We start from the raw sequence: 58514 nt of genomic DNA on the forward strand, positions 1-58514 counted from the left end.
GCTCTGCCACCCAGTAGGACTGTGACTTTGGGCAAGTGACTTCTTTTCTGTGCCTCTGTTGTCTCATCTAACATGGAGATGATGGCACCTACCTCCCAGCAAGGTCATATGGACCGGCTGCAGTAACACACCTAAAGGGACAGGCACAGCCCTGGCTGGCATGGCTCAGTTGGTTGGGCATTGTCCCATGTACTGAAAGGTCACCAGTTCAATTCCGATTCAGGGCACATGTCTGGGTTGCTGACTTGATCCTCGGTAGGGGGCGTGAAGGAGGCAACCCACTGATGTTTGCTCTCATATTGCTGTTTCTCTCTCCCTCTAAAAAGCAATCCTATATAATAAAAGAGAAACATATAAATTGACTGTCCCTCCACTACACTCACCAGCCAATCAGGAGTGAGTATGCAAATTAACCCAACAAAGATGGCGGGTTAATTTGCATGCACAGGCACTGGGCAGAAAGAAAGCAGAGCAGGAGAGCCGACAGAGAGTGGAGTGGCTTGGGGAACTTGGCTCCCCAAGCCACCAGATGGAGAGCAGAGAGGGAAAGCTGGAAACTTGGAGGACTTGGAAGAGTGGGAGGCCATGGAACAGAGACAGAGCAGGAAGGGAAAACCAAGAGTGCAGGGAGCACCAGGAATGCTGGGAATTGTAGTTCTGGTGGCAGACGGATCTCCTACACCTAGACACTAGAGCAAAGTGAGCCTGGAGCAAGTTACTGTTGCGGTGGGGGATGGAGGGAAGGCAAAGGTGAGAGACATAAGTAAAATCACAGTGTCTAGGAAAAATTAAAGGGAAGATATCTTAAAACTTCCAGGAAATCTCCACCAATGAAGCAAAGCAAAAAAAAAAAAAAAGCCTATATTATTCTGTGAGCAACAAACCAAACTGTGTTGGGGGTCTCAGACAATTCGCTCATATGATTGCAAAGACAGAAACTCCCTGATTGGAGAGGGCTCCCCTGAGGGCTCTCAGATTGGAGAGGGTGCAGGTCGGGCTGAGGGACTCACCCCCAGTGCACGAATCTTTGTGCACCGGACCTCTAGTAATAATAATAAAATGTAAGTGCCAGGGACACAGAACACATGCAAACGTCAGCTCTTATGACTGTGACTCTGGCTACCCCCAGGGAGGGGCGGTCCTGGTGAGGAAGAAACACCAAGGGCAGGCCTCGGCCCAGCACAGCTCTGATCCTGGCAGGCAGCCCATCTGCAGAGGCTAGGAGGGCCCAATCCTGGAGGTACAGGCTCGCAGCATCCAAGCATAGGACCAGGGGGCAGGCGGCAGGAACTTCTACCAGGTCACGGGAGGGACCCTTGTAAGTCTACATCTTTGTTTTTCTCACAGCTTGAAAAATGTCAAAGGATTTATCATCCTGAGGATTGACCGTGGCTGCCACAGCTGACAGTGAGCTGACCAGGCCCTGCTTCCAAGGCAGGGCTCAGGGAGCCCACACCAAACGAGTTGGGCGGAGAGAACTTGAGTTGAGTAAGGAACCAAACATATAATGACCTATTCTCATTTCCCATCCATCCCAGAAGGCGTCGCTCATGATTTGGGAAGCAACGCACAGTCATTGCTACTTGGAACCTCATCATCAGTCACTAGTTATCTAGCCCCAGTGATGGAGAAGAGCGAATACACCATAGAAAGTAGGACAGCAGGGTTCAGCTCCTAGGTCTGCCTCTTTTCAGGTGGGTGAGCTTTCATCTTTGTAAGCCTCAGTTTGCACAACTAGACAATGGAGCTGAAAACACCTACCCCACCTACCTCACAGGGCTGTGATTGGAAATGAGGTAACATGCATGAAGTGCCTGGTGAACTGTTGTGTGCTGAGTTGATGGCAATGATTGCCGACCACACCGAGCCACCCTTGCTTTTCGGAGACATGTATTCAGCTGCGGAGGTGAGGACCTGGCTGAGTTATCCACACCCTGTCTTCTGGGTCAGGCACGCGTTTCCCTGGGTCACTGGTTCACTCCGTGAACATGACATAGCCTGAAACTCTATCCAGCCCTTCCGGAAACTAAATCTGTAAAACCGTGGCCTCACAGGCTTCCTGTTCTAATCAGATGAGACAGCCAGCCACGGGGAAAACCACACAGTCAGTTGGCGACAGGTGGAGAGTCATGGATCTTGGAGGCAGAGTTCAGACACCAGCTCTGCCCCTCGCTAGCTGGGTGACCCTGGATACGTCACTTGCCCTCTCAGTTCAGTCATTTGTAAAATGGGGCAGTGATGCCTATTTCATGCTTTGGGAGAAGTAAACAAGACCATATATGTCACACTGTAAGTCAACAAATGGTGGCGGCAACTTCATCTCCCAGGGCCTCTAATTCGTCACCTGCGAATGGTGGCCACTGCCGCTCCCTGGCACGACTGTTGTGAAGATGAACTGAGACCCTGTATGCAGCAAGCCCAGGATTTAGCTCAGGACTGGAAGCTCTACCGACACTGGCCCTAGGTTTGTTTCATTCCCCAGTGACCGCCTTGTGCCTTGCAGGGTGCCTGGCACACACGTGGAGGCACTCACTGAACATTTGTGGAGCGAATAAACGAAGTACTGCAGGTTTCATTAACTTCTCTGAGCCTCGACTTCCTCATCTGTAAAATGGGCACATCAACACTTACCTGCGAGGGCTGCTGTGAAAACCAAGGGGCCTACAGCAGATATTCCAAACGTTCTGGTACACCACACGCCGGGAGGCCCACTGAGCATGCCCTGCACCCCATCCCCTAGGCAGACACCACAAGAGGCAGCTGGGTAAGTAAGAGTAATGTTTACTGAGCGATACAGGACTGAGTACTATGAAGGGTTTACCAGGATGGAAATGCACCCCACCCCCACCCCTGCCACCCCCAACACCCAGAGACTACAGTACTTAGGAGTTACACGCAACGGCCATAACTGCTGAATATCTGTTCGTAACAAACAAACCATAGCATATTTATACTGTATCACATCGAGTGATTATAGAAATCCATTTATATATTGCTTGTATAAAATCTTTTTTTGTAAAAAATATTAAAAAAACAAAACAAAAGAAAGTATAAAAAAAATGTGCAGTTGAAAGCCCTGCCAGGACAGCCAGTCTGTAAACATTCAGTGAGTATGTGCTTTGGAAGGGCGCCCGCGCCTCGTGCCCACAGCAACTCCAGCAGGGCCGGCGAGGGTGCGCCCCGGCTGCCACTCCGGGCAGGACCGAGCTGGACCACGGTGGGTGGGTACAGCAGGGCCTGGCACTGTGCCCTTCTCCAGCCTTGCATCGGGATCAGGGTCAGGGTCAGGGCTGGGGGCAGGCAGATTGCAGTTTCACTCTGAGTTCCATCCTCAGCCGAATTTTGGTTGCAACTCATGGCTTTTCCTGGCTGCTCGGAGGTCCTTTGGGTGGGTGCCCTGGCGGAGAGGCCGGAGAAGTGCCCACAGCTGCCTGGTTGGGCGTCTCTCCGGCCCAGAGCCTCTGTCCTGCCTCCTGCAAGCCTGGCCCCAGGCGGAACAGGCCCCCCTCAGGACTACTTTGGTCTCAGCGCTTGGTCCTGGGTCTCATCAGCCTGGGTTTCTTCCCCTGGTGTGGCTGATCGGAGTTTCACAAAAAAGCCAGGCTGATGCCGGCTGTGCTGAGCCTCACTGAAGAGTTTTTCATGCAGCAAGGACGAGCCCTCTGGGACCCTCCTCCTCCTCCTCCCTTCCCCATCTTCTCCTCCTCCTCCTCCTCTTCCTCCTCCCAGCCCATGGTCACTTCTTCTCCAGCTGCTCCAGCAGTGGGTTGCCGTCTGAGTCGGGGGTCTTGACGCTGTCGGTCCTGACGATGCAGGTGGGGCGATGCCGGTTGAGCATCAGGATGAGCTGCTGCCGCTCCTGCTTCAGCTCCTCGATCTGGGTTTTCAGCTCCGCGTTCATGAGCTCCAGCCGCTCAGATTCCTGTGCGCAAACACAGAGACATGGCAGTCAGCTTTCACGGGCTGGGGACCGGCTCTGGGGACAGGCTCTGCCTTTGAGTAGGAGTAAGGCTAGCATTTCTCTCGAATCCTCACCCGAGGATATTTTTCCATTGATTTTTAGGGAGAGTGGAAGAGAGGGAGAAAGACAGAGAGAAACATCGACGTGAGAGAAACACATCAATTGGTTGCCTCCTGCACGAGCCCCAACCAGGCCAGGAAGGAGCCCAGGCCAGGAAGGAGCCTGCAACCAAAGTTGCCCTTGACCAGAATCGAACCCAGGACCCTTTGGTCCTCAGGCCAACGCTCTATCCACTTAGCCAAACCAGCTAGGGCAACATTTCCCTGCTTTCTGTCCGCCAGGTTCCCACTGGAGGAAGCACAGAACCTGCTCCTGAGCCCCTGGGATAAGTGGCTTTCTGGAAGCAGTGTCCGTCACGCTGTGACACTGCCCTGCGTCCCCAGGGAGATGAACCCAGGCAGGCTATGCCTGGGCCAGCCTGGCTCATGTCCCACCTCTCTTCCCTCACTCAGTCCTCTCCAAACACAGTGGCTTCCTTACTGTTATTCAAATATGCCCCACACTCTCCTGCTTCGGGGCTTTTGCACAAGAAACAAAAGGTGGGAGAAGACTGGAGGCCGAGTGGGCCTAGAACAGGTGCACAGAGGGTCCACAGAGGTGGCCCCTGGGTGGCAGGGAAATGGCCAAGTGCTTTGAGGGGTGACAGATGCATGCTGCGGAAATTCCGGCCTATGGAAAGAACAAGGATGGTCGTGTAATTCCTTCTACAACACGTGCTTCCTGGTTATTAGCCTATAATTGTTTGAACAGCCTCTTCCTACCCTGTTATCTAGAAACTTTGCCCATTGAGAGGCAATAACAGTCATTCTTCTTGACCCAAAGTGAGGTTTCCACTAGACCTCAGGAGAGATTTCCAACGACCTTCCAGCTCAGTTGGAGCGGCTCCGGGGAAAGGAAAGAATGTTGGTTTGATCTGGGGATTTGTGTGTTTATCGTGTGGATAGTGAGGGGCATACCAATCAAAGCCTCGGGGAGCAAAACAATAAAACAGAAAAGCTCCTGAATGATTTTCCTTGGACTGAGTCTAAAAACTTATCACCAGTCTGGGAGCTGGAATTTATTCAACTTTGGCCGGCAAAGTTTTAGGCCAGCAGTTCTCAACCAGGAGCCATGTTGTTGCCTCCCAGGAGACATCTGACAATGTTTTCGGTTGTCACAACTGGCGAGGGGGCTGCTCCTGGCACCTCGTGCCGGGAGCCAAGGGCGCTCCTGAACGCCTGCCCGGCAGTGCCCAGGGTGGCCCCACAGAAAGAACTGTCTTGTCCCGAGTGTCAACAGTGCTGAGGTTGAGCAACCTGTATTAGACAGAGAACACGCTGCGGTTGCAACTGTGTGTGTGACGACAGGCCGTGTGGCCCTGGCTCGGGCCCATGACTGCCCTCCCCGGGGGCGGGGGGGCGCACACACCCTGGGCGCTGTCTTCCCCACACCCGCCGGTCTGACTAAGCTGTGCCTTGTGCTCGTCCCTGAGGGGCCAGCGTCAGCGTCCAGGGACCTCGGGACTGTGGAGACGTGTGGTCCTCGTGACTAGATGCTGAGGGAGAACAGCTTCACAGAAAGGGGGAAAATTGCTCAGCGGGAAAATATTAAAACTCAGCTATGGTGGTTTTTAGTTCAACAGGATGAGGTGCCACAGGGGGGCTGGCCTGGGCCACTGTTCTCGGAAACCCTGAGAGAAGTCCACCTCTGAGGGCCAGGAGCGACCCCACGTGAAACCATGAGGCCCTGACCCGTCAGTCTGGGGCCGGGAGGTGGGCATCTTAGCCACTGGCTCCCTGAGTCTGCGGAGCTGCTGACCTTGGGAATCTCATCAACCCGCTGACCATCTGGCTCTCCCCAGCCCAGGCTCCGACTCTGGGTCATTCTGAGCCTCTGCCCCACACGCCCATGAGCATCTGCTGAGGACCTGTGTGCACAAGGAGGGCTCTGGAGAAACCCAGCCCGTGAGCCCCCAACACGGCTCTCGTATGGCTTCCACTCTGAGGGGAAGAAGAATCCACACAGTAGGGCAGAGCCCGCTATGTGCCCGTCAGCCCGGCTGCGTCTGGGAGACCTTCCGAGGGGACTGAACGGCCAGGTCTGAGGCTGGGTTTGGAAAACCGGTGGACTCTCTGGTTGAGGAGAGAAGGTGGTGGGAGTGAGGGATGCAGGAAGGGAGCCCCGAGTGAACAAGGACACAGACATGGAAACGCTTACGATGTGGTTAGGAGATAAAGTCGCCCCTCATGACCACTGGTCATTTTAGGACAGAGTGGGGTACGTAGAAAGCTGGGAAGGTGGCGTGGAGCCAACCTGAAAAAAGCTTTAGGATTTCAAATAAGAGTCCACAGCAAGTTTCTTAACTTCTCCAAGCCCTGGTTTTCTCATCGGTAAAAAGGTGATGATCCTGCTCTAACCGGTTTGGCTCAGTGGGTAGAGCGTCGGCCTGAGAACTGAAGGATCCCGGGTTCAATTCCAGTCAAGGGCATGTACCTAGGTTGCAGGCACATCCCCAGTACGGGGTGTGCAGGAGGCAGGTGATCGATGTTCCTCTCTCATCGATGTTTCTGGCTCTCTATCCCTCTCCCTTCCTCTCTGTGAAAAATCAATAGAATATATATATATATATATATATATATATATATATATATATATATATATATATATATATTTTTTTTTTTTTTTTTTTTTTTAAAGGTAATGATCCTGGACTCGCGTGGGAAAGGGTTAGGGAGGCTTAAGGAATTTTGCTTTAAGCAGTGAGCAAGAGAACAGGAAGCAAGAGAAGGGGGAGAGGAGGAGGATGATTTCCAGGGAAGCTGGGCAGGTCTTGGAGAATGAGAGACAGGGACGAGAGCTGCCTGTGAGCCTGGGGGAGGGGCTGTTCTGGAGAGTGGTGGGGAAGGACAGAGAAGGGAATAGGTTATAGGTACAGTGAGTGGAAGCTACGTAACCCAGATGGTGTGGCTCAGCGGTTGAGCGTCAACCTATGAACAAGGTCACAGTTCAATTCCCTGTCAGGGCACATGCCCAGGTTATAGGTTTGATCCCCAGTAGGGGGCGTGCAGGAGGCAACTAATCAATGACTCTCATTACTGACGTTTCTATCTCTCTTTCTCCCTTCCCCTCTGAAATCAATAAAAAATAAAATAAATTTTAAAAAATGGAGACATAAGGGTCAGGGTCCAACATGCAGCGTTCAGTACTGTGCACAGATCCACCTCCTTAAAATGAATGTATGTCAACCCAGCCTTATGTGTGAACACCTGCATCCCATGGGAAGACCAAGCAGGTGGGTGGCGCCTTGCTTCACACATGTGTTTATCACAGGGACGCCGTGGCATTTTGTTGGCCAACATGGCTTTCTCTCTGCAGCTCCCACAGGAAGGACCATGTCTGCTCCTGCATGTGTATCCCCAGTGTACATAGCACAGTGCTGGGCACCTCGTACATTCTTAAAAATACTTGTCCAGCCGGCATGGCTCAGTGGTTGAGCGTCGACCTATGAACCAGGAGGTCACAGTTCAATTCTCAGTCAGGGCAGATGCCCAGGGTTGCAGGCTGTGGGCTCGATCCCCAGTGGGAGGTGTGTAGGAGGCACCCAATCAATGATTCTCTCATCATTGATATTTCTATCTCTCTTTCCCAATCCCTTCCTCTCTGAAATCAATAAAAATATATTTTTAAAAATAATTGTCAACAAATCAGTAGATGAGTAAAAGAATAAACAAACAACGAAATGAATGCACAAATGAATGAATGCACTAGAGCCAGTACAGCAGAGTGTTAAGAACAAATACTTTGAAGTTAACCTTGGGCTCGAATCTCAGTTCTACCACTTAGTTGCTGAGGGACCTGGGCAAACTAACCTTGCCGTGCCTTAGTTTCCCCATCTGCACAAAGAGAATCATGAGGGCATGTATCTCATAGTTATTATGCCAATAAAATGAGATAACAGACACGCAGCAGTTAGCACAATGCTCAACTTTACAAAAATCAGCAACTATTGTTCATTGTTGCATGCTGCAGAACAGAGCCTGGCCCATGCCGTTATCATTATATATTGTTACCCTTATTATTTAGAAATGAAGAAGGGCTTGGGGGCGGGGGAGCTGGAGATCGCTGGCCTGGACTCTCTGGTCACGTTCCTTCACTGCCATCTGCCGTTTCTGAGAATCAGGAAAGGCCTCTCTGATGGGACTCAGCAGAGAAAGAACAATCGCCTGCTTGGTACGTTCCAGTGAAAGGGCAGGGGCCTGCTCTGAGGGCCGAGAGGAAAGGCAGCCCACCTCTGGCCTTTGCATCAGAGCTGAACTCTGGTCCCCGGGGGCAGGGGCAGAGGCCAGCCAGCTGGGGGCAGAGCTGGAAGAGCCTCCTGCAGCTAAGGGAGGAGCTTTTCTCTGCCCAGGTGCTATGTCCATGGCCCATGTGCATGGTGTTATCACCAACCTCACCAGCACCCACCCTAGACAACTTTGGTAGCCACCAGGGTACCAAAATGGGCAGTACCAGTCCTGGGCCAACTGGGTCCATCAGCACCAGGGTCTAAGCTCAGTGGAGGGAATGTGGCTGCTCCCACCTTCTCTGGCTCCCCAGGGATCTGGGTGGCTGGCTGGAGCTGCTGCAGGCTGCCCTTGGCTGTCCTGATTCAGGATGGGGCATCAGACGGGGGCAGGGGAGAGCAGGAACACATCGATTCCCGCAGCGTTTGATGACGTCTTTTGATCCACACAGCCCCCTCCCTGCCCGGCCAGCTGCCCTGCTCACCCGCTGCAGAAACTCCGTCCGCTCCTTCTTCTTGTTCCGGCATCGGGCTGCCGCCACTTTGTTCTTTTCCCGGCGCCTTTTCCTCCGCTCCTCTTCCTCGTCTAGCTGTGAGGGCCGAGAGCCACTGATTAGACATTTGAGACAGGCCTGGAGCAGAGCTTCCCTCCTGCCACACAGACAGACAGATGGACAATCTGCTTCCTAACTCACGTCTCAGCAGTGAGGGAGCCGTCCCTGTCTGCCAGCTCCCTGTCCTCTCAGCTGGTGACATGGAAATACTGCCCAGCCAGCCCAGGGACCCTCTCGGAGCAGGTGGGCACCCCTGGGGGAAGTCAGGGTGCCAGGCGGGCAGGGCTGCCTGGGTTCTGCCAGAGTTCAGGAGGCCCGAACCTGGGAGTCTCCTCACACAGAGGTAGCACCCAACGGCGATGGTCTGCTCTTCTGCCCAGCCCAAGCCCTCTGGGCACTATTTTCCAGGCCAGCAGTTCTCAGGCATTTCCTTCAAAACCACCTTGGGCGTGGGTGCAGCTTTTGCATTCTGCCCTCACCTCCCTGAGGTACCTTCTTCCTCCCTCTTGGTCCTTCTAAACACCTGGGTTTATCTCCTTGTCAACTAAACAGTCTCCCAGCCTCCTCACCTGGCTCTAACTCTCTTACCTGCATGTTCTCCCTCAGGACACCCACCTGTATCCCAGGGTCCCAAGGCTCCCTAAAGTGCCCTGCACAGGACACAGACAGAAGGGCTCCTGAGCCTCTGGACTTACTTCTCCCCAGGACACGTTAGGAAATGCACCACGCATGAAAGAGGGCCCAGGACATGGGAAGGAGGAAACTCTGCCCACCAATACTGGCTTTCAAAGTGGCAGCTCTTGTGTCATCTATATATAAAAAAAGCCAGTGTCCATGACGACCAGGATGACCAAACGACCGGTCACCATGCGGTGCAGTGAGCACCTCTCGGTCCCTTCTCCCCACCACCACCACCGCGAGCAGCGGCTGGCATGGCGCTGGAGGGCGGGGGCGGCTCTCGGAGGTGGCGGGTCATGCATGATTCTGTGTGCTGGGCTTCTAGTTAATCATAGCGAGAGCTGCTGCTTGCTGCTTACTTTGCTAAATGCTTTAAATATAGGCCACATAATTCTCAAAATGTCTGATGATGAAGGTCCTATTACTGTCCCATTGGCCAGATGGAGATACTGAGGCTCAGCAGTTCAATATATCCAAGGCCATTCATCTAGGACCGTGGTCGGCAAACTGCGGCTCGCGAGCCACATGCGGCTCTTTGGCCCCTTGAGTGTGGCTCTTCCTAAGCCTTAGGAGTACCCTAATTAAGTTAATAACCATGTACCTACCTATATAGTTTAAGTTTAAAAAATTTGGCTCTCAAAAGAAATTTCAATCGTTGTACTGTTGATATTTGGCGCTGTTGACTAATGAGTTTGCCGACCACTGAGCTAGGAAATGGCGCGGTCAGCATTCCAACTCGGATTTCTGTGACTTCAACCTTCCTGCTCTTGCCCACTGGCTCAGCCCATCAGGATCACTTTGATGTGATGCCTCTCATGGTCCGTTACCTGCAGGAGAATCTGGAGGACACACGCCCAGCTGGGGTGGGGACAGCCTAGGGTCAGAGGCCATTAGAGAGGTCATGGATTGCTCTGGGCTTGCCAACTCTCTCACTTCTCGAGCCAGTGGGGGTGATTCTGGCAGCCTGAGACCTGGAACAAGGTCTCAGCCGAAAGGGCTTTGGGCCAGGAAAATAAACAGCTTCTCTCCATGCACTCCCAGCATGCTTTGGGAGGTCAGGACCCAGGGCCTGGGCCGGAGACCAGCACCCAAGGCCATTATCACAGCCCCTGGCAGGACAGCCCCTTCTCTTTCTCCACCACCTCTGAGCTCCTCTCTGCCCCACTCGCACTCCGCCTGGGAGGCTGGCTGGAGAGGTGCCTTGTCAACACGGCCGCACCCACGCACCTCTCAGCCCCTCAGCCTCCTTTGAAACAGAACCAGAAGTGACAGCTCCTCTGGCTGACCCGCATCTGGGAAAATAGAAACCTGGACAAAATTGATTCCGCCCAACCTCAACCTCACCCCCAACAAAGCAGAGGTAACCGTGACGACAGGCAGAGGGAAGGAACTGGAGGAAGTGGCAGGCGGTGCAATCTCCCCTCGGCCAAGAGGGTTTGCCCACAAACTGCTAAGGTGATGTGTGCAACCTGAGCGCTGCTGGGCTCCGGGCCCCTCCCCCCTCCCCCAGAGCACCCTGGGTTCTGGCAGAGCAGCCGTGTCCTAGGAGACACAACCTCTGTCCTCCAAGACCCAGCTTCCTACCCCACCCCAGTGCAGGGGCCTCATCCGACATCAAGTTGGGGGCGAACAGAAGCCGCTCTAGCAGCAGGCTCAACGAGGGCCGAACGCTGCAAGTTTAAGAAATCAACTGGGCCAGGCTGATGCCCAGACAGAGGGCTGCTCTGCCCGCTCCTCCAGCCACAGTGATCCCCTCCAGCCACCACCCTCTGCCCCAAACCGCTCATCTTTCTGCAAGCTAGCCAGGCCCTCCTGAGATGGCCTTCCTTTCCCATTTGGAAAACTCTCACTCAACCTTCAAGAGCAAATGTCACCTCCTCTAGGAAGGCTCCTCGGACTCCGGATAGAATTAACGGCCCTGGCTGTGCTGCAACAGCACCCTGAGTGCCCTGCTGTAGGAGTCTATCCTCTCCCACCATAATTCCCTGTTTACGTCGGACCTGGCTTCCCTGCTGGGGGCCTCGGCATCCCCAGCACCTGGCCCAAAGCATGGCACTTAGTAGGAGCTCAGCAAATATTAGTCGAATGAATGAACGAACAAAGGATTATGGAGAAAAATGGCACAGGCTTGGATTCTATCATATAAAAAGTAACTTATGGTCTGTTCTGGTATCTGCATAACCTTTTTACCCAGTGCTCAGAGGAGCCTTCTCTGCTGGGATAGCCTCTCTGTCTGCAGGTGGCCAGCAAAGCTTGGGGGTTGGGTCCTGTCTTCTCAGAAGCACATTGGCTGAAGGCAGAGCCTAGACTCAGGGTACAGGGCCCTGCTGGCTGCGGCAGGAATGCTCTAGGCCTGAGCAGGTCCTCAAGGTATCCAGGCTGTGCACTGAAGCCCAAAGCCTCCAGTTCCACAGCCACTTGGCACGAGCTCCCAAGGTCATCCCCAGGCCTTTCTGCATCCACGCCCCACCTTGGCTGACATCTCCCAATGAGGCAAGACATGACCCCAACGCTCCATCACCACACCTTCCCGACTGGCACGGCTGCATCTCCCCCCAAATCCTCCTGCTGCTGTTTAAGAGCCACCCAGAGGACTGGAGAAAGCAGCTGCTTAGGCCCCACCAGATATATGGCACTGGGCGCTGCCCCTCAGCCTTCTCCATCCCCACGGGCTGACTCTGGCTCCTTTTGCCTGGGCCTGTGCTGTCTTCATGCCCCAACTGGGACCGTTTGGAGACCCCCCAGCCCTCCTCAAGCCTTCTTTCATCCCCAGAGTCAAGGCTGCTGCCCCTCCTCCTGCCGCTCCCTGGATTGAAGCATTTGGGACGTGAGTGGGTGAGAGACAGCAGGCTCTTCTCATCACACAGTTCAGGCATCTAAAACCGGAACCCAGAACAGGAGGTGACAGGTTCTTCTGCAGATGCAGCTGGAAGAACCAGGCTGCCTGAGGAGGAGGCAATTTGACATTCAAGACATTTAAAGAACCAAGAGACGGGGGTTAGGGGATGGAGGGCAGCCTGCCTTTTCTGTTCTCAAACTTAGTTCTGACTCTGTTTTTCCATAATTTCCAGGCAAACCTGGGGCAAAGCTGTGAGGGACTTGGAGGTCCATGCCAAGAGGGCCTCCTGCTGAGCTGTCCGACCTCAGGGAGCCTGTTCTCAAGCTCCTGCTGAGGGCTGGGGGGCCCCAGCCCCTGGCCACAGCTGACTGGACAAGGGGTGAGTGGCTGACCCGAGCTGGGCTGCATTTGCCTCCAGGAAATTTAAAATTGAACTGCTGGACTGGGGAGCAAGCCACCTCAGCCATGTGCCCAGAGGAGCAGGAAGATCAAGATACTGGAGCGGAGCAGAGACTGGAGACCATGTGATGAGAGAGACACGCACTCAGCTCTAGGGGGGAGTCAGAGAGGCAAAGAGAAGGAGGGGTGACAGAGGAAAACAGGGCCTGGACCAGGACGAGGCAAGCAAGGTGCCAGGGACACACATTTAAGGAAGCACTCAACTCTGGGGCTCAGGCAAGGACAGGGTCGGCAGCCAAGAGTGAGTGCCTCCTTAAATGCCATGCCCTGGGCCTCTTACTTGCCTCACCCAAGCTACAGACTGGGAAAGGCGAAGACGGAGACAGAGAGGAAAGAAACACAGAAAACAGAGACAAAGGGAAAGACAAAGAGGCAGAGCCCCCGAGACACACACAGAGACACAGGCAGAGGCCAGTGGTACAGACAGACTGCGTGGACAGACAGGAAGCACACACAGACACAGAAACTCTCCTGGTCCTCCAATTCCACCCCTGGAGAGGCCTGGTGAGCTTCCTGTCCGTGGGGTCCATGGTGCACACACACCCCTGACTCTACCCAGAAAACCTCTGCCTGGAGGGAGTCTGAGGAGGTGCCTGCCTCTTGCCACTGAAAGATGCCAGGACACCAGGCCCCCCTGGTGAAGTCACGTGATGCCGGGTGAAAATGGAGGAGTAGAAGGCGGTCCCCAGTGAGCCAGGGGAGAACCACTGCTACCCAGCAGCCAGCTTCTGGAACAGCTGGAAAGCGGCAGCCTGGGCGCAGAAGGGCCTCTGGACAGGAGAGGAGGGCACCTCAGCAGGAATCAAGTACCTGGGTTCAGAGTCCAGTGGGCTAACTGGCCTCAGTAAACACCCAGGACAGTCTCCTCCCCACCTTCGCAGATGAGGACACTACAGAAATCAAGGTCGCCTGGAAGGTGACAGCCTCGGGGCCCCAGGGCCTGAGGCCTCCTGCTCCTCGCAGGGCAGGTGGTCTGTGTGAGCCCCCACACCTGCTAGCAGGCCCCCCCCACACACCCTTTCAGCTCCATCTGAGGGCGAGACCATTTTGTGTTTTTCCCTATTTGGGTCTTTTCAAATAAAAACTATTTGCTGCAAACTAACAGTGAATGGGTAGCACTGCGGCCAAGTGGTTTCAAGGAGGGGCCGCGCCGCTCTGCTCCTGCTCACCCTCACCGGGTCGTTTCCCAGGCCCATCTGCAGGCCACGTGACTGTCACACGGGGGCACCAGTTATGCAGATGTGACTGAATTCTGACATTTCATAAGCCTTTCCAAAAATGTATCTTGTGGGACCCACAAATAGATGAGACGAGAAAAGGCAGTGGTACTGTTTAACCTGAGGCACTGAACATACGGAAACTGTCATATGGACAAAGCAGTAGAGAAAAGAGCAATCAAGCTGGCAACAAGAGAAAAGAGGGGGGATCAAAGCCCCAGCGCTGACCAGAGCAGCGAAGGTCTGGAAGGCTTCTCTCGGAATGAAACTAGCATGCGCAGAGAGCCAGCTCTCCTGAGACGCAGGGCGTCAGGGCTGGCAGCACGCGCTTTGGGGTCTAAGAGGTCTGCATCCCCGAGCCGCCCTGCTTTGGACGGGCTGTGTGCTCCTGGGCAAGTCTCTCAGCCTCTCTGAGCCTCCACTCCTCACCTGCATGAGGAAGGCACCAAGCGCTGCGGCACAGGTTTGCAAGGAGGCCTGCAGCCTGGGACACAGGAAGGGTTCGGCTTCCCTGCCTGCCTTCCCAGGTGAGACAGGGAGGCAAGGAGAGTGCTGCCTGGGGTACACCCAGCCTCCAGCTCCCCTGGGCAGAATCTGGCATAAAAGGACACCTGAGCCAGGGAAGCAGGTGCATCAGGGCATGAGGGCTGTCGAGCAGACCTGGAGTAACAGCTCTGAGGCTTCTAAATCCAGCTCTGGCCAGGCCCACTGGGTCCCTCCCACTGCATGAAGGAGACAGATTTCAACACCAGGGACCCATGAGCATCCTGGGAAGTAAACACCCAAATACCAAACATACCAGACATTCCCCAATATAAACAGGCTGCTCTGGGCAGTCCCTCCCCACTTCCCTGCACATCCCCTCCACTCCCCCTCCCCCCCCCCCCCAAACAGAAAAGTAGGGCAGGCCAGGGACAAGACATCACGGGGCATGCCAGCCAGCCTGGGCCCATGAATCCCTCTGCCTCCTCCCACCCCTGCAGGAGGAATGAGGAAACCCCAGGGCCCTTGTCCAATACCCCTGCTGACCCCCTGCAACCCACAGGGGCCAGGCCCTCCCAACCAGCATCTCCCCAGGGGCTGAGCTGTTGGAGACTCTGCCCTCCTCTCTCTCCCATCTTCTCTAGCCAGGCCCTGCTGCTCCTAATGCCAAGGTCTTGACTTCAGCTGTGAAATACTGGACAGTTTCTGTGAACACAAGACAGGGCCATAAGGGAAAAGTCAAGACAAATGGTCAGCCTAAGGCTGCAGTTGCAAACTCAAGTCACCTCCAAGGGCCAAGTAAGTAACCATTAGCGAGGGAGTAGGGCTAGATGGGGCCATGGCCTCTCAACTAGCCCCAGGGCAATGCAGGCTCAGTGTTGTCAAATCTCTCAAGGTTTCAAGACTAGCTGAAAATGTGGATTTTTAAGTTAACTCCCAATTTTTAATGTTGGCAACGAATTCCATTTTGAAAAGGACACTGAGTGAGCCAAACAAAACACATCTGCGGGCTGCTAATTGATGGCCCTTGGCAAGCGACCCCACAGGGGTTGGTCATCAGACACCTGGTTCTAGCCACCACGGTGCTCCATTCCTCATGACCTCGGGCCACTCAGCTCCTCTCTCCTGTCCAGAGGCTCATCGGTAACAAACACAATAGCTTCCACTTCTCACTAACCTTCAAGCACCTCTGCAAGATGGGTAACAGGGATCTCATTTTACTCTCCATCCCCAAGGTGACGTGTCTGCCCTAGGTCACCCAGCTGGGAAGCGACAGGGATTCCACTCCATTGCATCATGCTTCCTTCCAATGGGTGGGCCGGACTAAAATCTCGGCCCCAACTCTGACATCCCTGGGTTTTCATTCATTCACTCTTCAGAGGTAGGGTTGGCTTAGCAACACCTCCCCCCTTTTAAGAGGTTTCAGAAATAGTCACTTCAGAGCCAGAGAGGGGCTCTTGGCAAGCCCCCAGGCCAATCTCTAGATTTTACAGATGAGGAGACCGAGGTCCAGGGAAGGGAGAGAATTATTTCACGGCTCACACTTGAGGACAGGACCTGAGTCCTCTTGACCAAGTCCAAAGGACAGTGCTGGTGCGACCTCCTGGACTTCCTGGCTCCATCTGACTGCACATCACCCCCTCTTCCTGGAATTTTCTACTTCTCTGACCTCTCCTTTCTGTCTCTTGCCTGGGATCCTTTTCCAGAGTCCTCTCCTTGGCCTGCTGCTTCCCTCACACACCACTTATGGATCATCATTTCCATGTGGTTTCCATGGCCACCTACACATCAATGCCAACCTAATTTTATTTTCAGACCCATACATCCAACTGGCAGTTGGACATTCAACTTGGATGTCCCTCAGCCCCTCAAAGTCTGTACCTTCAATTGGTGACTTTGTCTCTGTTCTCCACCCCACGGGTACCACTGCCCACCCATTCACTGGAGTTAGAAACTCGGGGCCTACTCCTCACCTGTCCCTCTCCTTATTTCCAATTCTGACCATACAGGCCATCCAATTCTACATCCTACTCCTTCCTCAGAGCTGCCCCGCACTCTCCATCCCTATTACTACTTTCCAGGCCTCCTCTCTTTCCTGCACCACCGCCTGGGCGACCTCCTGACCTTGCAGGACCATCTTCCATCAAAAGCATCCCGAGGGATCTTTCTAAAATGCAAATCTGATCCACTTATTGGTCTTGGGGCGGGGGAGGGGGGGGGGAGGGAGAAGGGTGGTCATTATCCTCAAGCCCAAGCTCCTTAATGAGCCAAACAAGGTTCCTCATGACTTGTCCCTCCTGCTATGGTCTCACCTCCTGTCTATCGCTCCCCTACACTCCATGCAGTGCTAAGCCTCCTTTTGCCCGACACTCCCCTAGCTTCATGTCCTTGCCCCTGCTGTCCGCTTGAGTTACTCTAAGCCTGTACATTCAGCTCAAGCATCACCCCCGATAGGAAGCCCTCCTTGATGCTCATCCCCTCCAGGGCCAGGGAGGTGTCCCTCTGCTCTGGGCTCCCATAGAACTTAGAGCTTACTGACCCTACTGGGCTGTATTCTAGACTCAACTCCTACCTCCCCCACTAAACTGGGAGTTCGGAGGGCAAAGTGGGCAAAGTCTGTGTCTTCCTACTTTTTGTGTGCCCAGAACCTTGCTAAGCTTGTGGCCATCAGTAACGTTCAATAAACGTTTGCTAAAGGGAGGCCTGATCCCACAGAATTGGTGACCTGGATGAAACCCAGGACTCCTGCCTCCCAGTCTGGTGCCCTTTCCACTTCATCCGCCCCCGATGCCAGGCTCAAATCAAACACAGTCACCTACAAACAAACCCACACACTGGATGCCATGCTCACTCAAGGCCTCAAACCAGCCGAGCCAACCACCAGGTGAAGGCTCTGAACAAGAGCTGGCAGCGGCGAGGGCTCCACCTGCCAAGATGATTCACTCAGCTCCCCTGGCTGGGGGCGCAGGTGGATAAGCAACTGCGCGGTGCAGTTGGCATCTGCAGGAAGCGGTGGGGAGCAGCGGGGCTGTCCGCTAAGCTCTATCCTGAGGTTCTGGGACAGAGAAGACCTAGAGATCCTAGGTCCCTGCTGCACCCGCAGCCCAGGGAACTCGAGTTCAGAGAAAGGGAGTGAGTCTGCTCAGGTCCCTGGGTCAGGCAGTGACAGTACCAACCAGAGCACACTGCTTTCTGTAGAGGCAGGGCGCGCCTTCTTTATGAACAGAAAGCCTGACTCTGCTGTCATTGGGTGTCAGAGCCCACAGGGGGACCCATCCGAAAGGCTTCTCTGTCGCTCACATCTCAGCAGGATGCAGCATTGACCTTGGCTTTCTCAGCCTCCCCCCCACACCCCCCCCCCCCCATGAAAACCTTCTCCAGGCTTTGGAGAACCCATAAGACAATAGGCGCTGGGGTTCAGGGCTGGTTTACAGGAACAGAACAGGGAGAGGCCACTCTCTCAGAAAGCACCGGAGTACAGCTCGCTGGTCTCCACAGCTGAGAAAAGACGGCATTGTGTTTGGAACAAAGCCCCACAAAGCCGCTGGCAGGGTGACACCCATTGGCGAACGGTCCTGTTAAGGACAGAGCAAACACTGTTACTGCAAAAGTGAGGTAGAGGCCAGGAGACAAGGAAAAATCACCCTGACGCGGGCAGAAAAGCTAACATGGAAGAGGAAAGGGGACTGTGATTAACTGGAAGTTCTTTTGCTGGAGAAAAGCTATTTGGAGAACGATGGCTCTTTTTTGTTGAAATACGTCTATTTCAGGCCCATTTTGTACTTATGGTTTGGTTGAGGTTTCGTTTCCCAGTAGGCAATCAACCGATTTTCTTGCCCAGTTGACAATCGCTTCCAAAGATGAGAAAAGGAGAGAAACGGTGGTCCTAACAAGGCTCTCCCCACCTCCAAAAGCCTGGTACAAAGCAGGCTGTATCTGGCTTCAGGGAAAAATCTGCTTTCTTTTCAAAAAGAGTTAATAAGACAGTCGAAACTGAGTCTTTAACAATAACACAAGCAAGCAGTGTAATGCAGCTTGATTACACTGGGGCAAACACACACACAAAACAGTAATAAAACCACCTGAAAGACAGAGACAGGAGCTCCTGCAAAACGACCATTTATAATTCAATGAAAATGCGGTTGTTGCAAATACCTACGAACAGGGACGTTCTGAAAGCCCCGAGTTAGCCAACGTGGAGGAATATTTCAAGTCCCACCACCCTATTAAAGCCTGGGAAGTCATTTGTCTTTTGGCGTGAAGGTGAAAGCCAAGGTCCGTGGCGTAATTATTCTCCACCAACGCAGTTCCGATTAATCTGTATGCAGGCTGTGCAGCTAACAGGCGGAGTCCAGCCAACTTCTTTCAGGCACGAGGCACAGATAACAGACAGAACAGTGACCTCTACTTTGCAGGTACCGAACCAGTAAAAATCCCACCCAGGTGACGTGGCCAGACCACTTCACAACCAGGGATGCCTGGCTTGGAGGATGGAAAAAGGATTTCATCATGAATGATGTATGTAATAAAGTGGACGCAAATGAAGTTCAGAGATGGGGGAAGGGCTTCAGAGCACCCAGGCAGGCTGGGGAGGAGGAGCAGGCACAGAGCGAAATCTCCCTCCCTCTGCCCCCCAGTTCTTAGACCAGCGCTGCTGAGAACTCCCAGCAAATGGGGGCTCCTTTGGCATCAGAATAGTCTGTCTGATTCTCCCTTCTTTAACAAAAGAGAAGCCGGCCTACTGATTAACGCGGCAGCTTAATTAATTAGGAAGTCCCTTAGGGTGTGCATGCTGGCAGCAGGGAGGATCTCTAACCTGGAAATAACCGCTTTGGAAATGCGTCAATGTTTGCTGACTCGGAGCAACCGTGCCTGACGACGGTCCAGGTACCACACACGTTAATGAATATCTGATGGTGTGAGGGTCCCTCCGGGGAGCCTGAGATCATAGGTTTGGAGAAAAATGTGGTGCTGGATCCTTGCAGCCATGCTCAGAGGCGATCATTCACAGTCAGAGCTGGGACGTTCAGGTCATCTAAATGCAGCGTCGCCTGGAGGACTTGTCACATCACAGGTTTCTGGGCACACCCGCTGGAGAGTCTGCTTCAGACCCAAGAATCTGCACTTCCGACACGCTCCCAGATGCTGGCGCCGCTGGCCTGCGGACCCCACTCTGAGTAGTGCTGATGTAAACCAGTGGATTTCAGATTGGTTTCAGCAGTAGAAGGCTCTTGTTGAAAAGATACCATAATATATTAAATAGATAAAGGCCGTATTTTATTAAGGGGCTCACAGTTGTATTATATGCTTATAGTCCATCATCAACACAATGAGTTGTGGTTGATGCCTTTAACTCAGAGGTGATGGGGGATGGTTGCAGACTTCTGACAGTCTCAGAATCCAAATTATTTGTCTTATGTTTTCCTTACACACACAGATCAGTAGTTACAAACGGGGTGTGTGTGTGTGTATATACATATATCTATGCGTATATATGTACGTACACATACAGTCATGCGTGCCATAACGTTTTGGTCATTGATGAGTCGCATCTATGACGGTGGCCCAATAACATTATGTTGGAGTTGAAATATTCCTATTGCCTAGTGATGTCACAGCCATCATAACATTGTAGCACAAAGCATTACTCAGGTGTCTGTGGTGATGCTGGTGTAAACAAACCTATTGTACTGCCAGTTGTATAAAAATATAGCACATACAATTATGCATAGTACACAACATTTGATAATGGTAATAAATGACTATGTTACTAGTGTGTGCATTTACTATACTTTTTATCATTATTTTAGTGTGTACGTTTCTACTTATAAAGTTTGCTGTAAAAGAGTATGCCGTGTTATGCCGACAGCAGCCTCATACACCACGTGTTTACTGCGTCTTGATTGCCTCGTTTTCTTTCGCATTTGTCCTACTCTTGTGTTGTTTCCTACAAAAACACGCTGTACAGGCTTGTAGCCTGGAAGCAACAGGCTATCCCGCACAGCCTAGGTGGGTGGTAGGCTGTACCATCCAGGCTTGTGTAAGTGCACTCTACGACGTTCGCACATGACGAGATGGCCTAGCGACGCATTTCTCAGAATGTATCCCCCGTCATTCCTTAAGCAGCGCTTGGCTGTGTATGTAAATAATGTTTTATCACCTGGCCTTGCACTCTCAGGATGCTCATCAGTTAAAATAGCAGGAAGAGCTTTGTTCAGAAGCCTGTGCAAAATAGATCATCCTGGCACCAGAGGCCACCTTGGTGGTGCTCTCCAGGGTGTGAGGTTTGATAACTAATAGGTATGAGCATGTGTGTGGATTTTGCTTTCTTAAAAAAGCAAAAACAAATAGATAAAATTATGCTTTAAAAATGAGACCCTAGCAACTTACTTCATCTCTCTGAGCCTTGCTTCCCTAACAACTAATAACACCTATCCCATAGAGTTATTGAACAGATCAAAGGAAGTCATTACTATAAAAGTAGTTTGCAAATCATAAAGTGCATTGCTCAAATGAGCCTTCTATCCTGAATGCAGATATCCTCATTCCTTCAAAGACTTGGGCCAGTTTATACTATACCAAGGGTTTCAACCAATGGCTACAGGCTAGAACCACCTGCCGGCCCCACCCAGACCAATTGAATCAGAATCCCTGGGCTCCACGTCAATATTTTTTTAACTGCTCTCCAGGGGACTTTAATGAGTAGCCAGGATTACTCCATATTTCCTCCTGAGTTTCATACAAAATCCTGCCAAATTGCTCTCATTGCTTCTAGATGGCCACTAGCAATAAAAAGAAAGAGGAGAAAATGCCCCTAACCAGAGGCTGACTTTTCCACTGCTGTAGGCCGGAAAGGGGGTTTTTAATAACTACAGCTACTAATTCTGGAGCACCCATAGATGCTGGGCGACTTACATACATTATCCCTTTTAATCCTCCCCACACCTCTGTGAGGTAGATAATTGTTCTTCCCTGTTTCTAAAATAGCTTTGCCCGGTCAGTGTGGCTCAGTGGTTGAGCGTTGACCTATGAACCAGGAAGTCACGGTTCGATTCCGGGTCAGGGCACATGCCTAGGTTGCGGGCTTGATCCCCAGAGTGGGGTGTGCAGAAGGCACATTCTCTCTCATCATTGATGTTTCTATCTCTCCCTCTGTGAAATCAATAAAAATATATTTTAAAAATAAAAAAATAGCTTTATTGAGATACCACATACTATACAATTCGCCCACTTAAATCACTGTGGTTTTGCTTTGCTTTGCTTTGATGGCTAAGGATGCTGACCATCACTTCCTGTGCTTCTTAGCCATTCACATATCTTTGGAGAAAAGTGCTTCCAGACACTTTGCCTATAAAACTCAGCAGCTTTTAGTACATTCACAAAGTTGTGACTATCACCGCAATCATTTTTAGAATATTTTCATCACCTCCAAAAACACCCCACACTCCGTAGCTGCACCCCCCACACACACAACTTCTCCCATCTCCCCCAGCCCTAGGCACCAGGGAACTGGCTTTCCTTTCTGTCTCTATGGGTTTGGGTATTCTGGACATCTCACATCAATGGAATCCTGCAATATGTGGTCCTCTGTGACTGGCTTCTTTCACTTAACATAATGTCTTCAAGGTTCATGCATGTTGTAGCGTGGGTCAGTGCTTTATTCCTTTTTATGGTCAAATAATATCCCATTGTATGGACATATCATATTTTATCTATCCATTCGTCATTCATTGGACATTTGGGTTGTTTCCACTTTGGAGAGATTATGAGTAACACGGCTGAGAACATTCATGTACAAGTTTGTGTGTGAGCATGCTCTCCTTTCTATTGGCTGCGTACCTGGGAGTGTAGCTGCTGTCATATGGTATGGGGCTGTGCTTAGCCTTTTGGAGAGCTGCCAGGCCCAAAGTGGTTGCACCGTTCGACATTCCTGCCAGCAGTTTGAGGGTTACCGCTTCTCCCATCCTCACCAACACTTGTGATTATCTGTCCTTTCTCATTACAGCCGCCCGAGGGCGTGAAGCGGAATCTCCCTGTGGTTTTGCTTTGCTTTGCTCTGATGGTGAATGATGCTTGCTGAGCATCGCTTCCTGTGCTTCTTAGCCATTCACATATCTTTGGAGAAATGTCCTTTCAGACACTTTGCCTATTTTCTAATTGGCCTATTTGTCTTTCTATTACTGAGTTGCAATAGTTCTTTACATAGTCTAGTCTAGATACTAGTTCCTTATCAGATCTATCATCTGCGAAAAATGTTCTCGCGCCCTGACAGGTTTGGCTCAGTGGGTAGAGCGCCGGCCTGTGGACTCAAGGGGTCCCAGGTTCGATTCCGGTCAAGGGCATGTACCTTGGTTGCGGGCACATCCCCAGTAGGGAGTGTGCAAGAGGCAGCTGATTGATGTTTCTCTCTCATCGATGTTTCTAACTCTCTATCCCTCTCCCTTCCTCTCTATAAAAAAATCAATAAAAATATTTTTTTTAAATGTTCTCGCATTCTGTGGACTGTCTTCTGGCGTTGTGTCCTTTAAAGCACAAAGTTTTTCATGTTGATGATGTCCAACGTATCTATCTTTTATTTTGTTGCTTGTGTTTTTGGTGTCATATCTAATACAAGGTCAAAGATTTATTGTGGTTTCCTTCTAAGGGTTTTGCAGTTTTAGCTCTTACATTAGGTCTTTGATCCATTTTGAGTTAATTTTTGTATCTTTTGTCAGGTAGGGGTCTAGCTTCCCCCTCCCACTTTTATAATGGAGGAAATCGAAGCTCAAATGGCTAGTCACCTTTCCAGAGCTGAACTGTTCCAATGCAGCAGCCCTGCATTGCTACACGGCTTCCAAAGAGCCAAGGTTTGTCATTGGTGGTGGTTGGGAGAGGAGGCAGGGGATGGGCTATGGAGGCAGATCCCCCAGAAGAGCTTGGCACCCAGAACATGCACATGCACATGCACTGTTCTTAGTAAAGGGACCAGCCACTGAGCAGAGCACAATGAGCAACAGCACAGGGCAGGATGTAAGCAGCCTCAAGGGGTCGCTACACCCAGAGGAGGCCTGTGACCTCACTCCCAGCACCTCTGCAGCTGGCCCTAATCTGCTCAAATGTCCTCCTAATCACTGAGCTCTAGCCTCAGGCCAGGTCATCTGTGTCTTTTATTTTTTTGTGTTTTGTTGTTGTTAATCCTCACCAGAGGATATGTTTTTATTGATTTTTTCTTTTCAAGAGAGAGAAACATTGATGTGAGAGAGAAACACTGATCAGTTGCCTCGGCTGTGCACCCTGACCAGGATCGAACACACAACCTAGGCATGTGCCCTAATTAGAAATCGAACCGCAACCTTTTGGTGCACAGGACACGCTCCAACCAACTGAGCCACCCAGCCAGGGCTGTCTTGTGTCTTTTGGACACAGAAGAGGGGAAAGAGACTTGGCCGGCTCCAGAGTTGTTCAGCCAGAGGAGGTCCCCTGTGAGAGGACTCAGTTAGTTTCCCAACCCTGAGTCCTTGTTGACAGTGGATCCGGAGACACCAAGGTCAGGTGACCAGCATTGACAGGAAAGGCCACTTGGTAGTTTTGTTAAAAAATTGATGGTTCTTGCCCAGCCGGTGTGGCTCAGAGGTTGGGCATCGACCTATGAACCGGGAGATCATGGTTCAGTTCCCGTTAGGGCACATGGCCGGGTTATGGGTTCAATCCCTAATGTGGGGCATACAGGAGGCCACCGATCAATGATTCTCTCTCATCATTGATGTCTCTAGCTCTCTCTTCCCCTCCCTTCCTCTCTGAAATCAATAAAAATATATGTTTTTCAAAAACTGATGGTTCTGAAAATCCAGCAATGACCTTAAAACCATGGGAAACAAGATAAGAGGTTACACGAGGCAGCTGAGGGGAAACCAGAGGGCTGAAGAGGAGCCTTCTCATTTACAGTTTGTGATGGAAACGACAACTGGGCTGCATCTAAACTGCATAAACAACCAGAAACAGGAAGGTCTGCACACTTTCCTGCAACCCAGGTTACAGGCATAACACACTGGGAAGGCCGAGACGGTCACAATTTGTCGTGTCATTCACTGCAAACGGACTCAGTCTTAATAAAGTAAGTTATAGACGCACTGCGCTGTCGTCAGTCATCCTCACACACAGATGAAAAAACAGATGCTCAGAAAGACCAGCTGACTTGTCCAAGGTCACACAGAGAGTGAGCGAAGGAGCCAGACTTTGAACCCAGAAGCTGGAACCAAGCCCAGAGCTCTTCCCAGGCCCCAGAAGCAGTCCCTCTGGGTAGAAGCCAGGATGGTGTCCTGCTCCCATGACACCTGGGCCCCTCCACACACTCAGGCCGCTCAGCACCTCCAAGGGCAAAGTGCCCTCCAGGAAATGAGAGCCCAAGTAACAGTGTTTGAATAAATTATAACAGTAATTTGCATAATCAGCACATTTGAAAAGTAAGTCAGAATCACATCTCACACTTCTTGTGCATCTCAGTAAGTGCCAGGCATTATGTGAAACCCTTTACCCGCCTGCGTTCATTTAATCATCACAGCAACACTGAGAGGTTGGTACTAATGTTACTCCCGTCTTTAAGACAGAGAATCTAAGAAGGCAGCACAGGACTCTGAACTTTCCAGAGGTATTTGATTTCTGCTAAGAACATACATGTCCAGCCACATCCCCACCATCAGCTCTCCAAGGTGACCCCATGCGAGGATGACAGCAGGTGTGGCAACCTGTGATGTTAAATAAGAGCTTCAGAACCCCTGTGAGTGCTCAGGGCATGGACTCAAATCAGACGCAATTCCACAGGGGGCAGTGTTAAACGGTCAGAGCTGCTCTGAGCTATCACTCATTCCCCCACCCCCCACCCCCAAATTAAACTATCAAAGCGGGGGAAAGCTAACAGCTTCTTAAAATGTGCTAACACAGTGATGGAATTAAAGTGGAAATTCAGGATTTCAAAGACGAGTCAGGAGATTCTGTTCCAAGTGAGGGACAGATGGGCTCTCCCTGCCAAACAAGCAGGAGACAGAAAAAGCGTCTGAGTCAGGGGGAAGCAGGCCAGCGCCACTCCGAAGAGCCGCAAATTAAAAACCAATTATGCAAGGCTTGCTGCAAAATCTCAGCGGGCTGCCTTTATGTGTCAAATCACTAAAAACACAAGCATGCGCATGCCAGCATTTACCCAGCACATCAGCTGGTTGGGGGCAACTCTTTCTGCTCAGGCTAAACATGCTGAACATTTTGGTCTTTTTGGCGGAATGAACTCTGGAGACCCACCTGTGGCTGACAGTGAGCACACCTTCCAGGGCCACCCTACCGTCCCCAGATTCAAATTCACGTTTCATGCAAAGGTGAAAACTTTCTAAATGTCCTCCGAGTCCCTGGGAGAAGTTGGGAAATGACCACCGCGAAATCCACAGACAGCTAAGTCTCCTCTCGGGCTCTGAAGACGACGAGGACCTGGGCAATACGCGCTGGAAGGGCAGTCGGCAGTGGAATGCACAGAATCCTGAAGGTGAGGCCCTCGGAATGTGCCCTGACAAGGATCAGAAGAGCCCGAGGAGACGTATAATGAACAAGGTCATCCCTGAGCTTCGAAACATACCGGTTCCCGGGACTGCCCTCAGACATTCTGCGTCCATGGGCCTGAGCGGAGTCTGACATTTTTATTTATAGGAAGTTCCCCAAGCGGTTTTGGCGATCGGCCAAGTTTGGGAATCGTTGGTTGGATCTTCATTGTGTTCTTTTTTTCTGCCTAAAGTCGCTAAAGTTCAGAAACAGAAAAGCAAATGGACAATGTTTGGAGGTAAGAATGGAGAGATATAGAAATCAAGGCAGAGGATGTTTAAGTGGCTTGCCAAGCTGACACAGCTAATTCATGTTCAACACAACAAGCCTAAATATAAAACTACAGTCTGTGCAAGGCAGCGCACACAGGCTGGTAGAAATAAAAAGAAACATAAGATCTAGTCCCGACCCTTAGGACCTACAAACAGGACTCAAACTCAAAAGCAGGCTGGTGACACAGTGTGAAGTGGACTGGGTATAAGGCAACAGGGAGCACTGGGGTCTGTGGTAAACTGAAGACTGCATGCTGACGCAATGAGCATCTAGTACTCAGCGGTAGCTTTCATTGCCTATAAGGGTGTGGGCCTAGAGTGGCCAGATAGTCTGGTTTTTTAAAAGAAGCCAAAAAAGTTCACATTTCCTGGCTTTTAAATATAGCAACTCATTCAATTTAAAAAAGCAAAAAAAAAAGCACTGTGAGGGCCAACAAGATTCATCTGTAGGCTGACTCCTGCCCATGGAATGACAGTTTGCAGCCTCTTTCCTAAAAGTTCATCCAGTCCAACTTCCTTTGAACTTGAGACCCCTCTAGAGCCCTGCAGTGGCACAGAGAGTGAGGGGGTCCCATCTAGCAGGTGGTTAAGTAAGTGCCTGGTTTGTATCTTTGCGTGGAAGGGTGGAACTTCTGGCCTTCCCATCTGCCCCCTGCCCCCACCAGCCACACTGAAAATGCATTCCAAGCCCAGAGGCAGGGTGTGGCCCCTGCAGCCACAGCAGCCCACTCACAGATGACCCAGGAAGGACCACAATTTTCAGGCCAATAGGGACTGGTTAAGGAGTCCAGCTGAAACGGTAGAAAGAAAAGTGTGTAGAAAGAAAAGCTCTAGAGAAAGCCAGAGAGCAAAACTGTCTTGAGAAGGAATACTGGAAAGGAAAGAAGAACAAAAAGACAAGAAAGAAGAGAAAAAGGTGGGTGGAGGGAGGTTTAAGAGGGTAAAGAGGGGATAAATGGTGATGGAAGGAGACTTGATGGGGTGGTGAACATACAATATACAGACGATGTGTTATAGAACTGTACACCTGAAACCTGTATAATTAACCAATGTCACCCCAATACATTCAATTTTTTTTAAAAGGCAAGAAAGAAGCATGCGCTCACTCTAAAAATCCCATAACCCAAAATATAGCATCCCCAGATCCTAGCCAGCCATCAAAACCAGCAGCCTGGCCACTCACCACCCACTTGGTCTGCTTAATTTTTCTTCACCATATTGACTACTACATGACCTTTTATTTCTAGATGCCCCCACTACACTATACAGTTCCAAGAGAAAGGACGGGGGAGCTTGTCTACTTTGTTTATGGCTCAGTTCCCAGTGTCTGGCACAGTGCCTGGCACATAGTAGGTGTGCTTAGCAAATATTTGTTGGACAAATGGGCTGCAGGCAAGCAGTTGGCACCAAAACAGTTTAGCATTATGTGTCAACCACCTAATAATAACATCAGCACAGAACGCCTATCGTTTAACTTAATTCAGCCGGTTTTCTTTTACCAAACTGCTTCGTGGATTTGCACATGGCCCAAGAGACTACTGGTCTCTGAGGTGGACAGTCCAAGGGGTTGCTCTGACAGGGCTGCCTGCACGGCCGCCCGGCCCACTCCCTCTCCAAGCCTGGGAGACAATGCGGCCACAGAACTGCCAGACTCAGCACTAATTGGGCCATGTCATCAAAATGGTCCAGTGTTCCGGGCCGGGTTCATTCCACCCCACCCCCTTCCTCAACCTGATAGAGAGGCAGCCACAGCATAAGGTTAGAAAGCTTTGGCTCTGAAGTTAGCTTTCCAGCGGCATGACCTTCGCCCTCTCCAAGCCTTGTTAGCCTCATCCAGCATGTGGGCATAACAATGATAATAGTAACAGTAATTACTTCCAAGGGCTCTTGTGCAAGTTCAATGAGATATTTCACAAAGACCGCCCAGCACCGTGCCTGGGGCTTGGCTCAGGGCGTCTGAGACGTGGCTATTGCAGCAGCAGCAGCGTCACCATCACCCCAGACTCCAGTGTTGCCGCTTTCCTGAGTGACTTGACCCCCTCCTCCTAGGACCTCATATTCCTCTTTTCTAACATGGGAAAAACCCAGTCACCAGGATGGGTCAGGAAGGGGATAAACGAGATCACGCATGTTACACAGCACAGGTCCTAGTATACAGTCAATGCTTAATAAATGGGAACCGGGAGGTTTTATAATTCAAGGGACTTTACTAATCTAAGATGCCTGTGTGAAAACCCACCGAAGGCAGTTTGCCATAGGCAAAGAAGTATTTGGGGCATGAGGCTCTGCAACCACTTTATGTTTCAGTCGCTCTAAGAATCAGCACCAGCCCCCCAAACACCCACCCACCTTGAGTCTAACCCAGGAAGCAGTTGGAGGTCAGTTCCCAGTGCGGGGCTGACCTTACTTCCTGCCAGCACAGTCTACTGCGCCCTCCCCGCCACCCCCCACCCCACCCCCACCCCCAGACGCTGCAGTGTGACGGGAGGGAGAGGCACGCAAATGTGCCCCGGCAATGGCTTGTTATCTTCACGGCCCGGATGGCACGTGTTTGTGGGCACCTGTGAAGACAGCACGTCACTGTCGGGTACAGGGCCTATGTCACCAATCTGGGGGAGGCTGTGAAATGTAAAAATACTCAACCCAAATAAAGTCTGCCCCTTCCCCCCACCCCCGCCACCACCAAAAAAAGAAGGCTTCTCCAGCACCTTTTGTAGAGGGAAGAGGTGGTAACTCCACTTCCCAGGCAAGGCTCTGGTGGGCCAGCCCCTGACTAAGGCTTTCATAAGCACTGAGGCCTCAGCAGCCCAGTGATGCGCCTCGGGTACTGGTTTAAAGGGTGATCACACTGTGGAACGACCCCAGAAACTGGTGCTTTTGAGATACGAGCCTGGGAAGGTGCATAGCAAAGGACCAAAGGCAAGGGCCCTCGGAAAAGAAAACAGAAGTCCCCAGTGCAGGTGAGCATTAGTGCTGGGAACACCCCCAGCCCACGCTCCCAGGGCTTGCCATTCGGCCAAAGGCCTGAGGTCCCCTCTGACGGCATAGCTGCCCACCTGGAAGGGAGAAGGAGCCAGTGGTGGGAGGAGGAGAATTCTAAGTAAGCCAAGAAGTGCTATCGACAGCACATTGACCTACAACGTTAATTCACAAGAATGTCATTACCATCAACTCTCATCTTGAAATCATTAGTGGGCATCTATAATGCATCTAATCTAGGTGTTTCAAGTGCAAATGTCTACAATAGGGGCCAAGCAGTTAAGTAAATGAAGGCTTCTGGTGGTAACAAAAGCAAAACCAACAGTGGAAGAAAAATTAAGAATAATAGGGAGGTGTGGGGGCCTGTGGCAAACTGGAAAGAGGAAGGAAGTGAGGGGGGTCTCGGCATTCTGTGTAGCTATTGCCTGAACAGGGCACCTGTGAGCAGATCTTCCACGGTTTTAATCAAAGATTAAAATCCAACTTTTTAAGTGGCGTGTTGGTTCAAGTTTCTTTTAAAACATTGTGCAGGCCAAACAAAACACATCTGAGAGCCAGATCCAGGATGCAAATGGCCAGTTTGCCACCCCTGGCCAAGCCCCCAGCAGCCCTTCTCTGCAGTTTTTATGGTATTCCTGGGGAGAGCAAGGGCCGAGCAGTAGCTGCATAACATACCCAACTCTACCCTGCCAGTACCCAGACACCCTTCTCCACGCAAGAGCCCCTCTCTTTGGAATGTCCAGCCCTCCGAGCTCCATCCTAAAGCATGAGCCCCCTCCAGGGCACCTTTGCCTGTGAATGCTCCTCATCAGAATTGCTGAGCACCTGATACTCAGCTGCTTCCCCCGTCCTGTCCCCCACACCTGTCCGCAGCCACCTCTCCCCTCCCACCACTGGCTCCTTCTCCCTTCCAGGTGGGCAGCTATTCTCTCAAGCCTTTGGCCAAATGGCAAGCCCTGGGAAAGAGGGCTGGGGGCGTTCTCAGCACTAATGCTCACCTGCACTGGGGACTTCTGCTTCTCACCAGCCCCCAGGGAAAAGCAGCTCTTCTGCAAGCGAGGCTCATGAGAGCTACAGCTGCAAGGGACCCGAGGAGGGAGTGCTCCATGTGTGGGTCCCCTGCAAACATCTAAGGCAGATGATATGGGTGGCTGAGGTCAAGCCCAGCTCTGGCAGCTCCTTGAGAAGAAAGGCCTTACCATCCTTCCTCCAAGTTCCCATGTTCAGCTTGCAGCCTGGGGCCAAGGGTATTAGAGCAATAACATGACTAATGATAATTTTAAAGATAATGCAATATTAGTGTTCTCTTGTGTGCTTTTCAAAGCATGTGCACAGTTCCATGATCTCCCTTGGTCCTCCCAACACCCCAGAGAGACTGCCAATATATTACTATTACCGTTATTATTTTTAAAGACATTGAATTTTTTATTTTATTATTTTTTTCATCCTCACCCAAGGACATGCTTAGAGAGAGGGAGGGGGGACGGAGAAATATCAATGTGAGAGAGAAACATCGATAAGTTGCCTTCTGTATGCTCCCCGACTGAGCATCAAACCTACAACCCAGCCCTAACCGGTTTGGCTCAGTGGATAGAACGTCCGTCTGCGAAGTGAAGGGTCCCAGGTTCGATTCTGGTCAAGGGCATGTACCTTGGTTGCTGGCACATCCCCAGTGGGGGGTGTGCAAGAGGCAGCTGATTGATGTTTCTAACTCTCTATCCCTCTCCCTTCCTCTCTGTAAAAAATCAATAAAATATATTAAAAAACAAAACAAAACCTACAACCCAGATATGTGCCCTGAGCAGGAATTGAACCAGCAACCTTTTGGTGCATGGGACAACATTCAAACAACTGAGTCACTCCAGCTGGGCCCAATATATTATTATTCATTATTGTTATTAATTACTAATTAAAAATTATTGTTATTCATTATTAATTAACAATAATTACATTATTGTTATTAATTACTCCCTTGGCCCCTCAAAGAATCGGAGGTTCAACATCCTGTCCTCGCCAGACCTCTCAAACTTTACCATGTCCATGAGTTCCCCAGGGGACCGTACTAAAATGCAGACTCTATTTCAGAAGGTCTGGGGTGGAGCCTGAGGCTCTGCATCTTTCACAAGCCACCGGGCTGCATGGATGCTACTGGTCCTCAGACCCCACGACGAACAGCAATGCTGAGGCCACACGGCGGGTGTGGGGCTAGTCCTGGGACTCGAACCCGGGCGTCCTGCTCCTGGACTCTGCCTGGGAGAACCAGGCTCACTCACCTCACTTTTCACAGGTTGAGGCCTCTTGCCCAGTTTCACCTCCAGGAAGTGCAAGGGGGCGATCATGGCCCCGATGTTGCGGATGTCAGCGTATTTCAGCTCCTCTGCAGTCAGGGCCGAGCCGGGGAGTCCGGTCAGGGGGCCGAGCCCTGGCAGAGAGCCCGCAGTCACGGAAGGGTCTGGGATCTGCCCAGGCATCATAGCAGGAGGAGTGGCAGTCCAGCCTGGAGTAGGTGGGAGAAGAGGACGTGTGCTGTCAGCCAGAAGAAGTGCTATGAGGGGCCTAAGCCCCCATGTCTTGCCAGGACCTCATCCTGTCTTTCACTAAGGGCCCCCTCATCCCTTCCCCTCCCAGTGTCTCTCTCTGCCCTTATTTTGTTACAGAGGGAATCTTAATCCATTAATTCATACCAAGGTTCTCCTTGGCACTTAAGGTAATGCTTACTCCAACCATCGGCTCATTGATTCAGCATTCGCCATGTGCTTGGCACTGCATAGTCCGCCTATCAGCCCCATAGGACTGGGGCAGTGCCCTTGACACAGAGGAAGAAGCCGGGGCTTAGGAAGATAACTCACTCAGACTGTGCACAGTTGAAACTGTGAGAGCTGGGATTTAAACCACAGCCTACTGCCTCCCAAGAGGGTGGTTTAAAAGAGTGGAATCTCAAGCATCTTCGCACCTGTTTAAGAGGGAGCTATTTTGGGCCTGGCACGGTGCCTCCCCTCAAATCACACATCCCGTTCTGCATACTTGTTAAGACACCCTGAATATGAAAATGAAGCAAATCGAAGTTAAAGGTGAGTGTGTGCCTCTGGTCTCTATGAGGAGGAGATTGAGGCAACGGACATGCAATTAATTAGCCTCTGCTTTCCCCAGCGGAGCCCAGTACCAGCAAAGTCCTCCAGGGTCTCCTGTTTCTCAAAGCAAACACGTATTCTGGCTGTGCCAGACCCAAAAGGTTTGCAAGGGAAGACAGATTCAGGCATGAAAGAAAGACAGAAATTAGACAGGTCAGCAGCGAGAGAAGTATTTCTTCCCTCTCTTTTCTGGGAGAAGCTCGTGGGTGAGAAGTGGTTACTTCAAGGCACAGCTGGCATGCAGAAAGCTTGTCTCCCAATAAAGCCAGACTTATCAGGCCCCTTTCAGGCTCCTCCCATTCATTCATTCGTCCACTTAACCATCCATCCACCCGACTATGAGCAAGAAGGCACATCCTTTCTCCCCATCCGGAGCACCCAGTGTCCCCCGGGCCACCTCAGAAAAGGATCCGAGACTCATTCTCATTAACTTACAGTCTTAGAGCTGGAGGAGGCCCTGTGCTTATCTAAACCACATCCTCATTTTGCGCATGAGGAAGGTGAAGCTCCGAGAGAGTGAATGACTTGCCAAGGTCACACGGCTAGAACCAACGAGCCAGAGCTGAACTCCTGGGCCCTGGATTGCAGGTCCTGCCCTTTCCTCACTCCTGGGTTCCGAGTTAATGCAGAAGGGATGACCTTCTAATAGATGTTCCGACACTAGCCCATAGTGGAGGGTCATCCTCCTGCACGGAGGGCCCTCTGCTTGGCCTCCCATTAAGACCCAGGCCTGGGAGGTTCCCTGAATAACCCCATGGCAGTTTGGGTGGGAGCCCAGACATAGAAATGGCCCCTGAGATGCCTCACATGCAATTGGTCAATGTGCTGTGACCCTCCCTAAACCTGAGCTGGACTTGAGTCCAGGATCAGGAAGACGGTCTCTCCTCCACTCCCTGGAGCTGGGCCTGCAATGCAGAGGCCCGCAGGGTGCCACAGCAGGAGGCTGCTCCAGGGCGTGGTGGGCGAGCTGCACGGCTCCCCAGCCTTCCTCCAGGGAAAACAGAAAAGGGCCAGTGTAAGGACTCATTCCTGTGTGGCAGGGGGATGCCTGGCAGGCAGAAGGAGTTGGTTTTAGGCTCCCTGAGCCAAACTGACAGAGGAAACTCACCTTTCCTTCTCAGAAGAGGAGAAAACCCTACAAAATCCCCTTTTCTAGACCTGAATGGATGCCCCAAGGAGTCACTGACCCCCAAAAGATGCTTAATTGAGCTAATCAAAACAGACAGGAGATGTGAGGCTGGAAAATGCTCTGTGCCTGGTGCTTCAGTTGAATACAAACCCCTGAGAGAGGCCGGGGGGGCCACACTCCAACAAAATCCCCTCCTTGGCCAGAAGCCCCGGCCTCCCTGAACTGGAAGGACCCATTCTTGTGTAGCCAAACGTGCCACGTGGGCACTTAGCAAGTGGAGGGGTGACTTCAGGGGGGAAAGCAGCAGTCATGGCTGGTTGACCCACATGACCCCAGCGCGTAGCGTCATTTCTGGCATAAAAAGAGTAATCGACAAAGACTTAGTGAATTCTAAATAAGTAAACGAAGGAAGGAACAAATGACAAACTCACGGTGGAACAAAATTCAGTGAGCGGGGTCAGGACCTATCTCTGGAAGTCTGGATGCTCGTCGCCAACCTCCCGATGATTCGTTCCCACAGTGAACCCCAAGAAAAACACCCCGAGGCTCCTGTGTGCTTCCCTGCCTAAGCCATCTCTGAGAGATGGAAGCCAGACCCCACTCTGTTCCGGGAATGATAGGCTCTGCCTGCAGCTTCTGTTTATTTTCATACAGATGGTATAAATGAGACACTAACAAATGGTCCCAAAATATCTGCTACTGTGAAATCCCCCCTCCGAGAGGGGTAACCACTCTCTGGGAGCAGCAGCCTCATAAATTCTTGCCATTCCTGCTTCCCTGTGAACCCAGCCCAATGACAAGCCTCACTCAGGAGATCAGGCTCCAGGCTTTCCTCTGCAGAAGCAAAAAAAAAAAAAAAAAAAAAAAAATGCCCCTCTCTTTCCTTCCCCCGCAAGGGTGCCCCTCACTGCTCAGATACAAACCACAAAGTCCTTAACACATGCCATTCTAGGAGACAACCACAACAGCTGACATTCACCAGCGAGAAGTCATCCTAACGGCAGGAGATGGAGGAGGTGGAGCGGCTGCCTCTCATAAGTGGATCCTCATTAACTGGGAAGAGCTGGCTGATGATCCGAGGCTGCGAGGCCACTTTGGCGATATGAAAAATAAAACAATTTGATGTGATTTAGAGATCTATAAAGGGGGCGGGGGGAGAGACAGTGGCGGGGAACCAATAACAGCCAGGAGGAATTTACCCACTTCAAGGAAGACATAGGAAAGATGACAAGAGGTGAAATCATCTCCCAACTGGTTGTTCCATACGGAAACAATTTAGTAGGAAAAGGAGAACTAGGCACTAAAAGCTTTAGGGGAAGAACCCAGAGTTTTTTTTCCCCCCCTTCGGGGCCCAGGAGGTCCAAAAGGCAGATAAACACCCTCCATGTTTCCATTAGTAACTGGGATGCATAAATAAAGAGCAAGTGCTATACATTGGCAGAAGACCAGAACTGGCCAATGAAGCTTATGCCTGCAAAGACAGGCTTAGAATCCAAGAAGACTTTGGCACTTTGGGACACTGACCAGGAATAACTTGGAAACGAGCCCATGAAGAAAAACTGGGTAATGGACAGATCAAGATGGGACCGACGAGCAAGGCATGAATAAGACAGAAAGCGTGCAGGAGGTCACCGTGAGAGCCGCTGCTGAGCCCCAAGAGCATGAGTGATTTGATGCAGGTCCCTAAAAGCCAGCTTCGGAGAAACAGGGAGCGAGTGGATCCAGGGGGAAAGAACCTGAAGACCTGGTATTGGTATCTCTCTATTCTGACTTCCTCAGGGATGGTAGGCACACAGTCAGGGGTGCTGCCTTGTACAAGCAGAAAAGCCAGAAAGCATTTCAAGTCCAGAAAATGGACCCTATTGGAAGATATTAACATGAAACATCATTTTTTAGCTGAAAGAAAAAAAAGATACAGGTAATTTGAGTTTTCCCCCTCTTTTCTTCTCTTGTTTCACTGTATGTAAATCTATAAAATATCATATTTTTTAAATGGGAGTATCTACAAATAACAGTCTTGCTTTGATGGGTCAATTTTTACGAGAAAGTGCCAATAATTGGTATCTCATTCTAGAATGGCAAAGATGGATTAAAAAAAAAAAAAGCCAGGTTAAGAGAAAGTTAGGATCTGCATCATGAAAGTTAGGATCTGTCCATAGAAACAAAAGTTTAAGGGAGGCTTTCAAGTCCCTGGGCCTCTTTGAGAAGGTCAGCTCCGCTCCAGGCGAACAGCTAGCTAGGCGGGCATAAGGGGCCAGGAGTGAGTGTGCAAGTGAGTGCAGGGTTCGAAATAGCGGAGGTGAGTGAGGACAGACAAGGAGCAAGGGAGTTAGTTCACAGGATCAGGCCCCAGGAGCACTAGTGGAGTTGGAAGAGCAGGTAGCCAGCCGGCTGGTGTGGCTCAGGGATTGAGCATCAAACTATGAACCAGGAGATCACTGGTTCGATTCCAGGTCAGGGCACGTGCCCCAGTAGGGGGTGTGTAGGAGGCAACTGGTCGATGATGTTTCTCATCAATGTTTCTCTCTCCCGCTAAAAAAAAATATATATATATACATATATATATATATATATATATATATATATATGAAGAGAGAGAGAGAGAGAGAGAGAGAGAGAGAGAGAGAGAGAGAGAGAGAGCCAGTAGCTAGTACCTGGGAATCACCAATAGCAGGTGGGTGGTCTTGGGAGCCGGAGCGTGGCAAGATTCCCAGGAGGACACTGTGTGTGTGTGGGGGGGGGGGGGGGGGGGCAGGGGAGACAGTACAGAAAGATGCCAGGCCAGTGATCACAGAAGATAGTAATAACTATCATGAATCTTGGAGAACTAAACAGTAAACTTGTTCTTGGAGATAAGGAATTATCTGAAATGATCTCTCTCCTGGAGATGCAGAAGGCAAGGAGCAAATGGGTGGAGAAAGCCCCTGAGAACAAGGACGAGCTGAAAAGGGCCTCTCCAGATGGCTGTCCCAGCTCTACAGGCAGGAGAGTGAGACGGCTTATGGGTGGGAGCTTTGGAGCCAGGTCAGCTCCATGTGCAAACTAGCTCTGCCCCGCCCTCGCTGTGTGACTGGGGCAAATTCCCTCACCTCTCAGGGCCTCGCTTTCCTCAGCTGTAAAGTGGGAATAATAGTGTGATTTGCCCTGTAAGGATGAAAGTGATGAAAACTTGGAAAGCACCTGGAACAGTGCCTGCCCCAGTGAGCATGAAGTCAGTGTAGCCACAAGGCCCTTCCTTCCTGAAGGACACACGTGCTGGCCGATCCCGCAAGGTCATTTCTAACACTGGTCTCCTTTTCCTACAGCCATGAAGAGGATCCCCCCAGAGGACTCCCTGCTCTCCCACTTTCCAGCTCTAAACCCCCAGGGGCCAGGACCATCCTGTATCCAGTCGGTTCCTGCAAGAATAGAAACAAAGGGGGCAGGTCGGGGCTGTGTACAAGGGTGCAGAACCCAGGCCCAGCACTTGACCTTTGCCCCAGTTTCTCCAAGGTCTCCTCCATCCTACATTCCAGAACACAGCTGCATAGATCGCTGGCACCACCAGCTGGCTGGGTTTCCACCCCTGCCTCCAGGAGCAGGGGGCCAGCATCTTCTGTGTCCTTCGACCTACTCTATCCTTGTACTGCTTAGAAGGGGTGGCTCCTCAGATCTGCCTACGAAGAAAAAGAGGGGTGATCGCGGTCAGAAGCCGCTGCCAGGCATGGGCACGCTGGCATGCGTGACCCCTGCACAGGCATCCCAGCTGTGGAAGAAACTGGAACCTCTCCCCAGGAAAGGCTCCTCCCAGGAGACCAGAGAAATGCTTTCAACAAGGCCCTGTCTGTCGGCACGGTCTCCCCTGCCTGGTGTAGTAGGTGTTCAGCAAACACACAGGAAGTTCCTTCCGCCAGGAATCCTTACCCCGAGCTACAAGATGAAGCCACCCGACAAACCTCCATCCTCTCTTCCCTCTTCGCCCCATCTCTGTTCCTTGGCTGGAGAGCTCAGAGCATGATACATTGCACAGTCATACACACAGTGTGTGTGATAAATCCGTTGGCTCTTTTTTCAAAATGCCACTGGCCCTGCTGAAGCTTTGGAAACGGAGCTCCACGACGGGAACCCCAAGGGCTGCAGCAAGAAAACAGACTTAAAAAAGCCCCAGGACGGTGGGCTCTGGCCGGGCCTCCCACAGCCAGCAATGAGTGTAAAGAAACACAGGCCGAAATTCCAACCTGGGTCGCTAAGGCATTTGTCTCTGCTGAGCTCCGAGAGGCCAAACCACACACACGCACAAGAGTGCACACACACATACACACACAGGCACACGGAGCTTGGCAGCCCGTAAGTTCCAGAGCTGGTAACACAAGCCACGGAACCGACTGCCAAGACAAGCAACAGAAAGAGCCAGGCCCAGTTTCATTGGCCACCATACGCTGCATATGGCCCGGGACGCAGCCAAAACAGTGTTCTCACCCTCCTCAAAGGCATAGGAGACCCTCTGTTTTCAAACACACCTCCACAGAGCCTTAATTAAAGGAAAATGGAAAAATAATGTGTCTGCTGCTCTCCCCCTGCCTATATAGGTATGCACGCACACACACACACGCATATTCATACACACTCACTCTATGTTTCTCTTCCTCCCATTTCAGTTTCAAACATAATTCATTCGCATGGAAAAAAGCAAACTGCATCCTGCAGCAGAAAAGCAGAGAAGAATGTTGCCTGCCCTCAGCCCTGGCTCTGAGTGCTCCAGTTGAGCTGGGGCTGAATGAATACAGAGCAGGCCAGCCTAGAGTCTGCATTGACCCCTCTCGTCCAGAGCAGCGCTGGAAACAGAAGCCCTGGTGAGAGAGACAGCCCATTGCAACACCGGCAGACCCACGGCACACAAGGCCTGGAGAGCCTGGCCCTTCTCATCCTGCCAAGGGTTCTGCAGGTTGGAAAAGATGCCCACACAGCTTGCAAACAGGTGGGGGAGACAGACGCTGGTGGCTGCAAAAGCTAGGCAGTAAGTGAGTGAGTGAGGAGATCCTGGTCCAACCCCTTCCCTAGGGGACACCATTACCACTTATCAACCCATCTCCTTAGAAGTGGCTGCAAGCAACGTAGGAGAAAAGTCAGAGGCCTCCACACCCACGCCTGCCAGCAGCCTTTCAAATCTCAGGGCACCCAGCTCTTCAGGAAGACTCTGGAGCTGCCTGCAGCTCTGAACCAAAGCCAAAGTGGAAGGGGAACAGAAGACTCTTTGAGAAATCCGTCCTCCCTGTTTCAAACAAGGCAAAACCTTAACCAGCCAGAGGCACGAGAATAGACCTTGCTTCTCTTCCCAGGTCCTCGGGTTAATCAGAGCCATGCTCACACCTGATACCGGGCTAAACTCTCCCCCAGAAACCTGCAAAGGAAGATCAGGCAGCATTCCAAGCTGCAGCCAGATTTGCTGGAAAGATGAAAGCCATGGGAGGTGTTTTTTAAAACCTTCAGGAAAGGGAGGTTGGGGAGATGATATGTGAACACAATTCACAGCAAGGCCTTCCAGGACAAGCAGGCACCAGTCGTGGCTCAAAGCTGCTATTTCTGAGGCTCCTCAAACCTGAGGAGAGCCCACCAACTTGGCTGCACGCACCCTCAGTCGGCAAGCCCTTTTTTTGAGTGACAGGCCTGGGCTCATCTGCATTAAGCACATGTGCTCAGGACACAGCCTGATGCCCTCGATGCCAGTAGGGAGGTCTGCCCACCCGGCCAGGATCAGGCAACCTTGCAAGTGCAGCTGACCCAAAGGGTGAGTTAATTTCCTTCCACCAGCCTCTTCATTTCCAGCCTCATGCATGGCCCGGCCATCCCAGCAGAAGAACCAAGGCCTCCCCATCTTCCCGGTCTCCCAGGGTCTGGGGTCCTGGCCTTAAGACCCAATCCCTCAGCCTCCTTTGAGAGGAGGGGCATAAGAGAGCCTGCTAAACTGGGCTGGTCAGGAGAGGAGGGGCCGGTTACCTAGAGGAGCCGGCTTGCCTCCTTACATAACCTGGCTTGGGAGCCCCCGCCAGGGAACGCAAAGGGGACCCGGGCCACCCGCTAGGCCTCCTCGCACCCCAAAACCCGGGGGCAGTGCCCCGAGAGAAGCACTCTTCATTGGATGGGGAGGCCCGGGCCTTCTCCAGTCCTCAGGGAGGCACGCTTCCTCCCTTCGAGGGGGTGGGGGCGGCACACTTGCCAGCCGGTCACTGTCATCCTCCTCCTACACGCCCCCCCCCCCAGAACCCTGCACCTCCCTGGCCTTTCACCCTCCATCTGCACCCCCAGGCCCGTCTCCCCCAGGCAGTGTTCTCCCCACTCACCCGCCTTCCCCGCCGCCCGAGGCGAGCACCTCTCTGCAAACGCACGGGGGAGAAGAGCGCTGGAGGGAGGCGGAGAGAGAGCCCCGGCTGCCTGGGAGCAGACGGAACCTCCCGTCCCAGGGCGGGAACCCAAGGGACGCCACCGGCTTCCAGGCGCTTCTCGGGAATGGCCCGGGCTGCAGCGACCCGCGCCGGGGCTGCGGGAGCCTCCCCGCGGGGCGGCGGGTTCCGGAGCTCGGCGCGCTCCGCCCGCGCGGGGGCGGGCGTCCCAGGTGCCCGCGGCCGGCGCGCCCCACCCCGCCCGGCCCGGGCGCCCCCCACGCGCGCGCGCGCGCACCCACCGTGCAGAAGCCGCGGGCGGAGGCGGCGTCCCCGGGGCCCGGGCCCGGCTGCAGGCGCCGTGCCCGCTCAGCGCCGCTGCCGCCCGGCCGCCGAGCTCCGCCCGGTGCCCAGGCCCGTCCCGGCCCGGGAGCCGCCGCGGCGCCAGCCCCGCCGCCGCTGCAGCGTCCGCCGCCGCCAGCGCCTCCCGTCGCGGCCGCCGAGCGTCCCTCCCGCAGGCTGTGGCGGGCGGCGGGACGGGTTGCATCAGCCCCGGCTATATAGCGGCCCCTGGGCGGCGGGGAGGGGTCGGGAATGCGGAACCCGCCGAGCTGCCAGCTCCAGACGTCAGAGGGGGACGGAGAGGAAGGGAAGGAGGGGACAGGGGAGGAGGGGGTGTGGATCCGGCGCTTCACACCCACTGACCTTCACCTCCCCCGCCGCCTTTCGCGCCCTCCTCCCGCGGCTGCTCGCACTGCTCTCCCCGCCGGGGCGGCTGCGGCCCCGCGGCACCAGCTGGGGCTCCATCGCCGTCCCAGGCTCTCCCAGGAGCGCGCGAGAAAGCAGGACGCGGCGAGCGGTTATGTAAGAGCATCCCCCCCACCCACCCCGCGCACGGCGGCCGGGGGCCACCCGAGACAGAAGACAGAGAAATGAGAAGGCGGCAGCAGGACCAGCCGAAAGCCCCTCGAAGCCTACGCAGTCTGTGCTGAACCATCTTCCTAGATCCCAGCGCTTTTTGCCAGACCGAGAGAGAGCATTTCAGCACATTTTCATCCTTGGACACTTCACGACTGAGTCAGCGAGGAAGTGATCTCGAAAGCCGGCTTTATTTTCCCACGGAGAAGGATGAGCAGAAGATGAAGGCATGTGGGTGCCTCTACCCCACCCGCTAGCCCACCTGGCCGCCAGACGTGCCTTAAGCCCCCGGGCAGTTCGCTGCAGGAGGCCTGCCCTCCACTGCTTTCTCTTTCTGGGTGGCCAGCACTGTGTGACCTGGGCTGTTTGTCCTACTCCGTCAGCTTCTCCTTTCCTCTCAGGGCCAGAGCACACCCAGCCCTCCTCCCACCGCGAACAGCCTTCCTCCCCATGACAACTTCCATTGCCAGCTCAACTCCCACCTTTCATCTTCCCAGAGTGGTAGACGGTTCAGGGAGAGTCCAGAGGACATGTGTGTTCCATGGTGCCCTCCAGTAAGTATGTAAAGCCCGGAGACCTCCAGCACACGTGTGGCACCTGAGACCTTGGCACCATGGTTGGCATCTCCTACCTCCAGACGCCCTGGGGGGCTCAACCAACCCCTTACCTCCCTGTGGAAGCCAGAAAGGGCTGACTGTTTATATTCAGTGACTGTCGGCCTCCTTCTCAAGAGTGAGGTCAGGTCATCACCCAAAGAAGAAAGGAAGTGAAAGAAAAAGTTCATGCCTTCTTGGAGTGCAGATGTTCAGAGTGAAAGAAACAACAGTACTTGAGACAGATGGGAGCAGTAAGCAAAACCAAGTGAGCTTGTCTCTGCAATGCAAGTGTAGTGAGGTTTTCTTTTCCTTCTCTCCCCCATGCAGTGAAATCCCTCCCGGGAAGAGGCCTGGAAAGGCAGATCACATCCCCGATGACATTGCCTGGCCGTTTTCACCTTCACGGTCAGATCTCTCACTCAAAGCATTGAAGTTAGTAAGTAAAAAGCAAGTAAGGCCCTGAAAGACTCTACAATGCAAAATGAGCAGTAATTTGCTGGTGTTTGGTGGACTAACATGGTTCTCGGCATCCGAAGGGCCAACTACACCTTTACGGCAGCATAAAGATCAAAGCTGGGTCCAATGAAACTGCCTCATGATGTTTCCCCATGAGACGGAGGTCTGGACATTTATATGGAAGAAAACACTGAATAGGGACAGTGTTACTTCATGCATCTTTGTCTAGGACTTTGAGAAAACTAACCTGATCTATGTGTGGGGACTAATAATTAGTATATGTGGTTAGAGCAAGTCCTTTCCAGGGATTGTTTTGCATGTAGCTAGGCCTTTGCTTCCCCCACAAATTAAATATGCTACAAGGAAGGCACCAAGGGATGACTTGGGGGGTCACTAGCCCCCTCCATTTCCCTGTTCTATCCATCAGGTCTCCTCCATTATTTGATGTAGATGGTTTTCAATTTTATGTAGCATGCTATATGAATATCACTTCAGAACCTCCCTTCTACCACATTGCCCCCACTCGGCCCCTCCACATGGTCATTGCCTCTGGAAGTGGCTGGAGGGCGAGGCCATAGTGGGCCCATTTATGTGGACATGGGCCTGCTTCTCCCTGCTTTGCTTGGATGGAGCTCCTCTACCACTGGCTCTTAGGGGTGGACAAGTGACCCCTAAGGCTGTTCGAACTTAGGTTTCCTATCACTTGCAACTAGAAAAGCCCTGATTAATACACCCAGCCCTGGCCAATGGCCTGGTCAGAGATTGCCAAGTATCCCAAATTAGTCCAGTGAGACTAGGAATTTTGTGGATCTGCCAGGAAGAGAAGCAGCCAGAAACTAGACCTGAAATTGCCAGAAGCTACCACATGGAGGGAGTCTACTGAGGCTGAAGCTAATGCAAGGAAGGGTAGAGCCAAGCAATGGAGGGAACGAGAGCTCCAGTTCGGATAGCATTGTCTGAGCTCCGGAGCCTGCCATGCCTGGCATTCTCCCCACCTCTGGAGGTTTTAGTTCTAGGAATCAGTAAATTAGATCTTACCTGAGGCAGTTTGAATTTAGGTTTCCTATTACTTGCAACTAGAGAAGACCTGGTTAATACATTGGTTTTTGCATTTCTGGCTTATTTAGACAATTACATTTTTTAAAGTTGAAACTTTATTATTTCTTTTTTTTTTTTTAACCCTCACCCAAAGATATTTTTCCATTGATATTTAGAGAAAGTGGAAGAGAGAGGGAAAGACAGAAACATTGATGTGAGAGAAATACATCGATTGGTTGCCTCCTGCACGCCCCCGACCAGGGCCTTGGCTGGGGAGGAGCCTACAACCCAGGTACATGCCCTTGACCAGAATCGAATCCAGGACCCTTCAGTCTGCAGGCCAGTGTTCTACCTATTGGGCCAAACCGGCTACGGTGACAATTACATTTTGAAGCTTAATAGACATTGGTGAATCCCAAGCTCTTTGCAAACAGGAAAATATGCACAGGCAAGACAAAATAATTAATTCCCTAGAGGTGTTCCTCTGTTATCAAAGGAGGAGCTGATAGCTCTGAGTAATCAACCAGTCTTTATGCTAATTTTTTGGAGCTCTAGTATGTGCCTGGGAGGTACATAAAGTTTAAGACATGACCCCTCACCTGTCCCCACCTCCTACCTAGTTAGAAAGAATGACCTGAACACTAATGAACAGCAAGACAAGGATTAACTAAGAACTACTATGTGACATAGACTATAAAAACTGTAGGAGTTGCCCTCATCGGTTTGGCTCAGTGGCTAGAGTGTCGACCTGCGGACTGAAGGGTCCCAGGTTCGATTCCAGTCAAGGGCATGTACCTTGGTTGCAGGCACATCCCCAGTAGGGGCTGTGCAGGAGGCAGCTGATCGATGTTTCTCTCTCATCGATGTTTCTAACTCTCTATCCCTTTCCCTTCCTCTCTGTAAAAAATCAATAAAATATATTTTTTTAAAAAACTGTAGGAGTTTAGGTAGGATTGCTGCACATAGAAAAATCATTCATTAATTGATCCATTCTCTACTCAAACTGGGCAGACACAAAACTGCAGACTAGTAGTTGGCAGGCTGAATTTGGCTTTGTTGGTTCAACCTTAAATTCTTTTTATATATATATATCAAAGATTTCTCACAAGAATCTGAATTTCTAATTTCTCTTGAAAATAATCAGTTTGATGCAATCTCCACCCGGCCTACCAGGTCATTTCCATGGCCTGCCTAGCCCCTCGGGGCATTTGATTTTACAGCTTCTGATACTGATAAAGCCAATGTGGTCGATATCAGTATTTCAGGTGTCCCTGGTGTTCCCTGGCATTAAAACATTTGCTTTGATTTGCTAATTTAAAAATAATACTATAGAGAATTCATAGGTGAAGGGCAGATGGTATCATAAGATCCAACAAAAAGTTGAGGCTAGCTGTTATATTTTCTGCAAATTACACAGACCTGTTTACAATGGTTTTTTCCTCCTGCTCTTCCCTTGCTCAATCTAACACCTACCAGGAGAAACTAAGGTAAATGAGCCTCTTGAAAAAAAATCAAAGTCGGGCAACATGAGAGGAGAAGTGGCATGGTAGAGATTTGGGGTGTGGGGGGGGGTGTGGGGGGGGGGGAAGCGTCTAGTTTAAAGTTTAATATATTTGAAATATTTGAGAAGAAAATATGTAAATTGGGAATGAGATGACTTCTCTTTCAATAACCACCAATGAGAATTTTATTAAACAACAGTCAACATGTCTAAAGGTTTAGTAATAAATCAGCACCCATAGAAATGCAGCCGTCTCTGAGGAAAGCCCAGTATCTTTAATCTCCTTACACAATAAGTCTTTGGAAGGTGAAGAGATAGTAAATTCTCTGGTAACATGCTGGCCAGGTGGGGTTAGGGAGAGGAGGGCTGTGGTGGATGTATGTTCTCCTCAGTATTTCTTTCCGGGCTTTTTTGTTGTTGTTGTTTGTTTGTTTTTGGTGTTTTTTATTTTTTGTTTTTGTTTTTGAGCATTCCTTTCTTTGGAGAACATTACTCTCCCTCTCCCTGTGTCTCTGGAGAGGTGCCAATCCTGGTGTCCCATCATCCCCAACCAAGTGTGGGTGTATGGCCTAAGCTGGCCAATTAGAGTAGTTAGTCCATTTCCAAAGCTACAGTGATTGGTTCAGGGATTGGCTCATGACCCAAACAGGACCAATCACAGTCTTCCTTAAGATTTGATATGTGAATATTAAGGAAGAGGGGAGCAACCTTCCTTTAAAAAAAAAGTTGTTTGTTTTATTTTTAATTCATTTTAGAGAAGGAGAGAGAGAGATAGAAACATCAATGATGAGAGAGTATCTTTGATTGGCTGCTTCCTCCACACCCCACACTGGGGATCGAACCTGCAACCCGGGCATGTGCCCTGACCCAGAATCGAACCATGACCTCCTGGTCTACGCTCAAACACTGAGCCACACCCACTGGGTAGCAACCTTTCTTTAAAACACCTGTGCAAGAATGTAGTTTGTGTCTGTCCACCGCCATTTTTCCTGCCATGTGACAGAGCCTGACTGAGAATGTAACTAATACACAGAGGAATAGAGATCTAAGACATGTAAAGAGAGAAACAGCCATGAGACAATCATCTGAGTCTCTGAACCTAATATACATGTTGAATTGGTCTTCGGACTTCACAGTGATGGAGTCAATACTTCCCCTTTCTCTTTCTGCTAAGATGGGTTACATTTTCTGACACTTGCCACCAAAAGAAGGCCGAAGAACACATGAGTAAAATGGCCCGAAGTCCATCTTGTACAGGGCTGCTGAACTGGCACCGTGGAATTTTATCTGCTTGCTATTCTTGCCTCATCCATCAAATGCCACTCAACCATCTGAAACTAAATACAGAACTGCACTGAGTTGCCTTCTCAAAGCACACGGTTCAGTTAGTCATTTAAATAATTTAGTCAGACAGCCTTGTTTAAATGTTTTCTATGAGCCGTGCACCAGGTGCCCCCCTATTGGAGAAGGCAAAGCAAAAAAGTCATTATCCCTGCCCATAAAGGGTGACAGACAAGAGCCCCAGGAAGATGGATGATATTCATAAAAATGGGGAATGAGGACTTGAGTGATCTAGGGAAAACCTAACGCATTCTGCTTCCAGAATATTATGCTTCCAAAATTAGTCCTAAAAACACCTGGTGAGGAGATGAAAGGCCCATGTTGGGGATATCACTGTGTAAGTCATCCACACGTGGGCGCTCCCTGAAGCTGTCACCAGGAGTGCAGGTAGAATCACCAAACTCCTTCCGATCAAAGATGATTCTTAGATATATTAAATTTCAAATAATGGGTAATTAACAAATACATTTTGAGTTAATGAATGAGTGAACGAAAGCTGGTCTAGGACTCAGTCTTAGGAGATGCTGACAATGAATACGCTGAAGAAATCAGGGAAGACAAAGAAGATAGCAGACAAAGGGTGCCCCAGAAGACAGAAGAAAGGTAGGCACAGACATTGACTCAGAGAACCTCAAGGCTCTTCAAATCCCTTTGCCCTGAACAAGGAAGTGGGTTCAATCACTAGTCAGGGCATACTCAAGAATCAACCAATGAATGCATAAACAATTGGAGCAACAAATTGATGTTCTCTCTCTCTCTCTCTCTCTCTCTCTCTCTCTCTCTCTCCCCCCCAAAAACAATAAATAAAAAATTATAAGTAAATAAATGTGATACTCATAAAGCACCATATGAATACCTACCACATGCTAAGAGTTCAATAAATTTGGCTGTATTCATCATCACCATCAACATTACATTTTAGCCAACTCAAGCCCTACTGTTACGTGGCCTCCTTAGATCTGTCAAACCCTTGGTGATTTCTCCCTCTTCCAACCTTACACACGTAGCACTTCCCTGCCCGCCTAACATTAATTGTATGCTATGTTAAACTGTTCTGTTTATTCATATATGTCATTCTGGTGTGCTTGAAGTTACCTGAGAGATTAGGAACAATGTCTTACATTTTTTAAAATATATTTTATTGACTTCTTACAGAGAGGAAGGGAGAGGGATAGAGAGTCAGAAACATCAATGAGAGAGAAACATTGTCAGCTGCCTCCTGCACATCCCCTACTGGGGATATGCCCGCAACCAAGGTACATGCCCTTGACCAGAATCGAACCTGGGACCCTTCAGTCCGCAGGCCAACGCTCTATCCACTGAGCCAAACCGGTTAGGGCTGTCTTACATTTTTAAAATTCCTATAGCACTAACCATGAGCTTATGGTTGGCACTCAATAGGTACTTAAATAAATGATAGTCAAGGGCCAGGATTTTATTATTTTTTTTAATCTCCAATAATGTCAAAAGCAGTCTGGGCTCTTGGAACTGAAAGAATATTGGTTGAACAGATGCTGAGCAGAAGGCAATACTCAGCCGCCCATTGTGCAGCGCACACTGGTAGAATACTAACATTAGAAAGGGGCCGTATTTTATAGGTGAGGAAATTGAAGTCCACACTGATGACACAGATCTAGCCGAACAAAAGTTATGATGGGATTAATTCTCGGGACTCTTTTTATGCTATGTGTTTTAAAACAACCACCAATAAAAAGTTATTTCAGCAAATGTTTATTGAAGGGAGGAAAAAAGTCCCTTAGGTTTTCTGTGGGAGGTGGCGTTTCCTCTTACACTCAGCAATCTTGGTGGTGTGGTAGAGAGAGGTGTGGTAAGGAGCCAGGGGGCCCTATGACTGGGCTGTTGTGTGGCCTGGGTGGATGGGGGAGGGCTGGAATGTTCACTTCTAGGGAAGCTCTTCCAGGCCCAGACAATCTGGGCCAGGTTTTGACACCTGCTTTTGTAAGCACTCTGACAGGTTGGCTCCTCAGTGCCTTCCAGACAGCCCCACTGTCCCAGCTCAGTACCTGGGACAAGGGGGGCGGGGAGGGGGGAGGGGAGCCCAGGCCCAGCTCACAGACACTCACGCCAGGGGCCAGGAAAGTTTCCTACCCTCAGAACCTGCTGTCCTTGGGCAATGAGAATAAAATGTTTACAATTAGAACGCATCTCGGGCAGCCTCAGGAAATCTAAGGGAGGCCAGTGCCCTGCCCAGCGAGGCCTCGGACAAGGGCTTCTTTGGTAGCCTGGCCAGGCTCACAGGCTCCCTTTCAGGCTTTATGCCCACATTTCCCTCCCCTCGCCTCCCACTAGTGTTTCTCTATCTCTTAAATACACCTCCCTAATCCTCTCCTTCCTCCTTTTTAAAGCTTGCCCTTCCTTTCAAATACTTCCTCAAATGCCAACTTGTTATTTGTGTGCCCTCCCCTTCAAGAGCCCTCCCCAAGAGCTCTGGCTGAAAGTATACTTTAGACCTCAGGGCCGGACTTTCACTCATACGTTCACTCAACAAATATTTGCTTAACTGTATGTGCAGGGCCCTGGCGATACAATCCTGGACCGGGCTGGCCCGGTTCTTTAAACAATTACAAGGGTGCAAAGAGAATGAAAGGGTGCTATGAGACAGGGAGAGAAGCCATCAGAACAAACCTTTGTCTACTTGTCAGAAACCATATTCAAGTCAGCTTGGTGTCCAAGACCTTAGCTACTCCCGGGGAACAGGGCAGGTGTCCTTCATAAAGCCTTTCTCCTTTCTGGGACTTTATGCTCCTTCCATCAGGCAAAGTTCCAGTGTGGTAGGGGGTCTCCTCAGACCCCACTGTCCAGCCCTAACTCTCCCAGACCTGTTCTCCATGTTGGGGGTCTCAGGTGGTCATCCATCATCATATACACAGCTTCCACCTAGTTACCTGCTCTTTTAAGGTTAACACCTCAAGCCGGGCAATTGAGCATAGCAATAAAGAGTGTGGACTCTGGAACCAGATGTTCCCTGTTTACATCCTGTTTCCGATGCATGCTAGCTGTGTGGCCTTGGGCAAGTGACTTAACCTCTCTATGCTCAAGTTCATCATCATTAAAATGAGTGTATGTGATAATGCCCAACCCTTAGGGATATTCTAACCATTTAAATACGTAGATATACAAACAGTTACCGCCTGGAAAGCACTTAGAACCCTGCTCAGCCTGAGTAAGGGCTCGGAGAGGGAGCTATTGGACGTTATAGTTTGGATTTCCCCCGACAAGGTGTCCAGCCTTGGCTCCTGGAACCCAGCCTGGGTCAGAGTCTCAGGCTGCTGCTTGCCTGGGAGGAGAGGCTGGAACTTTTAAAAAGAGACAAGGTACTGGCAGCACTGGAGACTGCCCGAAGCTAAGTAGACAAGGGCACTGAAGCCAACTGGCTGTGCTACATGTTGATCCTCAATTCCCTAATGCCGGGAGCCGTTCCAATTGTCCATTGCTCGGGCAATGAGAAGGGAGCCCAGAGGCCTGGCTTTGAGCAGGGCTCACCTACCTCTAGTCTCTTATGAGGCCCCAGACAATGATCATTTCCGTGCTTCAATCCCATCTTTTAATGGCAGCGGATAATATTCATAGAATCATAGAGTTTGAACTAGAATTGACCTTAGAGAGTCCATCTTGCAACCCCCTCTAATTTTCCATCTAAGGAAATTGAGACCCAGAAATATCATGTGACATGGGCACAGGGGGTAGATTCCAATCCCAGCCCCACAACTTAGTCTCTTTCTCTGAGATTCATTACACTCTTAGAAAAGTGAAGATAGGGCCCGGCTGGTGTGGCTCAGTGGTTGAACATTGACCTATGAACCAGGACATCGTAGTTTGGAGGTCATAGTTTGATTCCCAATCAGAGCACATGCCTGGATTGTGGGCTCAGTCCCCAGTGTGGGGCATGCAAGAGGTATCTGATCAATGATTCTTTCTCATCATTGATGTTTCTATCTCTCTCTCCCTCTCCTTTCCTCTCTGAAATCAATAAAAAAAATTTTTTTTCTTAAGTGAAGATAGGAATTCCTACAGCATAGGTCATGATGAGGACTAAATGAGACCACATATGATGCACCTCACCCAGGGTCTGGGTAGGGTTGAGTAGGTATTAGGGCATTTTCCAGTGTCACATCCCTTTCTTACCTTCTTCACTGGGTTGACAAAAGAGTAAAGCAAAGCAATAGAAGATTCACTCTGAAAATAGAAATGTTATGTAATCGTTACCCTTCCCATTAAGATTTACTGAACTCATTTGGGGAGCTGACCAGGGTACCAAGAACTTAGGGGTTAATGTCCATGTGTGAAACTTACTTTCTGGTTCTTGGAGGTTTCTCATTAGGGATTGGGCCTCTCAAAGGAGAAACACCTTTTCCCCACCTGAGTGCTTAGTAACCATGGTCTCATGAAGAAAGCTCACTGCTATTAATGTAGCATGAGGTGTGGGGCTTGGCTTTCATCCTTCTCCAAGAGCAACTGGGGGCCCTGAGTCCACAAATGTTAGCATTGGGCCAGCCACTCGGGCACAACCAACTGGGACAGCTGCTCCCGCTCCATGAGAGAGCGCCCTGCTGTGTGGAAGGGCAGCCAAGTGCCATCAAACTGCAGATCCAGCCTCGGTGCCGTCAGAGATGAGCCAAAGCTCACAGGCCCAGAGTCAAAGGCCATTAGCCAGGTGCTCTTTAAAAGAGGACCAGGAGCAGTAAAGTAAGAATCAAAATAAAATGAGTCGGATAGAAAGACAAAGTCCTCACTTAACATGGGTAGGTTCTGCAACTTGGAGCGAAATGATGACTAACAAAACCAATTTTACCGTAGGCTGATCAATATAAACAAGAGGTAAGTTCCTATGGCATCTCATCAACAATATGGTAAAATGATGTCGAATGAAAAGTTATTCCAGGACCTGAGCTCTGCCCATCAGTGGAAGAAGACAGTTTCTTCCATAGTCATTGGCCAGACTCAGTCACATGTCCATCTCCAAGCCAATCCCTGGGCAGGGTGCTGAGGTACCCTTGTGATTGGATTAGTCACTTAGAATCCACATAGGTACCTGAACTAAATGAATTGAGGCTCTGTCTGCAGGAAAGGGGCAGGTGGGCTGTGAAAGGCACAAGCAGTGATAACCTACTCCAGTGACCAGGTCACAGCCACAGGAGAAAGTGCTAAAATGTAAAGGATTGAATATGGCTTTGAAGCCAAAGGGCTGAATCCAAATTATGCCTCTTACCGACGGGAAAGCCTTGAGTGGGACTTTGGCCTCTGAGAGCCTCAGATTGATCTAACAAGGCTGCAGTAGGTCAGATGAGGTAATTTAATGTTCATGCAAGCCTGTGGCGGACTTGAACCTCCCACACTATAGGATGTCCTCTATCTCACAGTTGTCATTAGCAATGCAAGTGGGGTGACACAAATAGATCTTCTATGGAAGGGAAAGTGTTTGTCATTGCCTATTGGGGGCACGCACTCCTTGGTCTTTACAGGCTGTGGCTCAGTGGCCCGTTTTTGGCCACGATCAACTGTAGTACTTGTTCTTACTTATGCTAGTAGTTCTTTTTTTAAAATATATTTTTATTGATTTCACAGAGAAGAAGGGAGAGGGATAGAGTTAGAAGCATTGATGAGAGAGAAACATCGATCAGCTGCCTCCTGCACACTCCCTTCTGGGGATAGAACCAGCACCAAGGAACATGCCCTTGACCAGAATCGAACCTGGGACCCTTCATTCCAAAGGCCGATGCTCTATCCATTGAGCCAAACCAGTTAGGGCCATGTTAATAATTCTTTATCTGAAAGCAATATATACCATAGAATGTACAGCACCAAAAGTAAATCCTAATAAAAGGGTCTTTTATTAGAATCTTAAGACCTAAAAAGTATGTGTCCTTTTTTAAAAATCCTAAATTGCAATGTAAACTACTTGTATTAATATGTATATGTATAAATTCCAAACACAATTATGCCATTAGAGCTGTTTGGAAGAATTCCAATAAATATTAAACGCATTTAAGTACAACAAAAATGTCGAAGTTCATCAGTGGTTCTCAACTAATTTCTCAGAGGCCATGATACTCAAGGCTGGTTGCTAGGATCAAAAGATGTTAAGATCACCTTAACCTTGAACACCAATCTCAGTTTAATCCAGCACAGAGCTTTCTTTCCCAGAATGACATCAGAAACAAACAATGCTGGTGAAGGAAAGAATGGGGCCTGGAGGATCTGCCAAGTCACTCAGGAAAATGAGACATGGAGAGAGCACTGTTTTCCCTGCCTGATCCACTGGCATGGTCCATTAAGAGGCACTTCCTCTAGGCCTTGGAACATGTGTGGGCTTGAAAGCTCTGGCTCTGCAAAGATCTACCCCAACGCAGAGTGAAAGGAAGTCATCCCATCAGGCATCTGATTGTCTATCCGAGTGCAAGGGATTGCTGTGGCCAAAGGATAGTGACAGCCAATCGATTGGAATCAGCTCTCTAAAAGGTTCACTCCATGAATAGCTAATATCGATTGAGTACTTATTATATGCCAAGCACTGTGCTAAATGCTTTGTATTTATTAATTTACTTAATCCTCACAAAACCCCATGAAGCAGGCATTATTATTATCCCCATGTTACAGATGAGGAAACTGAGGCAATTTATTTGTTTTTATTTTCTTTTTTTAATAGACTTAATTTTTTTTAGAACAGTTTTAGATTCACGGCAAAATTGAGGAGAAAATACAAAGGTTTCCTATATATCCTTGCCCTACCCCCACCCCTACTTTCTCTACTATCAACATCCCCACCAAGGTGAACATTTGTTACAGTTGATGAATCTACATTGACACATCATTATCATGCGAAGTCCAGCTTTCTTAGGGCTTACTTTTCGTGCTGTACATTCTGTGGATTTGGACAAGTGTATAACAGCAGGTATCCCCACTGTAGTACCACACAGAATAGTTTCACTGCCCTAAGACTGCTCTGTGCTGCACAGACTCTTCCCTCCCTCCTCGCCCCTGGAAACCCTGCTCTTGTGACTGCCTCCATAATTTTGCCTTTTCAAGGATATCATAGAGTTGAAATCATACAGTACGTAACATTGGATAATAGTCCGTTGTCTGCATGTACCACAGCTTATTTACCCATTCACCTACTGAAGGACATCTTGGTTACTTCCAAGTTTTGGAATAAAGCTGCTACAAGCATTCTCACGCAGGCTTCTGCGTGGACATAAGTTTTCAGCTCATTTGGGTCAATGCCAGGGAGCACAATTGCTGTGTCGTTTGGTAAGACTGTGTTTACCTTGTAGGAAACCAGCCCACTGTCTTCCAAAGTGGCTCAGGGACCCTTTCTTGGCCAAGGTCAGCGGTAGTGCTTGCATTCCCACCAGCAGTGCGTGAGTTCCTGTTCCTCCGTGTCCTCGTCAGCATTCGTGTCACCAGTGTTCTGGATTCGGGCCCTTCTAATAGGTGTGTGGTGGTATCTCACTGTGGCTTTAATCGGCAATTCCCTAATGACACCGGATGTGGAGCATCGTTTCCTATGCTTATTTGTCATCTGCGTATCTTCTCTGGTGAGGTGTCTGTCCAGGTCTTTTGCCCCTTTTTTAATAGGGTTGTTCCTTTTCTTATTGTTGAGTTTTACAATACACTGTTTTTAAGGGTGCACTCATGGATTCACAGAATGTCAGCGATGGGAGCACCTCAGAAACCATGCAGTCGATCCCCCTGATTTTAGAAAAATCAGGCCCGAGAAACTCCGATGGGGCTAAGCTGGGCCAAGCTGGAACCAGAACCCAAGAGTTCAGTGATCCTTCACCGAGTGCACGCCATCGGGCAATTTTCTTTGAGAGCAGTTAACTCCCCAGAGCCAGGAGTCACACCTGGCTACCTGTCTGTCCCTCCCCCACACCATCCTGGCACACATTTAGCAAATGTGTGTGGGAGGGAGGAAGGAATGACTGTCCTCTGGCCTCCAGGCACCCTTTCCAAAGGGAGGCTCCTCTGACTTCTCTCATCTGTGAGGGAAGGAGGGAGAGAAGAGAATGAACATTCTAGATATGCTATGGTGCAACAGTGGGGGCAGAAGCCAGGTCAGAGTGTAATTCTTGACCTTGGCTGTGTGCCAGCATCCCCTATGGAGCTTGTTAAAAATTGGATGCCTAGTGCTAGCCGGTTTGGCTCAGTGGATAGAGCGTTGGCCTGTGAACTGAAAGGTCCCAGATTCCATTCCAGTCAAGGGCACATGCCGGGGTTGTGGGCACTCAATCCCCAGTTAGGGACTTGTGGGAGGCAGCCAATCAATGATTCTCTCTCATCATGGATGTTTCTCTCTCTCCCTCTTCCTTCCTATCTGAAATCAATAAAAAAATATATATATATATTTTAAAATGGATGCCTAAGCCCCAGGCATTCTGATTCCATACGTTGCTTTCGTGTTTACTGTGTACTGTGTGGGAGAAGCCCTTCACACACGTTATCCTATGTAATCCTTCCTTATGCAGTTCCATGATGTGGACCGTATTAGCTTTCTCACCCAGTGAATGAGGAAACTGTGGATCTGAAGGACTAAGGGACTCACCCAGGGTCACACAGCTAGCACGTGTTGGAGCTGCGTGCAAATAAAAACAAGCCAGAATTGTCGGCCAGCCTCTGTCCCTCACACGTGAGCGCGCACACAGGCACTGAGGTCTTCACACGCCACCTTGTGCGAACCCTACATTGGGAGCCTCTGAAAGCTAAAAGACACATACACAAGACCCCAGGGGCTGCCACGAGGAAGCTGCTCACAGGGGTATGAGAGCGAGCTGTGAGGCCGTGAATTAGAGCCCATCAGCTCCACCAAAAACAGACATGGTGACCCCCGACCCTTCGTTCTCATAAGCACGCTGCTCAGATAGCTCTCACCCCTTTACTTTTCTCATGCTTCAGTGAATTTTTCATTGAACAGTGACATGCAACCAAAAAGTGCACACATCTTAAGTGTTCAGCTGGACGTGTGTTCACAAAGTAGATACATCTAGTAACCCCCTCCACTGATTTCAGGTAATATCTTTAGGCATCTCTGGTTACCTTAAGGGGTCTCAATGAAGACTTCAAAGCAAACATGTTTTAATTGAATTTCATATCACAGATACATATCCTTTTACAAAAGGGATATTTACAAAAACAAAAGAAACAGCCACCACCAAAACAACAGAGAATTGCAAACCCAAGAAGACTGGAAATCACTGTGTTGCTATTCGGAACCAAATCTGAACTTTAAAAAGGGGGAGGCTGATATTTATTCCAGATAATTTAATCCTGACAAGGGTGCCTCTTGCTCAGGGCATGCCACTCAGAATGGCAGTGTGGGGCGGAACCCTCTCTCCTGGCTGCATTTGTATGTCCTCTGGCTACGTTTCTACATCTCACCCTGTACCCTGTTTCCCCGCGGTCTGCTCACAGGACCCAGAACGAGAGGCCGTGTGCTGGCGATTCCAGCTCCACACTCAGACAACTGGGCTTCCATCCAGTTCCGCCACAGCAGGCTCCGTGACCCTGGGCCAGCCACTGACCCACCCGGGCAATCAGTGCCCTCGCGTGTAAAATGAGCCCCCCTCTGTGCCTGGTGTGGCTGCACTGAGGGTAAATGAGGCATGGAACGTGCTGACCCCAATGCCTGGCATGCTGATGACCTACTCCTTAGTCCCTGTTCGGAAACCTGCGTCCCATGTCCTGGGAAATATTCAGGAATGAGAGCAGTCAGTGCAGATCCAGTACCAAAGTGGGGGGAAGGGGCGTCCATGGAATATTCCTTCTATATTCAGGGGACATTTGTCACCTGCCTTCAGGCCCCGACTCAGAATGTCAAATTCCTGTGGGTCAGCAAAGAGACTTCCGCCCTGAGACAGAAATAAAAATATTGATTCTTGAGGTTGAGTGCAGGAAGCCTAAGTGTCAAGCCAGAAATGCAACGGTCCCTATTCTAGAGGGGCTCACAGCTCAGCTTAAACGGAGGCTGTCAGCCAGGAAGTTATCAGCCTGCCTTCAGAAACACCCAGATCACCATGAGATTGGCTCAAGGAGAGGTTACCATGACACCCCGCCCACCCCCACCCTACATGAGCACACACCACAGGGTCAGACCTGCCTTGGAAGGACCGGGCTCTCTAAGCCTCAGAAGTTGTGTCCAGTGATTAAGAGAGAGCATGTGGCCCTGCCTCTGCACTCAGCACTGCAAGCTCAGGGCTCCTGGAAGCCTTATGGGTCTGTATTTGGGAGGAGGGCTGGGGATGAAGATACTCTGAGGATAATTGCCCTCCCAAAGTAGCTGCTGGAAATGATCAGCCTTAGGGCCCCTGGGAAATCAGGTAGGGAGCTAACCTTGGACTGATCAAGGCCCCAGGGAAAGAGGCAGTGGGCCAATTAAACACTTTCAATCTGCCCTCTCCTCCCTGCCCTGAGGCCCTCCCTTCTGGCCCTCCCACAGGACTGCTCCATTAAACCCCCCTACTCTTAGGCTATAAGATAAAGGTTTCGGGGATTAATACTTCCCAGAGGCGTTTGCATTTTAATGGTGACTCTTAAAAATCGAAATGCTTTCAGTCTCAAGGAATAAATCTCTTAATAGGGAATATTTGGGTTCCTTGGGGGTGGGGGGGTGGGGGGTTCGCAGGAAAATATTTGGTTGAGAAACACCCTAACCAAAACTATAATTCAGGCTTAAAGTCCACCAGATTTGGGTTTGAGTCCTTCCTGCTTGACCTTGGGTAGAAGCCTCAATTTCCATGTCTGTAAAAATGGGGTCATAATGCTTAACTCAAATGTCTGTGTAATGACTGAATAACTCTACTTGGATAGATTGTGAGTTAAATGTCATGAATATAAAGCAACAACCAGGAACATATAGGTGCTCAACAAATGTTAACTTCCTTCTTTGACAAGCTAAGTAAATGCTCCCCACTATTTTCTCCTTCACCCTACACCTCTGCTGGCATGCCATCTGCTACAAATAATAGAAAACCATCTAACAATGGACTAAACAGGCATTCATTTCCTCAACTGAGGAGAATAAGAGATAAGAAGCCACTGGCTCTGATCCTGTGGCTCGGCAATGACAAGACTATTGTCTCTGATTCTGTTGGTCTTTCCCTTGTGGTTAAAACATGGCTACTATCTCTCTCTCTCTCCCAATTTTTTTGGGGGGAGACAACCAAAATTTTTGGTGGCCTTAAAAGAACAACAAAAAAAAAACACCCCAAAAAACCATGTAGCTACTGCAGCTCCAAGAATCACAGCTCAATTCCAGGCAGGAAGAAGAAGAGAAAGGAGCAGAACCAACTGTGAGGTCTCCTTTTATAAAAAAGGAAAAAAGAGAGAAACCAAGATGGCGGCATAGGTAAACACCTGAAATTGCTGCCTCCCACAACCACTTCAAAACTACAACTAAAAGACAAAACGGACATCATCCACAGTGGTTCTCAACCTTCTGGCTCTTTAAATACAGTTCCTCATGTTGTGACCCAACCATAAAATTATTTTCGTTGCTACTTCATAGCTGTAATGTTGCTACTGTTATGAATCATAATGTAAATATCTGATATGCAGGATGGTCTTAGGCGACCCCTGTGAAAGGGTCATTCGACCGCCAAAGGGGTTTCGACCCACAGGTTGAGAACCACTGATCCAGAACCACAGAAAGGCTGGCTGACTGGAAATTCTACAACTAGAAGGAAAGAGAAAAGCACACTGAAACTCAGAGGTGGTGCAGAAATAAAGTGCAGAGGTATGGAGGCGCACATGGAAAGGGCTGGCAACTGAGGACACAGTTGTCTTTTTCAATCAGGAGGGAGACACAAGCTCCCAACTGCTCTGAACTCCAGTTTCTGGTGAGTCTCTGGGGACCCAGACTCATATGGGGAGAAACTGGACTGTCTGGCATCAGGCGGAACTCGAGGGCGGCTTTCTCACAGAGGTGCTGGCAGCGATTACCACGGGACACTGAGACCCAGGGCCTCTTAGGGCAGGGCTGAGGATCAGCCATAGCTGCTTGCTCTGCCCTGTTGATTCCCTGAGACCCCACCCACCCAAGCTGTGCATTTTGCAATCTAAAATTACCTAACAGAGAGACCCAGAACATCCAAAAGAAGGCCCAAGGCCCCACAGAAGCTTGCATTGATTCACAGCTGGGCCTCATCTGGGCATCTCCAAACCCCAAACAAAGAAGAGGAATCTGCAGATCTCTCCATAGCTCCTGCTAGGTAGCCTTAGGCAGAGGCTAAATTAGCACCTCCTTAGAGATCCAAGAGTCAGTGTACCCTGTGGTCAGAGTGGGACATCCAGATTACAACTCCTCAGATCCATAAGGGACACACTCAGGGGGTAGACTCAGTGAGCACCAAATCCCCATTAAAGCAAGTCTTGCCCCATAAGGGTGTCTCCAGCACAGACGTTCTCCCACCATAGACATAGCTGATTCTCACAGCCAATTGGCCTGGAGGTCAGTTCCTCCCAGTGATACCAACAACAATCAAGGCTTAACTACAACAAGACTGTGCACAAAGCCCACAAAGGGGTGCACCAAGAGTGTCCACCTCAGGTAATTGGGGAGGCTGAGCCACTGGGCCCTATAGGACACCTAGCACACAAAGCCACTCTATCAACACAGGGAAGCAGCCAAAATGCAGAGACAAAGAAACAGGCCACAAATGACAGAAATGGAGGAAAGCAAACTACTGGATATAGAGTTCAAAACCA

At 50.4% G+C, this 58514-nt stretch overlaps 1 protein-coding gene across 4 annotated transcripts; it reads right to left on the minus strand.

Annotated features, from left to right (window-relative positions):
• Window positions 1-2765: 2765 nt before the first annotated feature.
• JDP2 (Jun dimerization protein 2) lies at window positions 2766-40748 on the minus strand. Of its 4 annotated transcripts, none has more exons than XM_059690042.1 (4): window positions 40650-40748; window positions 31599-31822; window positions 8768-8872; window positions 2766-3922 (listed from the first exon to the last, which is right to left on the minus strand). In XM_059690042.1, the coding sequence occupies exons 2-4, from the start codon at window positions 31797-31799 to the stop codon at window positions 3737-3739; spliced, it is 492 nt and encodes a 163-aa protein (XP_059546025.1). In that variant the 5' UTR covers window positions 31800-31822; window positions 40650-40748; the 3' UTR covers window positions 2766-3736. The 4 variants fall into 4 exon arrangements, with proteins under 4 accessions (XP_059546025.1, XP_059546010.1, XP_059546017.1 ...); XM_059690027.1 differs by lacking the exon at window positions 40650-40748 and adding an exon at window positions 40247-40501; XM_059690034.1 differs by lacking the exon at window positions 40650-40748 and adding an exon at window positions 39906-40126.
• Window positions 40749-58514: the final 17766 nt, after the last annotated feature.

Source organism: Myotis daubentonii, chromosome 1 (genome assembly GCF_963259705.1).
Source record: "Myotis daubentonii chromosome 1, mMyoDau2.1, whole genome shotgun sequence".
NCBI classification, from domain to species: Eukaryota; Metazoa; Chordata; class Mammalia; order Chiroptera; family Vespertilionidae; genus Myotis; species Myotis daubentonii.

What these genes read in the sequence shown, in the direction of transcription:
- JDP2 (XM_059690015.1), bottom strand. Translation starts at nt 37,177, where the DNA reads ATGCTGGCCCCCTGCTCCTGGAGGCAGGGGTGGAAACCCAGCCAGCTG. An exon ending in TTGGAGAAACTGGGGCAAAG is followed by an intron (nt 31,823 to 37,056) that starts GTCAAGTGCTGG and finishes CACCTACTCCAG; the next exon opens with GCTGGACTGCCACTCCTCCT. An exon ending in CTCAACCTGTGAAAAGTGAG is followed by an intron (nt 3,923 to 31,598) that starts GTGAGTGAGCCT and finishes GTTTGCGCACAG; the next exon opens with GAATCTGAGCGGCTGGAGCT.